The following is a 72089-nucleotide window of genomic DNA, read 5'->3' on the forward strand; positions in this document are numbered from 1 at the left end:
CCACCACTTATATTTAAATTTTATTTATAATTTAACGTATTCATATATATTTTGTAAATAAATTTTTATCCATATAATGTAATGCGAATTAAATTGTAAAATATAAACTATTATCTATGTGGTTCAAAAGTGTAATTTTTATTTTACAAAACTGATTGTATAACGATCTTAAATTTTAAAACACAATAACAAAAGAAAATCCAACAAATTAAACTTGATTGTCGTTAAATGTCATTTCGATATTATGTTTAGAAAACTTTATATTTAGTAGAATATATGACTTATATGACCATGTAAATCAATGTATTTGTTTGGACTATTTAATTTAGACCTACACGTTTATTTTTAATAAAAAGAAAAACAAATTTTTATTTTGTTATAAAATTCATAAATACTGTTTCACACTCTACTAATATGCTGAATTTTTCACTATAAAAAACATATCTACTAAAATGTGACCAACATCATTACCAATTTAAATTTTTATAATTACTCAAAAAGCACTCTCAAATTTGCACTTACACCCCTACATGTACTATCATCACATTATCACTTTCAAACACATCATTTATTCAAATTTGTACCTCATATATATTAACTATCACACTAATTTTTATACCATAATTTTATATTTTTAAATATATATTGAGTCAACAAATTATTTTTAAAAAAATTCTTATATAGGCACGTTACACTAGACTAAAATAAAATTAAAAATAGTTTGAAAACGATATCATATCTAGGGATGTTCAATATTTGGTTTGAATCGAATATCCGACCGAATTCGAATTTCATTTTTAATTTTTGAATCGAATTTTAAATCAATTTGAATTTAAATACGATTTTCGATTTGGTTTTCGAGTTAGAGTTTTAACTCGAAAACCAAACTGAAAACAGAATTCATTTTTTATTATTAATTTTAATTATATATTTTGATATATATAGTTTAATTTATTACATTAAATTAAATAATTATATATAAAAATCGAATTTAGTTCAAATTCAAATTTAATTTGATTTTATTAAAATTTATTCAAATTCGGTTCGGTTTTCAAATTGGCTAAAAATAAATTTGAAGTACACCAACTAAGGAACTAAAAAATAACCCGAAAATCGAACCGATGAACACCCATAGTCGTATGACTCGTATCGGATTTCAAAATAATTAAATTTTCAGAGTGCTTTAAATAAATATAAAGGTGCAAATAAATAGATAAATGAATAAATGGGCTTAATGAATTCTACTCATTTATTTTGTTTGGGTTTGTTTTGTATGATTAATAATGAGAAGAATGTCAATTTTATATACAAAATTGGATGGAGGTGTCAAATTTATTTATAAATTTGTACAATTCTATTCAAGTATATAAACTTGCCAAAATGTGTCAAAATTATTTAACATAACAGAATGCCTCAAATGGCGTTATGTTTTTATCCACGTGTATGTTTATTTTATATTTTTTTAACCTATTTTTTCCATTTCAAGCAGACTTTTTCTTGACATTTAATATATAAAAAGTAAATAAATAATTCAATAAAATAATTTCTCTCTTCACCCATCCATGTTCTTCTCATTCCAAATCTCAATCTCCAAAATTTTATTCGCCATTTCTCACACACACTTCGACGTCTCTCTCGAATTCTACTCCATGTTCTTCTCAATTGATCTCAAAGCAACAGGTTACATATTCAATGCGAAACATCGAGACTATAAATTATGAATTTCATTTGAATATCTTGTCTGCAATTTTAGATTTTGCTAGGTTTTCGGATCATAATAGTGAGTTTTTAGTGGTTTAAATGTGATATGGCACCTGCGATGCGATGGTTAGAATTCTGAAAAAGAAAATGAGATTCTAGAAACGGTTATTGAGATTCTAGCTTTGATTATAATCGAAGTTGGAGTTGATAAGCTGAATAAATTGATATTCAAAATGTATAAGGATTACTTGTCCTCATTTCTGATTGTTCTTCATAAAGGAAAAACTAGTTTGAAGATCGCTTCATCTAGAGTTTTGGAATCCATTTCGTTATATCCTCAATCAAAAAGTTCAATCGCAGATAAACAAGGTTTATTATAAATATTATACTATTTGATCGAAACGGATCCATTTAATGATTAGATCGCGAAACAAGTTGTTTTATCATATCTGATAACAATATCAAAGTCTAGGAAGACAATAACACGATCTAGTTCAAAAAGGAATAGAAAATATAGCCAGCGACTTGGGATTCGTTTGTTGAGTTTTTGAAGGGGACTGGATTGATTGCGGCGACGTCTACTAGTGAAGAAAGGTGATGGAGGTGATGCTGGTTTAGGTAGGGACGGTGAAAAGAGAGAAGAAGGGAAATTTTATTTATTTAATTTTATATATTAAAAAGAAAGAGAATGTCTGTTTCAAATGAAAAAATAGGTTAAATATATATATATATATATATATAAAATAAGTGGATAAAACTTAACATTGTTTGAGGCTTCCGTTATGTTAAATAATTTTAACACATTTTAACAAGTCTATATAAAATAATCCGACGACAACCATAGGAGGCCACCAAAGCATATGGAATGCTCGGTCGCAGCTCGTCATGCAGTTTGGCACCCAATCAATCAAGTGAGGCCGAACATTTTTTTGGAAAAACTAATTTCACCCTTTCTTGATAGTTTTCTAATTTCAAAAAGAAAAATGATCACAACAAGATTGCGATTATTTTTCCTAAGTTCTCACGAGATTAAGGGACTAGAGCATTTAATTGATGATCTTTTAAAAGAAAAAAAATCTCAAAATTTGTCTCATTAGGCAGATGACTCGAGGCTAGGGCGTCCATAAAAGTTTTATGACATCATTTTGAGTATTGACAATGCTTTTGGAGAGAATGAGGAGCAAGTTTTAGAAAAGGTTTGGCATTAGAATTTCAAGCATTTTTTTCGGTTTTTATGTTAGGAATTTCTAAAGGCGTGAGTTTTGATTGAAAAAACTTCATAGGATACTTGAAAAGCTTTTTAGATAAATTTTAATCTATCATACTCTTTGTAATCAACCATCTTAATAAAAAATTGATTTTCGCTGTTTAAAGTTGTGTTCTTATTCTGTTAGCTTTTTTAATTAATGATGCACAAATGTTTCTTGAACTACTTTTACACTTTGTAATTTCTCTGAAGCTCTTTATTCATCATCAAACAAAAAAAAAACTCAAATTTCAACCCAATTTATAAATTTTAAGGTGTTGTTCTTGAGTGTTTTTAAAGAACAGCCGCCCTAAAATATTCTATACACATTTTAGAAGTTGTTAGAAGCAATTTTGAAGAAGAATTGTTCATTTCATTGATTCATAAATGAAAAAATGGTTTATTTTCGATTTAATCTTGCTCTTGGTGTTGAATATTAATTGTTTAAAGTTATATAATTGAACTTTTGCAGCCCCATAGGTCTCTACTAAATTAATTTTAGCTTTTAAAATATATTTTAAAGGCTTTACTTTTTTTTATTTAACCTAAAGCTTAGGATAGTTGTTAACTTTGTGTGGATCTTTTTATTTTTTTATTGTTTACAAGCCTACAAATATGCATACATACAAGTATTAAATGAAAAGAAAAGATCTTAAGGGTGGTTGGGTCAAGTTTTGAGTCGGTCTTGGTCAGTGGAAACATTCCTAGGTCGGCGTCAAAATTCTTCGGTCATGATTCTGTCTGAAAATCCTATATGTTGATAGGTCGAGACGTTGTTTGTATACAATTCTTTTAGAAACTTGATCTTTTGATAGGTGCGTTAATCATTTGTACACAATTATGTCTGAAAAATCTATTTGTCGATAGGTCAGACATCGTTTATATACGATTCTGCTAAAACTTTATCTCTCGATAGGTACCCCTTCCAAAACATCACTTCAATCAAATATCTCAAAACAAAAATCATATTTTGGATATGTATTTAAGCCTTGTTTGTCTAAAAGCATGATGATCATTTGTAAATGATCCTAACAAAACCATATCTCCCGAATAGGTATCCAAACCCTATCGCCCGAATAGGTATTCAAAACCCTATCCCTCGATAGGTCCTCAAACCAAACCTTAGCGCCCGAATAAGTATCCAAACTCTATCGTCCGAATAGGTATTCAAAACTCTATCCCTCGATAGGTCTTCAAACAAAACCATATCGCTTGACAGGTAAGCCAAACCCTATCCCTCGATAAGTACTCAAACAAACTCTATCTCTTGATAAGTATCCAATCAAAATCCTATTTAATAATAGGTATTCTCCATATAAATTATAATGCAAAATTATTTTTTGATAGTACCACGGTCATTTATACATGATCGTCTTTAGCCTCGCTTGTGAGTGACCTTTGTGGCAAGTTCGGCAGAAGACTAGCTCAAATCTCGATATGACCAATTAACGTTAATGGAGGATAAGAGGTTAAAAGCCTTATATAAAACTCAAGCCTACCAAAATTGCATGTCAGACACCTTCAATAGGAAGGTAAAACCCTCAAATAAGGTGATCTGGTTCTCAAACGAACCTAGGAACTCCTAGATCCCAATGGCAAGTTTCGCCCCTAATGGGAAGGACCCTTCCTACTTAAGAAAATCCTCTCTAAAGGAGTTGTCCGTTTATCTAATCTAGAAGACGAAGATTTCATTGCGTCAAGCAATCTCGATGCGCTTAAAATATATTTTATATAATATCAAGCTACGCGTATAACGGTTTATAGCTCGACTTTGAAAGAAGTTTATCTCAACATAATCCAATCCCAAGTTTTATATAAATTGCAACATGGACAGAGGAATCATATCCAAACTACAAAGACATGATTCTTCTCTATGTAAAAATAATAAAGGAGAGAAGATACATAGGCAACCTGCATGTTTGCAGGCTCAATCTCACTTACATAAATAACCCCCTCAGTCCTTTCCCTTCCTCAAGAGAAAGAGAAAAATTTTTTAGAAATGAAGAAAATATTGATCTCATCCTAAGAGTTAATGTATCGGATTTTAGGGAACAAATAGGGGCAAAGATAAGAGCATTTCTTCCTTTCGAGTGATATTCTCATAAATAAAACCGAGGATTTCACAATGACTATGATTCAAAATATATCGGCCATGAGTTCTTTTTTATTTGTAGGTGATTATCCTAAGAGTAACCCTCCATTAAAGGTTTTTGAAGAAAAAACCTGAATAAACCCCATAAAAGCAAGGTCTAGAGTCCCAAATTGAGAAAGGACACCTAATCGTTACTTTTATAAAAGAAAGAGAGGTTGAAACTCATGCATTGGGAAGAAAAAAACAAAAACAAAATGTAAATGCCAAAAAGAGAACCTGAATAAACCCCGAAAATCTCTAAAATAAAATTGAAAAATATTCTTGTGTTGGTTGAAGTATTGAAATCACCATTCTTGCTCACTCAGACTCTAGTCATTAATGTTACGGTAATAGTAGAATATACTGATTCTACTAGATATACCCTATGAACGAAAAAAGAAAAGGGCTCAAGTGGTTGAGGTATTGAAATCACCATTCGTTGTCTACTTAGACTCTGTCTTGATTTCTACGACAAGGGCAAGGATGTACCAATTTTACTAGATATATTCGCGAGCTAACAAAAGAAAAAATGAGAAAAATGGAAAATGAAATCCAAAGTAGAAAGTTGATAAACCTCTCCAAAATGTTTTGCGATGAGTTAGACTTTCAATAAATGTGGTTCAAGGTCGAGCAACGAAAAATAAGTTGTACTCTTTTGTCGAAACGTTGGAGTTTTGACAATATTCCTTGATGATTATGGACAATCGTTTGTACACGAGATCGAGTTTATATCTGATATTTCGAAAAGGGGAAAAAGAAATCTAATTTCTTGATGAAATTAAAATCATCACGAAGGACGGAAAATATGTTCAAATCCTAGTCCCGAATACGTTTCGAATCTGAAAACATCATGATTCATTTAGAAGGATCAAGGTTCAATCAATCTCAAAAAAAAATAAACAAGGATAGGAACTAAGGGAACAAAAATGTACTTTTACCCCCAAAAAACATTAGTCATATGTCCATAAATAAAGTTTAAAATCGTCGACTGATGAGTTTCAACTAGTTGCGAAGGACACTTTGAAAAAGAAAGGGAAACAATGATTCTATTGAAATATTCCCTTAAGAGGTATAGAGCCACGGCCGATACTGCAAAAGAAAATAAGCAAATCGAATCTCCATAACCCTATATGTTGATATGTACGTGAGATCATTCGTACACGATTCCGTTGAAAACCCTAATTATAGTTAGGTATCCAAATCTTATCTATTGATAGGTGCGATAGATCGTTTGTATATGATTCCATTAAAAACCCTAATTGTTGTTAGGTATTAAAACTCTATTTGTTGATAGGGGCGATAAATCATTTGTATACGATTCCATTAAAAATCATAGTTGTTATTAGGTATCTAAATCCTATATGTTGATAGGTTTAAGAGATCTTTCATACATGATCCCGTTCCAAACACTAATTATAATTAGGTATCTAAACTCTATTTATTGATAGGTGCGATAAATCGTTTGTATACGATTCTGCTAAAAAATCCTAATTGTAGTTGGGTATCCAAACCCAATTTTTTGATAGGTGCGAAAGATCGTTTGTATACGATTCTGCTAAAAACTCAAGTTGTTGTTAGCTATCTAAACCCTATTCGTTGATATGTGTGAGAGATCGTTCGTACACCGTCTCATTTTAAACCCTAATTATAGTTAGGTACCTCAAATCTTATTTCTCAATAGGTTGAGACATCATTTGTATATGATGGTTATGTACACGAGATCGAGTTTATAGCTGATATTTCGAAAAAGGGAAAAAGAAATATAATTTCTTGATGAAATTAAAATCATCACGAAGGACGGAAAATATGTTCAAATCCTAGCCCCGAATACGTTTCGAATCTGAAAACGTCATGATTCATTTAGAAGGATCAAAGTTCAATCAATCTCGAAAAAAAAGATAAACAAGGATAGGAATTAAGGGAACAAAAAATGTACTTTTACCCTCCAAAAACATTAGTCATATGTCCATAAATAAAGTTTTAAATCGTCGACTAACGAGTTTCAACTAGTTGCGAAGGACACTTTGAAAAAGAAAGGGAAACAATGATTCTATTGAAATATTCCCTTAAGAGGCATAAAGCCACAGTCGATACTGCAAAAGAAAATAAGCAAATCGAATCTCCATAACCCTATATGTTGATATGTACGTGAGATCATTCGTACACGATTTCATTGAAAACTCTAATTATAGTTAGGTATCCAAATCTTATCTGTTGGTAGGTGCGATAGATCGTTTGTATACGATTCCATTAAAAACCCTAATTGTAGTTAGGTATTCAAACTCTATTTGTTGATAGGGGCGATAAATCATTTGTATACGATTCCATTAAAAATTATAGTTGTTATTAGGTATCTAAATCCTATATGTTGATAGGTTTAAGAGATCGTTCATAAACGATCCCGTTCCAAACATTAATTATAATTAGGTATCTGAACTCTATTTGTTGATAGGTGCGATAGATCGTTTGTATACGATTCTGCTAAAAATCCTAATTGTAGTTAGGTATCCAAACCCTATTTTTTGATAGGTGTGAAAGATTGTTTGTATACGATTCCACTAAAAACCCAAGTTGTTATTAGCTATATAAACCCTGTTTGTTGATATGTGTGAGAGATCATTCGTACATCGTCTCATTTTAAACCCTAATTGTAGTTAGGTACCTCAAATCTTATTTCTCAATAGGTCGAGACATCATTTGTCTATGATTCCATTAAGACTCTATTTATCGATAGGTCGAGACATCATTTGTATATGACTCTATTAGAAACCTTATCTATTGATATGTGCACTAATCGTTCATACACGATTCCGTCTGAAAACCCTATTTGTCGATAGGTCGAGACTTCATTTGTATATGATTCTATTAAAAACCTATTTGTCAATAGGTCGAGAAATTATGTGTGTATGACTCTGTTAGAAACCTTATATGTTGATAGGTTCACTAATTGTTCGTACACAATTCTGTTTGAAACCCTATATGTCGATAAGTCGAGACATTGTTTGCATACAATTCTGTTAAAACCCAATCGTTTGATAGGTGCGCTAATCGTTCGTACATGATTTTGTTTGATAACCTATATGTTGAAAGGTCGAGACTTCATTTGTATATGATTCTGTTAAAACCTTATATGTTGGTAGGTTGAGACATCATTTGTATATGATTCCGTTAAAAACATATATGTTGATAGGTCTAAGGATGGAAATTTGAAACCGCCTCGCGAAAATCGAACTGAATTACCCCATTTGGGACGGTTTTCCCCGAAACTAAATGGGGATGGGACGGGGATGATATTTGTGTCTCCTGCCCCGACCCGCCCCGATTTCACCATATTTCTGCCCCAGACACCATAAACATAATTAAATATATTAAATCACTAGTATATTTATTTATTCACTATATTTTATAAGAGTAATAATGTTATTTCTTTATAATAATATAAAATTTTAATATATTACAATATATATTATATTAAAAATTTCGTTTATATAATTTTTTTTTATAATTTTTAATTTTTTTTAAAAAACAATATTAACGATGCCCCGCGGGATTTCCTAAAACTGAAAAAAACCGAACAGGGCGGGGATGGTATTAAAAAAATCTGCGAAATTAAAACGGTGCAGAGATGGTAATGCATTCCCCGCCCCAAATCGCCCCATTTTCATCCCTAAATATGTCGAGACATCGTTTATATATGATTCCGCTAAAACACTATATGTCAATAGGTCGAGAAATTGTTTATATACGATTCCGCTAAAACCTTATATGTCGATAGGTCGAGAAATTGTTTGCATACAATTTCGTTAGAAATCCTATCTTTTAATATGTGCGTTAATCGTTTGTACACGATTCCGTCTAAAAACTATATCTGTCGAGACATTGTTTGCATACAATTCTGTTAGAAACTCTATCTTTTGATAGGTGCACTAATCGTTTGTACACGATTTCGTTTGAAAACTCAATATGTCAATATCTCGATAGGTACCCCTTCGCAACATCACTACAACTGAATATCTCAAAACTAAAATCCTATTTTGGATAGGTATTTAATCCTTGTTTGTCAATAAGCACAGTGATCATTCGTACATGATCCTAACAAAACTCTATCGCCCGAATAGGTATCCAAACCCTATCGTCCGAATAGGTATTCAAAATCATATCCCACGATAGGTCCTCAAACCAATTCTTATCCCCCAAATAGGTATACAAACCCTATCTCCAAATTGGTATCCAAACCCTATCGCCCGAATAGGTATTCAAAACCTTATCCCTCGATAGGTTCTCAAACAAAACCCTATCGCCTGATAGGTAAGCCAAACTCTATCCCTCGATAGGTACTCAAGCAAACCCTATCTCTTGATATGTATCCAATCAAAATCCTATTTAACAATATGTATTCTCCTTATAAATTACAACAACACAAACCTATCTATTGATAGTACAACGGTCATTTATACATGATCGTCTTCAGACTCACCTGTGAGTGAACTTTGTGGCAAGTTCATCATCTCCCGCAACAAACCTAACTATGGATAATACTTCGATCGTTCCTATATGATCGCTCAATGCTTTACTTGTTAGTAATCCCCATAAGTAGGCTTGTTAGATCTCAGTAAAACTTCTATGTGGATAGTCTCGCAATCATACACATGTGATCACCCTCATTGTTATTTGTTGGAAACCAACATTAAATGTTACTAAAATTTTCATGTTCCCTGGCATATCTCATAACATCAACGCTTAGTCATTTATATATTACTATCTTGAATAATATGTTGATATTCATACTAAATAAGAATGGTTGTTTCAATACCTATCATTATCTTTATCCCATGAATTTTACGGATATTATATTAAGTTATGTAAAAACGGGATTCCCAAGAATTATCCTTGTTAGGATAATCATCAAAGAAAAATCTATAAAGCAACGCTTGGAAGCACATCGACAAATTGTAATACACAACATCACCAAGTCACTCTAACATCAGTACTCTACATGTTTTATCTTTCTAAACCCCCTCATTATAAATTAAACAAGATAACTTAGTGTTAAATGTCATATTTGAATCATCGTTTTTAAAATCTAGTTTGTTATATTCAAACTTGATTCGAGAGGGGCACTCTATAAACACTAAAAAATATACACACTAATTTAAAAAAATTAAAATAATTATTTTAATATATTTTTGAAAAAATAAAATCAAATTAATTAACCCCAATGTAAAAATCTCAATTAAAACAATTAATTAGATTAATTATTTTGATAATTAAAGCCTGATTGATTAAGAAAAATGAACAAAATTAAAAACAAAATTGGGATAAATGGTGTACTCATTTTATCTTAAAATAATTTTAGAAAAATTAAGGGATTAAAATAAATCCAAAATTATTTATTTAACCCTAAAATATGCAAAACAAAATAAAAAAAATTGGTAAATTATTTTCCATATTTATTTTAATATTTTGTGTATTTAAAAAGATAAAAATTAAAGCAACAAGGGTGAAAGAAAAATCAATTTCAAACAATCCCTTATGGTTTTAAATAAATAAAAAATTCATAATCGGGTGTAGTTGAAATTATGTTGAATAGATACAGCCGAAGCCGCAACCCTCGGATAAGCACTGGATTTTCATTAAACGCTCTAGACGCGCCCGCGTAGATCGTTACAACTAGAGATGTGCGTGCCTAAGAAGTAGACGATCGGTTAACGCTTGTTATTCGAATCGCTAACGGGATGCCTAAACGCCAATGACGTTGGACAGACCGCTGACATAACGCGCTAAAGCGCATGAAACAACGACGTTTTGATCGCCATCGTCTTCATCATTGCGGTCGCCGGAGGGATAAGGATGCAGTCCCATCTTTGATTTCTCAAAGATGGAATACAACTTACAATCAACCATTTCGAATGATTCAAAGGCTGAAATGATCACCCTACCACGGTGATCATTTTTCTACATCAATAAAGATGAATCGTCCCTATTTCAGCAAGTGGCCAGAAGAACAGACAAAACGCCATTAATGGTTTTTGCCTGATTCAATTTGGTCAAAACGAACAGTTAGTATTCTTGTTTTAGTACCAATCAAGTATATGAGATATAGGGAAGCTATTGAATATCTCCTTTCTCCTCAAAACATTTTTAAAATCAAAAATTCAATTTTGATCACAAACTGCTTTGAATGATTTAATCATCATCCAAGTCGATTGATACCTTAAGATGATGATCAACATATTTTTGGGAGCTTTGTGAAGCTACCCAAACCCTTGGATCAAAGAATCCAAGCTAAAAAACAAAATTACAAAAACTACACTTTTGTGTTCTTGAGGACCGAGAGGTCCGACCGACAATTATCAGTCTAGACTAAGACCTAGGACCGAGAAAATTCGAACCTATGACCAAAAGGTCCGACCAAGAAATTTGAAAGGACCGATAGGTCTGACCGATGTTCTTGAGCTAGAATTGAGAGATCGGACCGATGTTCTTGAGCTAGGACCGAGAGATTCGGCCGAAGATTTTTATATCAACGACCAAGAGGTCTAACCTAGGACCGAGGAATCTTGACCCTAACCGAGAATTCTCAAAACTAGGACCAATGAGGTTAGCCTAAGTCTAACCCAGGACCAATGGGTTTATACACCTAGACCGGTGATCTCAGCCAAGGACCGAGAGTCCTTAGCACTTAGACCGAGGGACTTCGACACCTAGACCGAAGATCTTGAACCTCGATCGAGAAGCTCCTCAACCCAGACCGAGGGTTTTTTGGCCCCGGCCGATAAATATGGATCCAAGGCCTAGGACTACGGTCCTAAGGCCTGTGTGATTACACTTTTCAAAACCCAAAATTATTTTTGTAATTTTGGGACACCAAACCATTTTTCTAAAATTCCCAAGTGATTAGAAAATTATTTTTAAATATTTTTGGGACATTTCCACAAAAAATATTTTGACTAAGGTTTGTTTAGTGTTTATTTATAAATCCTAACACCCTTAAAAATGACAGATGTTCTTTCAGGTATATTCCTTCCTAGTTATCATCAGCAATAAGTACTAGCATTTAAATATTGTTGTTTTAATATTTTAAATAACTCTAAATTCAAGAGGCGTGACTAGGACCGAATGAATAATTGGTTAAAACTTAAATGTATAGAACCGATTTTCAAAAGTCAACTTTATAAGTAAAGACTGTTTTTAAAACGGATACGGAGGATAAATTGCAAAAGCCCTTTCTCGATTATCACCGAACTATGAACTAAAAGAAACTCTAGCCAATACATTTATACGCGTATATCACTTTTATTGATTTTCAAAAATCAATTGGCGACTCTATTTCAAAATAATTAATCTTTTAAATTAATTATGTTTAATTAATTTAAATTAATGAATTTCTAAAAATCTAATTGTAATTTAATTACCGTAAATCCCTGGATTATTTAAAATTGAACCCCGGCTTAATTCTTTTTAATTAATCTCAAAATTGTCAAGAATCATCAAAAATCTTTTAAAAATAATGTTTTATTTTAAATGAAAATTCCTGACACGCAAACCGAGGTTGAAATTCTCGAACCTCGAACTTTTCATAGAAACCGAAACAAAGAGTTTTTATGGGGGTTACACCCTTGTTTAGATCTCCATCGTTAAAAGCAAATTAAAATCTCTTCAAATGCACATAAATTTATTTCTTAATATATTACTAACTGATTCATTTCATTTTTATTTTGTTTTTCTTCCTATTGTAAAATGTTATTATAGGTATTTAGTTTTGGGACATGCATGTTTTCACTTGGAACTAATGGAATACCCTTATCGGAAAACGTCTGGCCATAGAAGTGTTCCGTCATGAGAGCATTTCATGGACAGAAGACAACTTATTTCTATCTATATTACAAACATATGATGGCAAACAGAATCCTCCATTGTCACCGAAGACAATCAAAAACTATTTCCCAACTTCTTTCAAACATAAAGTTCCTTATCCGCAGCAAGATTGTCGCCGTTGATGTCCTCAACGTTGTCGTTCATCACTTCAAGAAGCTAGTTTAAGGCTCTTTTTTAACTACTTCAACTTTTCCAAATTTTTGCAAACAATAAGTGATGGGTCAAGCTCTTTGTTTTATCAGGATAATGTCTTTGTCACAGATGTAGCATCCATTCAGTATCCATTCTTCAACCTTTTGTTTTGTTTTTTAAGCGAAAAAATAACTTATTATTTGTATCCAACCAAACGAAACCAAACAACTGTTAGGATGAGGGTTGTTGTGAATGAGAAAGCAAAAGCATAAAAGATCTTGCAGGTGAAACGAGTAGAAGGGGAGTTAGAGGTCAAGTATCTTTCGGGTCTAGGAATAGCAAAGCAGAAGTAGTAATATATTTGGATATTTGTAAGTGTTATAAATACAACATTTTAGTTTATAAGATTATAGTTCAATTTTAAAAATGTTACAATTCAGTTTAAAAAAACGTTACAGTTTAGTTTAAATAACATTACAGCTCAGTTTATAAGATATACAATTCAATTTAAATGACATTATAGTTCAGTTTATTAGACATTACATTTTAGTTGATCACACATTACAGTTCTGTTTATAAAAAAAATTATATTTCAGTTTATAAAAAAAATTACATTCCAGTTTATAAGAAATAACATTTCGATTTATAAAAATTACATTTCAATTTTAAAACACGTTACAGTTCGGTTTATAAGAAATTATAATTCAATTTTAAAAAAATGTTAAAGTTCAGTTTAAATAACATTATATTTTAGTTTTAAAACATTATAATTCAGTTTATAAGACATTACAGTTCAGTTTATAAGACATTACAGTTCAATTTAAATGGCATTACGGTTTAGTTTATCAGACATTACAGTTCAATTTAAATGACATTACACTTTAGTTTATCAGATTACAGTTCTGTTTTTAAAAAATTATATTTCAGTTTGTAAGAAATTATATTTCAGTTTATAAAAAATTTACAGTTTAGTTTTAAAACACATTACAGTTCAGTTTATAATTACAGTTCAATTTTTAAAAAAAATATTGAAATTCACTTTAAATAACATTACATTTGAGTTTAAAACTCATTATAGTTCAATTTATAGGACATTACAGTTCAATTTATAAGACATTACAGTTCAGTTTAAATGACATTACAGTTCAGCTTATCAGACATTACAGTTTAGTTTAAATGATATCACATTTTAATTTATTAGACATTACAGTTCAGTTTGTAAGAAATAAATTTTAGTTTATAAAAAATTACATTTCAGTTTATAAAAAATTACAATTCAGTTTTAAAACATAATACAGTTCAATTTATAAGAAATTATAGTTCAGTTTTAAAAAATGTTAAAGTTCAGTTTAAATAACATTACATTTTAGTTTAAAACACATTACAGTTCAGTTTAAATGATATTACAGTTCAGTTTAAATAACATTATAGTTTAGTTTATAAGACATTACAGTTCATTTAAAAGATATTACAGTTCAGTTTAAATGACATTACTGTTTAGTTTATAAAACATTACAGTTCAGTTTATCAGACATTACAATTTGGTTAATAAGAATTTACATTTTAGTTTATAAGAACTTACAGTTCAGTTAATAAGAATTTACATTTCAGTTTATATAAAAATAACATTACATTTCAGTTTATCAAGCATTACCGTTCAGTTTATCAGACATTACAGTTAGGTTTATCAGACATTACATTTCAGTTTCTGAGACATTACAATTCATTTTATATAACATTACATTTCAATTTAAAACACATTACAGTTCAATTTAAATGACATTATATTTCAGATTTCAATTTATCAATCATTACAGTTTAGTTTATCACACATTACATTTCAGTTTATTAGACATTACATTTCAATTTATCAAACATTACATTTCAGTTTAAAATACATTACATTTCAGTTTATAAGACAATACATTTTAGTTTAAATAACATTATAAATCTTTAGTATTTGGACATTACAGTTTATAAGAATAAGACATTACAGTTAAGGCATTGTTCGGTTGGGTTATTGAAATAATCTAGAGAGAAAAAATGATGATTTTGAGGAGGTGAGAATGTTTTTTTTGGTAAAAAGACTTAAAAGGTATTGATATATATATAAAGAGTAATGATATATACAGCACCCTTATACAGCACTTTCATACAGCACCTACCTTATTTGGAAAGAAAGATAAAATATATCTTAAAAAAATATAAGAGAGAAAAAAATATTTTATCTTTCTTTCCAAATGAGGTAGGTGTTGTATGAAGGTGTTGTATAAGGGTGATGTATATATCATTACTCATATATAAATAAAATAAAATAAATAATAATTTAAAATATATGATATTTTAATATTTTGATTAAATAAATTGATTGAGAGGGGAGTGAAGTGATGTTTGATTTTTTTGGGATATTTATATAACCCAAAACCGAACAAGGCCTAAGTTTTAAGAATGTTACATGTTAACGTATTCCAGTCATCTTTTTCGCGGTTGTCTTCGTCTTCCTCTCGATCGTCTTGTCTTCTTCGTGGTCGTCTTCTTCAATTTGGATTTCTCATAGAAAAAAATAGAAAAATTTATAACTGAATTTTATGTGAGCTATTATTCGTTAAGAGAATGCTATAATTTGATTTAGCCAACTATGATTTGATTAAAATCGCAAAAGAACGCACGTTTATTTGAACTAGCATTTAGCCCGTGCATTTGCACGAGTATTAATATAAAAACCGTGAAAAAAAATTACAGATAACATTTTTTATTTTATTTTTAACCGTTTTAAGTTTATGGGTGCGTCAATCCACAATCCGACCCAAGTATCCATTTACTCAACACCTATATAGATTAGTTAGTTAAAAAGTTGAACTTATATTAATATTAAAACGTCCCGCGTTTGTCAAATTTTGTGTTGAATTTAAAATATAAAGTCTTTGTAGCCTAGTTGGTTAAAGAGTTGTACTTATTTTGTTAGGTTGCAAGTTCGAAACATACCTCTAGCATTTTTAATTTTATTTTTAACCGTTTTAAATTTAAAAACGGGTCAACCCACAATACGAACCAAGTATATATCCAAATTAACCACAGCTCTCGACCCGGCAATCCGGACACTTTAAAAATTAAGCATCATTATATATATATAGATTAGTTAGTTAAAAATTTGAACTTATATTAATATTAAAACGTCCCGCGTTTATCAAATTTGGTGTTGAATTTAAAATATAAAGTCTTTGTAGCCTAGTTGGTTAAAGAGTTGTACTTGTTTTGTTAGGTTGCATGTTCGAAACATACCTCTAGCATTTTTAATTTTATTTTTAACCTTTTTAAATTTAAAAACGGGTCAACCCACAATCCGAACCAAGTATCCAAATTAACCACAGCTCTCGACCCGGCAATCCGGATACTTTAAAAATTAAGCATCATTATATATATATATAGATTTGTTTTTCAAACCTATCTTATTTTTTATTTTTTTTCCATGTGGCTGCCATATAGAGAAGTCGTTACACCAGTCGCACCCGTCCTTACTCATATATATTACTTATTTCTATTATACATACAATAATTATATATATATATATATATATATATATATATATATATATATATAATCTTAAAATGTTATATTATATATTTAAATCTGTTTTAAGTGTAATTTTTAATTATATTTCTTTATCAATATTTTTTATTTAATTTTTTTTATTGTGTTGATATAATAAATATAATATTTTATCACAACTATACACTTTTATATATATATATATATATATATATATATATACATTATTTTTAATACATTTTTACACTTTATTTCATATTCTTATATATAAACTTATATATATTCTATCTAAAAGTATATATATAACTTTTAGAGATAAATAAAAGTATTATAATTTTTTTAACTTCTTAAGACCATCTTCAACCCACAAACTCATTCTAAAACCTAAAATGCAGTAAACGTTACATCAAACAGTTATTCATCTCCAACTCAAAAACTCATTTTCAAACCCAAAAAAATATTCTTAAAATATTCTTTTTTTACACTAACTTTTTAATCTTATTATTATTATCTATATATTTATCAACTTCACATATTTAACCCCAATCTTTTCTTATTCATTTAATAAAATTAATTATATATATCAATAATTCATACATAACAAAAATAATTAAATAATATATTTAAATAAACAAACATAATATATTAAAACAAGCATTATTAATAAAAAAATAATAAATTTATATGCTTATTCGTAACTATAAAATAAATTATAAAATATAAATAAATTAGATAAAATTTTAAATATAATATAATTTAATGATTTAACTATACATTTAAAAATATTATAACTTTTATCTTAAAAAAAAAATAAGTTTAAGGCTTAATTTTGATTATAAATATATAAGGTTATATATAAAATAAATAAAAAAATAGATTGAGGGCAATTTTGAAAAATGGCCAAAATGGGAGAATAAACAATGTTAACGCATATTTGCGTTGGCTGGAGGAGAGAGACGTCCAAACACATTTTGGATTTGCGAATGGTGTCCGGTTGAAGTGAAAAAGGGCACGCATAATGGGATTTGCGTGTCCGTTGGAGATGCTCTAAGCGATTCTCCCTACAAACATCATCGTCAAATAATTAAATTTATAAACATTCATTTTTATATAAAAATACATTTTTACAAATGTAATTCAAATTAATTATATTTTAAATAAATAATTAGTTATCTGATTAATAGGATGTCCATAAGGAAGTAACTTATAATTGACAACACTTTGCAGTGACCCATATAAAAATATTTTGTTAGTTACAAAAATTTATGAATCAGTGTTTAAATGAGGTTTAAGTGTGTGAAGTAAAATTGATATGGTCGGGGATTTATTTTCTTGTATTTTAATTATTTGATATTTTATTTTGTGATCGGGATTTATTCTTCAATCGTGACTAGTCTAAACTTCCATAGTCATAATCGCCCTTAGATAAATTTTTGATATATTTTTTTAGTGATAATAGGAATCATTTATTATAATTTGTACAGAATCAAGTTATGAGTTATTAGGGTTTGATTTCAAATTTTTTAATAGAATTTGATTTATATGAATTTATGTTTTGATTGCCAATTTCTAAATAGAATTTGACTATTATAATTAAATTGAAGATTGATTAATGATGGGGTAGTATATGAATTTATAAAGTAGAATGAAATTTGGAAAAAGATCATTATGATATGATTATAAATGATAAAAATAAAATAATGAAAAGTGAGAAATGATGATGGTGATGATGAAATGAGAATGAAAGAAAGAATCCCAATTAGAAGAACTACAAAAGAGCAGTTGGGTGTGGGTAGTGGCATCTTATAATTATTTTATTTAATTAAATTAAATTAAATTAAATTAAATGAAAATGGTTAGATTTGCTCTCTTCTCATATGAAGTTTTGCTTCTGTGTTGTTTCTCACAAACCATTTTCTGCTGTAGTTTTATCTACTTGTACAAATAGAATCATTTACAATGGTGGTGGCAGATATGTAATTTACAATCTAACAAAATATATAGTACAAGAAAAATTAATTATTAAAAAAAAATTATTTTATTGTTGAGGATTTTACTCACGGATTTTCCTTCTTCTTCTTGTAGGCTTGCAATTATTTAATTCAAAAGAATCTGTATTTATATGTGCTTCCAACATACAAGTCCAACCCAATACACAACAACTAATATATATATCTTTATATTTATCTTTTATGGATTGACATTTTTTCTCTATAATTAGAAACATATTATTGTTTCCAATACTTTGAATGTATAGTGTTTGTCTTCTCTTCAATCCGAAGTAAAAATAAAAACTTTATTTTGTTCTAACTCCTATTGTTATTATTAATTGTTGTTAATGTGAGCTACTTTGTTAAATTTTATATTGTCATAATTATTAATTTGTGTTCTTTCCTCTAAAACAAGTGAATCCAATAGTCAATCATTATTAAAATTGTCAAACTTATATAATTATACTATATAAGTTTGGTCTCGGTCTTTGATTACATATCTATGTTATTGTTGTGTTTGAGATAGAAAAATAATAATTTTTAGAACTACTAATATCAATCATGTAAATTCCTCTAAATAAATAAAATACGATTAGAGATTAATTGTGAATTTGTGATTTGATTGAGATGATATTTTTTATTCTATTTTTATTTATTATATTTATGGTTATCAATTTTTCTATTTAAATGTAATAGATTTATCTTCAAATTGAGCAATAACAATGTTCAACTTTCTTCACTATATAAGTTTATAATCATCAGTAGACAATTTTTAGTTTATTTTATTCAATAATGTTCTTTAGTTTAATATATTTATATTTTATATTGGTATCAAAGCTTGAGTAGAAAAACATCTCATGATTTTGTTCTTTGAAAGTGTTGAAACCTCTATGCAACTCTTATGAAGTTATCTCATAAATAAAATTGTCATCCGAAAAAGGCACGTTAAGAACATACAATGTCGGTGAGACAAGGCAATAGAGTTGGAGACGAAGCCTTAAAAGATAAAACCAAGTTTTTAGATTGGATACGAGTCCAAAATTCAAGAAACTAAACATTAAGAGTGAAGCTAGACCCTATAGTACGGGATCATAGCCTAAGGAGCGAAAAACAAAAGTATAGTAGATTTAGAAATAGATGAGTAAAATGGAAATTTTGTAGATTTCTCAAGTTGACATACTTCACAGAAAAAAAAAATATCAAAAATATACTTTAGTAAATATGGTAACTCAAAAAGAGAGGATTTTATAGTATATGGTTTTTTTGGAACAATATATTTGAGAGGAGGGGTTTTTTTTCTTTTTCTTTAGTTATTCAAAGTTGGACTTGAAGGAGATGACAAAGATACAAAATAATAATCTCTAAGAGCTCATTGGGTTATGTATATTAAAAAAAAATTACCATAATCTAATATAATTTAATTCTTTTATAAATTTTATCATTCAATTTATTAACACAATTAGAAAATAATTATGATTTGATTAAGATATTATTGGAATTATGAATAATTAATTATATTTTCAATTATCAATTTTTCTATTTAAATATAATATTTTTTAAATGGTTCAAGACTCGAACACATGAACCTCGGAACATAGTTTTATATGCTTTATCATTGAGTTACGAATCTCCACTTAATTAATATAATAATTATATATATATTAAACTAAAATAACATTATTCAATAAAATAAACAAAACTCTATGTGTAATTGATGGTTTTACATGTCAAACGATGAAATCATTATACGTAAATAATAAAGAAAAAAGTTGAAAATAAAAAATTGTATTATTATTCCGATAATGATTATTTAAATGGAGAGGGAATTAAAATGCAATCAATTCTTTTTAGTTGTAATAATATCTCAATTAAATAAAAGATGATATATAATTGTAATTTTAACTACTTTTTCTTCACACCACCCCATGGGTGCATTTGATTATATGCAGGAAGTTTCTTAATATAAAATATTAATTAATGCATTGTACAAATTCATTAAATCATAGCTTAGATAAAAAATAATAATTTTATTTAAGAGATCAAATATTATAAATTTAATTATTAATTTTTTTAATATTATAAATTTAAAAAGAGTTGGAATAGTATGAGTAGGTCCTTCAAAAAAATGAAGGCTATAGTAAAAGGTAATGCTTTAAGAAGGGGATGGAGTAAAAGATCACAAGTCAAATCTAGATTTGTTTGTAAATGATACAATCATATGGGCTTTGTCTCATAGGAGATTGGTTTTTTCCTTTTTACAGACCAAAATCCAATTCCATGAGACAAATGAATACAATTAATTCTGGTCTGGTCTTAGTCAGAGCCCCCACCTCCCTTAAATAATTTGAGAGAAGAAATAACATTATTTTTATAATTATTTATTATAACATACTCACTCCCAACCATTTCTTTAAACTATTCAACCCCCTTATTCAATTGATATAGATATTTGAGAAGACAGAATCACAAGTTGATGTTTTTTTCTTAACACGACCTCACATGACCGTTATGTCAATTACGACGTTTTTAGTGAAAATCGAACATAAAAATTTTAATTTTTTATAACATTTTTTTCCACGATTAGGTGTATTAAACACGCTCAATGAGATATCAATGCAAACAATGCTCTTAATTGAAATGTAATAAATTTGAATCAAACTAAGCCTTGAATAATAGAGAAGGCCACACCAAATCCCTCCCTACTCTCAACTCCCTAGACTTAGAGTCCCTACTCCTAGACATTGGCACCTACCTTATGACCCCTCATCTATTTACTATTCCCATGTATTTTCAACGCTCGTATTATTGACTAGTTTGAATTCCAACTTAAAACATTATGGGTTCCATTTGGAGATATGTGTAAGATCTTGTTATGGATCTCAATTTACATGAGAATCATTAAATTTTCAAACTTTCTTTTTAACCATCTCATTTACATGTTGGTTTATACGAGATAAAGTTAAAAAAATATATATAATTTAATTAGCTATAAATTCAAAATTTTATTATTATCTATATCTGAATAATGTTAGTTTAATTCTTAGGGTTATCTTGAATTTGTAATAATGATTTCCATCTCAAAGAAAAGTGGGGCTAAAAATACCATGTGACACTATAAAGAACCAAAAATACCAGTACTTTTTTGTAAGTATCTATTTTAAGTATAGATTCATAGAGATAAAATTTGAAAGTATAACTTAGTTATAAATTTAAAAATATATCATCAAGATCCAAACACATACTAAAAAAGTGTTTATGGATCTTATGTTTTATAGTTTATCAACATTTTAAATATATAATCTGACACTTGATTTCACAGTTTGATTAACTATGAAAGGCCCAAAATACCCATCTAACACCAAAAAGAAGACATCAAAATTAGACGGTGAAAAACACAAACATTACTCATTGTTTCATCTTAAAGTTCTCTTGCGATATAACGATAGTTGTGTCACGATCTTGTTGGAGCAATTAATCGATTGTTTTTCTATAATCACTATGAAATCTCTGTTTCACTGTTATCAAGTTTTGATATGTAGTTCATTTTTTTGAGTTTTTAACTTTTATCATTACCTAGTCATCACCCCAATAGAAGATTGAAACAAATTTAATTTCTCACCTTAACAATATTAAGGTCATAGAAGTCCTCCCTTTTAAGAGCTATGTGGTTTTTTGTTTTAGAATTATTTAGGATTTTACCCGTTTTTCTTTATTAAATTTATTATCATTCTAATTATCAAATCACTCATTTCATTATCTAAAATATTCTTACTTTATAAAATTTAAATATAAAAATCATTTAAAAATTAAAAATTCAAATAACATAACTCACTAAGTTAGTTACAAGATTGTTTCTTACAAACCAAATATTATAAGTTCATCTTGAATTGAAATGGTGGTATAATGACGGATGACAATAAATAAAATATTTTTTCATCCAAGAATGTTTTCTAAACAAATCCCATAAAACCCTTTTAAAATATGAAAGAAACCCTAATAGTCAATCATTCTTATTTATTAAATGGTGATTTAAATTTGATTTTACTTATTAAAAATGATTGGAATTTTCAATAAAAATTTATTTATTTTAGAGAGAGAGAGAAAGAGAATAGAAGTTTAGCATATGAGACGAGCCATGCAAAGTAAACTACAAAACTCCAACGTTCAGAAAACAGATGATGACTTCTCCAACGGACAATATATGAAATCCAGACAGAAAAAAAAGAAAGTTTCGAAAAATGAATCAACAAACAACAAAAACAACAAACCAAGAAATTTGCTCAACTCGAAAACACCAATTCATTTGATTCCCCCATTTCTCTCTCTTGGATTCTTTCCCTTGTCTCCTTCTTCTTCGTTCGATTCTCTGTTTCTCTCTCACACACACACGCACACACACTAAGTCAAAGCCCCAATCTTTATTACAAATACTCAACAAATCATCACTTCTGTTCTTACTTCTTCATAACAATCACTATAATGGCTCAAAGATTCATGACCGATTTAGAAAAAAGACCCAAATTCACTATCAACGACGACGTCGATATCCTAACTGAAATCCTCAAAAGACTCGACGGCCGTTCACTCTGCGTCGCCGCCTGCGTTTGTCGATTATGGAGATCCGTATCGAAAAACGACGACGTATGGGAACACCTGTGTTTTCGCCGCGTTTCGCCGCGACCTCAATACGGCGTTCGCCCGGTTGTGGCCGCACTTGGCGGTTATCGCCGGCTATATATGGTTTGTATCAGGCGATTGGGTCGAAGAAATAGAGTTGGGCGGCGAGCATGGACGCGGCAAGAGGTGGAGTTATCGCTATCGCTGTTCTGTATTGATTATTATGAGCGATTGGGCGGTAAGGTTGGTGATGCGTCTGCGTTATCGCTCATGTTTCTGTCCAAGCCCGTGAACGTGTGATTTTGGTTGACTTATTTTCTACTTTATCTATTTTATTTATAAATTATGCAATAAAATGTAATAGAAAATCATTTTATTTTTTGTTTTCTGTCTGTCTTGAGTTGTATGATTTATTTATTTGTCTCTTTTTTTCAAGCATTATTCATCTATTATTTTATTATAATATTAAGATTTATTTATTGGTATCTTTGCACAAAATAGTTTCATCTCTCAATAAGAACAAAAACAATTTAATTCTATAAAAAATAGTTTCATCTTTTGGAGAATATTGGATATTGAGATATTTTATTATGTTTTTGGAAAAGAAAAAAAAGCTGTTTAGAATTTTAATTTGTTAAATTATTATAATATTTTTTATTGAAATTTTATAAAAATAAGTTAAATGTATTTAATATTTTGTTTAATAAGTTTATTGATTAAAATCAAATAATTAAAATGTAATAGTTAAGATTTTAGTAAAATAAATTTAATATCAAACAATTATTTTATTTTGAGATTTCTGAATTTTTATTAAAAAAGTTATATGTTATATTTTATATATTTTAATCATCTAATCGTTTAGAGTCTTTAGACATTCAATACTTTTTTTTAAATAGTCAATAAATGCTAAACTATTGTTTACTTTATTTTAATAAAATTTAAATTTAAAATACAATTTTATTTTATAATAATTCGATTCATTAAAAACTCTCAATTTGAGAAAACATCCATATCTGGAGTTGGGTTGTGCCAAAAAAAAAATATTTTAAATTTATTTTAAAAAAATAATATTTTATTTAAATTGATTTAAATAAAATAATGTTTTCACATATAATTTCATTAGATATATATTGACTTATTTAATAATATTTATTTATTTAAATTTTAAGTGTTTCTAAACATATTCAACATATAAAAAAATTTAATTAGTGAGATTAAAATTTATTTAAATAATTATTCTATTACTGTTAGTTTTGAAATTATAAAAAAAATTTAAAATATTTTAATATTTTAATTGATTTAATTAATGAAATGATAATAAAAAAATTTAAATAATTGAACATCAAAGTAACTTATCTCAATCTATTAACATCGTTACCAAAATCTAGTAAATATTTATACAAGACTACGAGAGAAAAAAGACTACGAGAGAAAAAGAAAAGAGAAAAATTTTATTATTTTTTCAATCAATTAGAATACGTCATGTCATCCCTTCTTCATTACTTTACCCAAATTTTCTCGGGAAATTTGACGAAATTACCCTAATAATGACCGCATTTTGAGAAATAATTCATGCCTAATAAAATTTGCAAAAATGATATTTTCGGCCTGTCAAAAGACGAAAATACCCTTTCGCGTCTCGCGACACATGCATTCTCGTGACGCGACGAAAATGCCTAAAATGCCCTTAATTTTTATTATGTTTTCCCCCATTTTATCATTTTTTGTTTCCCGTTCTCTCTTCTCGATCTTCTCCCTTTCTCTCTAAACCCTAAGCGGCGAACACAACGGCAAACACAAGACGAACACAAATTGATTGTTGCGCTTGAAATTTAACCTAGTGCAGAAAGTACTTCCGCTCAGCAAGGATGGAGGCAGGTCTGTGTGACATGTTTCACCAGCGTAAGGAAGAGGTAAGCAAAGAATCTTTGTGCAAACAATAGAGTCTCTTCGGCCACCACCGAGCAGATCGAAGCTTCCAAGTTAGAACGAAACTCATCGACCTCCATTTCTTGTACCATTACGTGGTCGCGTCACACGAAGCGTGGAAGGGTTCTTCACTTCCATAATAATATGACTGGTGATGAAGGGGTTGTCTTCATTTTCGAAATTGTTAAAAGATCTCCCCTCTTGGAGGATTTTCGTTGTTCTTCAACTAGGATTGACTTTCAAGGGGGAGTCATCCTTGTAGAATCGCTTAGGGATATGACATTTCCGATGAGGATCTCAAGTAACTTGTCAGATGAAATTTGGGTAGTTGAGTTATCATTTGTATGTAGAAGGCTAATCCTTTAAGAAACTGCTGAAAGCTCAAATACCCGAGCCCCTAACTCAACAGAAGAGTCAGTCGAGACTGTCTCTAAGGCCAAGAAGGCAAGGCTGGAGGACACAACGGCAGCGGAGGAAATTCCTGAGGTTACCCCTGTAGCAGAGGAAACTTCTAAGGTAACTCCTGAAGTGGTACTATCCGAAGCATCAGTTGTAGGCTCTACTGAAGCACCAGCTGTAGGGTCATCTACTAATCGTGCTGAAAGACCAACAGGAGCTTCTCCTTTAACCGATGTTTCACCAGCAGCTATCGTAGCAAGAGCTCCAGCTGCTAAAGATATTAAAATAAGAGAACTAGTTCTAGTTGTTGCACGACCTGCCGAAGTTATAGATAAAGGAAAAGAACTTGCGATCCTTGAACCCAAGGCTCCCTCCCAGAACAACTCATCATAGATTTGATTATGGAGGAGGTCGAGGAGAACGCAAAGGAGAGGTAGGAACTCTTCGTCAACTGGAGCAATAGGAGGCTTCACAGAAGGTTCTCTGACTTCCTACCAAGTGTCGATCCTAAAAAAGAAGATTAAAGGGCTGATAGTTCAAGAGAACACTATCATAAAGTGGACATGTATTAACAACATACATGAGGCTCTCAAAAGGAGAGAGTTAGTTGAAGTCAATGCTAAAGGAGCTACCCTATACACACTCCTTTACCAGAGAGTGGATAATTATAGGACAATGAACAAAACCGCATGGCTGGATGCTAGAGTTAATGAAAAGCTACAACAGATCCTGGACTCACTCATCTCGAAAGTCATGTCAATCGTACATGGTACTAAGTCTTATAGGGATGTTGAGCTACAATGGGAACCAGTCAATGCATCTAGTGCAAGTCCTCTGACCTCCCGCTCGTCGGAAGTGCCTGAATCAACTCATCCCTCTAACTCCACTCTAGTAAATGCAGTAACGATCAGCACAACTGTTGAGCAGCAACCCTCCCCAACAGAATAGTAAATTTCCTCGGCTGCATCCAATCACTCTGCAGCAACAACTGAAATTTTTAAAGAAGTCTGTGTAGAGACTGAGCAGTCCAAATTCTCTTCTCCAGCGCTGAAACATGCGCTTCCTCCTCAATCACCTCCATCTCCAAAAGGGTCTACTTCAGTTGCTGACAAGGAAGTAGCCATTCTGGAAAGTGAAAAAGTTATACCCCTACAGATACTACCAACTGTCTCCCCACATCATCAGTCGACTCCTCATTCAGCAGAGGAGTCATCACAAGGAACGATGGATTTTCGTGGCCTTATATAGGACTCTCTTGCTCCCCTGCAATAGAGAATTACCACTATCTTTGGAGAAATAGAATCTCTTAAAGAGTAGATCTCAGCTGCCTCGACAACATCAGCCCATGACAAAATCATTGGTCAGGTCACGAAGGGTAATATTGAGATTGCAATAATTAAGGAATCAATGAGCAGGCTCAAACACGTATTGAACAATTCCCTCGTCAATTACAATAGGGATCTCGCTACAAAGATCGATACTTTCGGAATGCATATTGTCGAAGTAACGAATTTCCTTAAGGAAACAGGGGATAAACGATCAGGGGTTGTTGATGTTAAAAAGGGGGAAAGTAGTAGAGGTTGGAAGGCAATGAGTGAGAAACCGGGAAGAGGAAGATAGTAAGGAAAAGAAGTCAGCTGAAGGCTCAAACAAGTTACAAAAAGGGAAGAAGATACACAATGAATATTTTATTTATATTTATCATTATATATATATATATAGTTATATATTTCTTTACGCATCATTACTTAGTTTTAACATTATCAAAAATGGGGAAATTGTTAAATTAAGTTAAAGTAGGAAAATTGGGGAAATTGTTAAATTAGGTTAAATGAAATCATTAAATTAAGTTGAATTATGAAAAATGTTTTAATTGATTAAAATGAACTTAGGATAATTTAAAATGAACACACATGGTTTTGATGAAGGATAAAACTAAGTTCAGTAACGTTTAATGCGCAGGTAAACTGAAGACTCGCTGGCAGTAGAGTTGCTCAAACAACTAAAGACTCGCTGACAGCAAAGTTACTCAAACAGCTGAAGATTCGCTGGCAGTAGAGTTGCCATCAGCAGACTTGCTAACAATAGACTCGCCAACAGCAGATTCGCTATGAACTGAGCTGCTCCCCAACAGAGTTCGCTAACAGCATAGTTGACATCAGCTGAAGATGCGCTAACAGCATAGTTGATATCAGTTGAAGATGCGCTAACAAAAAAATTTACATCAGTTGATGATGCGCTAACAACTTAGTACGCTATTAGTAGAGTAGTTCATCAACGGAGCTGATCAATAGTTGAGTATGCTATCAACAAAGTAGCTAGCAGCTGAGTTAATCAACAGTTGAGTTTGTTATCAGCAGAGTAGCTCATCAATAGAACTGTTCAACAACTGAGCTCGCTATAAGTTGAGTTTCACATCAGTTGAACGCGTATCAACTAAGTCAAATAGCTTAGCACTCATAGACTACAATACGACAAAAATGTACAACCATATCTCTACTCTGACATGCAAAACGATAAACGAATATTCTATTCCCCGCGCACTACCCCGTACGTCAGGCATACGACAAACGTACAATTGCCATGTGTCAATAAAATGAATTCGACCGTTGTCATACTTCAAGGATAAAAAAGAATCAAAGAATAACGGTGACGCCTCTGGTTCTTGCGCTTAATTCTCAGCGATATACAAAGATCACACAATATACATTGAGCGAGAATCTTTTATATTATTCTATAATTATTTCAATTGTGTAAGTTGAACAGAAAGTCGTATGTTTAACAAGATAGTGTGAGAGATAGGAGTTTAGACAGACAAATGTTCAGACCTGTGATCTGAGTGGGTTTGTGTAGAGATTATACAAATCAAAGTCTTCTAGTGGAATCATTCTGGAAACAGAAGAAGGGGTGACGTAGAATTTTATCTCCGAATATCCATAAAATATTGTGTTGTCTTTTTATTGCTTCATTCAGTCTTATATATGCCGCTTCAAATTCCACAAGTATTTTCCGCACTTGAAACCGTTCAAGAGCTTGCTACGATTTGTCAAAAAATAGAAATAGATCTTCAATCCTTAACAGTATTAAAATCGCATTTAAGTGAAAAATATAAAACAGTATTCAACCCCCCCCTTCTACTATTGTCTTCGATCCTAACATGTATGTTGTCCCTAACTTCTAACTTGTCAGATCTTTGGACCGAGAAGAAACCTCCGTACTCAATGTGATTCCCACTTTTTACACCAAACATGTTGTCCCTAAGATTCAACTTCTTTATAAAGTACACCTCCAAGAGATTCTACAAGGATGACTCCCCCTTGAAAGTCAATCCTAGTTGAAGAACATCAGAAATCCTCCAAGAGGGGAGATCTTTTAACGATTTCGGAAATGAAGACAGACCCTTCATCACCAATCATATTATTATGGAAGTGAAGAACTCTTCCAGGCTTTGCGTGACGCGATCGTGTCATGGTTCCAAGAAATGGAGGTCAATGGGTTTCGTTCTAACTTGGCAGCTTCGGTTTGCTCGGTGGTGGCCGGAGGGACTCTATTGTCTGCATAGAGGTTCTTTGCTTACCTCTTCCTTACGCTGGTGAAACATGTCACACAAACATGTCTTCATCCTTGTTGAGTGGAAGTACATTCTGTACTAGGTAGAATTTCAGGCACATCAATCAATTTGTGTTTTTCGTTGTGTTCTCCATTTAGGGTTTAGAAAGAAGGGGGAGAAAATCGAAGAGAAAAGAGAACGAGGAAGAAGAAGTGAAGAAAAAAATGAAAAAATGAGGGAAATATATTAAATATTAAGGGCATTCTGGACATTTTTGTCGCGTCACGAGAATGCATGCGTCGCGTGATGTGAATGGGTATTTTGATCAAAAAAAATGTCATTTTTTTAAATTTTATTAGAGTCATTTTCTAATATATCATTTAGTCATGTTTTCTAATTTTCTCTCTTATCATTCCTTTTCTTTTTTATTAATTAATTAGTTATTTATACACATTTAAAAATATAAATAAACAGTTGTGAGCCCACAAGCATATGTCATTCCCTTATTTGTAATATATAATTAGTGGTGTTAAGAAAAACCGAAAAAAATAATCAAATTTGAAAAGTCGATATTATACCAACTAGCATGTATCCCGTGCATTTGCACGGGTAATATATAAAAAACCGTGAAAAAATATTACGGTAAAAATGATTATGGGCGGATCAACCCATAATCCGATTCAAAATTCCATTTACGCTCACATATATATCCAAATTAACCACAGCTCTCGACCCTGCAATCCGCACACTTTAAAAATTAAGCATCATTATATATATAGAGAGAGAGATTAGTTAGTTAAAAAATTGAACTTATATTGTTAAAATGTCTCGCGTTTATCAAATTTGGTGTTAAATTTAAAGTATAAAGTGTTATTAGCCTAGTTGGTTAAAAGGTTGTACTTGTTTTTGTTAGGTTGTAAGTTTGAACCATACCTATAGCATTTTTAATTTTATTTTTAACCGTTTTAAGTTTATGGGCGGGTCAACCCACAATCCGACTCAATTATCCAATTACTCTCACATATATATCTAAATAACTACAGCTCTCGACCCGGTAATTCAGACACATTAAAAATTAAGCATCATTATATATATATATATATATATTTTTTTTTTAGTTAGTTAAAAAGTTGAACTTATATTATTAAAATGTCCCGCGTTCATCAAATTTGGTGTTGAATATAAAATATAAAGTGTTATTAGCCTAGTTGATTAAAGGATTCTACTTGTTTTTGTTAGGTTGCAAGTTCGACCATTTTAAGTTTATGGGCGGGTCAACCCACAATCCGATCCAAATATCCATTTACTCTCACATATATATTCAAATTAACCACAGCATTCGACCCGGCAATCCGGACACTTTAAAAATTAAGCATGTATATAGATTTTGAAAGGCTCAAACCTCATTCTATCTTAATGCTAAAGCATAAACATGATGTAAATATTTTATTTATTTGATTTTTTTCTTAAACTCATTTTAATTTACTTAATATTTTAATATATTTTTTTAAGTTAAATAATTATTTTATTACATAATTTATTAAAATTTTATTCAAGAGAATTTTTATAAATTAGTTTTTCATTGTTTAGTTATATATATATATATATATATATATATTAATTTTTCAACCATTCAAGTGACAAATAGATGAATTAATTTTATAACTAATCAAACTAAACAAACCAATTTCATAATAGACCAAACTAAATTAACGTTTAACCGTCAATCCAAAGATGAATATTTTGAAAATTTGACCGTAACGGTTAAATAGATTATTCATTGTAACTGATCGCTTACGTCTATATATATATATATAGGTATCGTTTGGTAAGCGGTACTAGTTATGTAGCTATAAATTATAAGAGTTATAAGGGGTATAAATTGTATGGAGGTATTAAGATGTATAAGTTATATAGGTTATTAGTGTTTGGTTAGGAATATAAAATATGTATAAATTATATAGGTTTTATTATTTTGTGTTTGGTTGGTGTTATAAGAAAGTAGTAAAAAGTGTAAAAGACTCTTTTACCCTTATATTTAAATAAATTATTTTTAATTATTATTTGAATATTTATCTTAAGAATAATTTATTTATTTATTATATTGAAATTAATAAAAATAATATTTAATTATCATATAAATATATTTTTAAAATAAATAATACTATTATATAATTTACATTAATATATATAATTTCTTATAATTTAACTTAGTTATATAAATAAAACTTATATATATTAATTATTATTTATGTATTATATTTAAAAATTATGTATTATTATAAATATTTGTATATTTAAAAAAATATTAATTGTTTATATAAATTAAAATATTAATAATAATAATTTTATAAAATAATATTGAAATTATAATGGTATAATTGTTTATTTATTAAAAATATATTTTAAATTAGGAAATTAAATATAAATTAATATTTAGTTATAGTTTATTATTATTATTATTATTCTTATTATTATTATATTTTAAATATAATACAAAACTAAACTAAAATTTGATTAATTTTATAAAATTAAAGGATAAAACAGGATAATTAAATTTTATAAAATTTTATACATCTTATACCAGGTTAGAGGAGGTATTATTTTATACCCTCTTTAAAGTATAAATTGTACTTAAATAATACTGTTAATATAAATATTATTTAACCAAACAATCATTATAAATTACTATAGGTATAATAATACTATATCTACAGTTTTATACCCAATAACAAACATAGCCATAGATTATAAAAAAATGGTAAATTCATGGAAGATTAGAAGTGAGTAGACCTAGATGGAAAGATTGTGTAAATTGAATACCCAATTTGATAAATTAGTTAAACGACGTCGTTCTTGACAAGTGGACTCGTCTTCTCCATCTTGTACTACTAATTTTTTGAAGACTCCATCTTTGCTCCTCCTCGTCATTCTCATCAATTGAAAGTCAAAGCAGCGAACGAAAATGAATCCTCTCCATTGGCACAAGGTCGCTGCAATCTCTGGTAAATCTCTCTCTCTCATGTATCTATCTATCTATACAAGACGAAACGTAGAATACCGTAAAAACGAACGTTTAGCAATTAGTTCTACTCCTCATAGACGAAAGATCAAATTGATTGTTTATTGTAATGGAAATGATGAAACAACAGGTGTGGCAGCTCTTGGATTGGGAACTTACGGTGCACATTTCTTCAAACCCCAAAACCCTACTTACAAAGATGTAATCTTGTTTCCAGTTTTTTTTATTCGAATTTCTTATATCTGTAGAGATTTGATCTCAGTTTTGATCTCATCAATTTGAAAAGGTTTGGCATACTGCATCTCTTTATCACTTGGTTCATACAGCAGCCCTTGTTTCAGCTCCTATCACTAAATACCCAACTGTTGTATGTCCTCCTTTTCTACCTCTTGATCTTAATAAGCTTTTTAAGTATTGGATTTCATTGAAAATCTCTCTTTTTTTCTATTTGTTTTGTGTTTGATGATGATTACAGTTTGGAGGCCTTTTAACTACAGGAATATTGGCCTTCTCTGGGACGTAAGTTGTTCTCATCTTATGTGATTATCTATCTTACAATTCATGAAACAAATTTAGGTTACAACGATTAAGAACATTTTTGGGTTGGAGAAATGTTTACTCAATTCACCTGAAAACACTGCTAGATCCACCTTGCTTCATCACTTCTGTTTGTGCAATATTGATCTTCTTATCATTTCCATGGAAGTAAAATTCAAGTTATGTTCTTCCTTATATAGCCTCTTCTTTGATGTTTCAGCTTAAGGTTTGTTTAATCTTTATCACCCATTATCCCATTGTTAGTCTCATCATCAATCGAATCAACTAAAATACAACCCAAATAGTATTCTTTTCATGAAACAAGATCGTTTTCAAATAACCCTAACAATGTTGAATTTTCTTAATCTTTTATACTGCAATGTTTTCATCCATGAATTAGCTTGCCATTTCAATTCTCACCCAGAAACCATAATAACAGGATTGTTTAGTTTGAATGTTTGTTTGATACATTTAAAACTTGGTATAATTTTATAGGTGTTATGCTGTGGCATTTATGGAAGATAGGAAGTTCTCTAGACTAGCTCCATTTGGCGGTTTTGCCTTCATCGGTGCTTGGGCTAGTTTACTACTCTAAACGTCGAGCCTTCATGGATTTCGAATTATAAGCTTTATTTGCTTGTATAATTTGCGTTATTTTCAATTGGTATAGTGTTCGAGTTTGAAAAATTCCTGAGAAACTCTTCATTTGAAATAAATAGTTGACAGATTTCTCATCTTGATTCAAATATAAATAGCTGTTTTGTAATCTATTTCTTCTTGGCAATGAGACATATACATAGATAAAGTGACATTGATTCAATATAACTGTTTATTCACAAACATGTTCTTGAGATACAGAGCCAAAAACATTCAATTCTCTTCAAACAATCCCACTAAAGCCTAGCCTAAACTAGGTTCAAATGAATCCACTGTACAAACTATACCACTTGTTTGGTGTTTCTCATCACACACATACAAATCGAACATTACAAGATATCGATACAAGAGGTAGATTTAAAATAAAATAAAAAGTGTTGAAAGACTAAACGAGGCAAATTCCCCCAACCACAAGTCCTCTAAATCTAACTGAAATTTGCTATTGTAATAAATATTTAATCTTTATATTTTGCGGTTCTCTAAGCTATAGCTGAAAATCGAAGATTATATACAATGGCGATCCTGTTTCAATGTACATATCAGCTTTCCTGAAACAAGGGGAACATCGTGAAGTTAAGAAATAAATTTTAAAAATATATGTAGGAGTTAAGTTATGTTTTTAAAACATGATCCGATATGGAAATAGAAAGTTTAAGAGTATATACCTGAAAAAGAAATCCATAAAGAATGAGAGCGGATAATTGAAGAAGCTCAGTCGTGGAAACTATCGGGGAACAATTGATCCAATCCAACTAGAAGAAACGAGCTACCGCTGTGTATAATTGTCCTTCTTCAAAAGGTTTCGATACAAGATCATCCAAACCGTTTTCCCTACATTTATCATTAGTGGCGTGAAATACATCAGCAGTCATCGCCAATATAGGAGTGTGCCAATGCGATAATGCGTTTCCAAACATCTCTTCATTCAATTTGCTTCTTTCGTTGAACTTTCTTTCTAGTTCTCGTATCTGTTTCGTAGCTTCAAACCTGCAAAATCGAATAAGTACTCAAAAAAAAGTATAATATTAGAAACACTTTCTGGATCTGTGTATGTATAAATCAATTACCCGTCAAGTTCAGGCATTTGAAGATCCATAAAACAAGCGTCGAACTCATGAGGCGGTTTAAGCATCTTTAACGCATCCTTACCATTATCAACACAACTAACAATAGCTCCGTACTTCTTAAGGGCACCTTCGGCTACCCTTCGATTAACTTTATTATCATCCACCACCAAAATTTGTTTGCCTCTCAACAAAGGACCCAAAGAAGTCTGTTTTCCTTTATTCAATTGCTTACTCTTTTCAATTCCAAGAACTTCTTGAACTCTAGAACCAAGAACACTCAACCTTAGCGGCTTCACAAGCACTGTGTCCACTAAACCCTCTGATATGATTTCGTTTTGCTCGATTGTATTCATAGACATCGCCAACAAAAATATTTTCGGTGAAGATCCATTTCGTTTAAACCTTAATCCTCCTTCCATGTCCCAAACCTCCTTATCGACAAAAACAATCCCGAAATTCGATGCCGATTCCAAATTATTCGCGACCTCAGAAGAAATCCCCAGTCTTTGAAGATAATATCTTGTGACTTCGGCTCGAATGGTCCTCGTATCGACCACTAAAGCTCGGAGACCAAAAAACTCGTATTGATGCCTATCGAATTCCAATTGATGCCTATCGAATTCCAAGGATTTGATCTCTCCCTTAAGGAGAGTCGCAGTGAATGAGAAAGTGCTTCCGATTCCACATTCACTTGCGAAATCAATTTTTCCACCCATAAGCTCAACAAAACTCTTGCTTATGCTTAGGCCTATCCCAGTCCCTCCATAATTCCTCGAAGTTGAGCTATCGCCTTGAACGAAAGGCGTGAAAATATTTTGTTGAGTCTCGGGTAAGATTCCAACTCCCGTATCCTCTACCGTTACTAGAAGTTTGATTTTTTCGCTTCTTTCCACTTCAATGCTACCCTTATTGATATTTTCCCAAATCTTCCATCTATTAACGACGGGAAAACCACTCAACGTGTTGTTTTTCAAACTATCATTTGCCAACTCGGGTAGGGTTTGTCTTAACACTTCATCTCGTACATCTATAACTTCATCCACCACATGTACCGATATGAAGATATGACCTTTTTCCTTTGCGAACTGCCATACAAACATAACAAATGTACAATGTCAGTGTAAACACCGTAAAATTAAAAAGTAAAAAAAATGAATATTTTTCGACCTTTATAGAGTTTCCGACAAGATTGATAATTGTTTGACGGAATCTCACAGGATCTCCAATAACAACGTCGGGAACTTGTTGAGAAACGTAAACGGCCATCTTTGTTTAGTTCAATCAAGGAAACAAAATTAGTTCACATTATAAAAATAAGACAAATCATCAAAATAAAATAAAAATTACCTCAATGCCTTTCTCGTGAGATTTGACAATAAAAAGCGACAAAACACGATCGAGAGCAGCACGCAGATCGAATGCTACAGCCTCAAGTTCAAGCTTGCCCGATTCTATCTTCGCTTGATCAAGAACCTGGTTAATCAACGATATTAAATCGTTTCCACTAGAATGAGCCGTCTGAGCAAAGTCCAATTGATTTGAATCAAGTTCCGTGTCCATAAGCATCTGTAACATGCCTAATCCAATTTCCAACATTGCGTCAGAATTCATCGATTTCAAAATCAAATAAAAGGCGTAAGTTAGAAAGAAGAAATTCACCTAATACACCATTCATCGGGGTTCTGATTTCATGTGAAACCGTAGCAAGGAACTACAACACGCAACCAAGAATAAAACATAAGATTTATGAAATCAACAACGGAATCGTGTAAAATCAAAATCAAAATAAGACCTGAGATTTCGCAACATGTGCTACTTCAGCTAGATGTTTAAGTTTCATCATAATAGCGCAATCTTCTTCAACTTGAGCTATTCGGTTAATGGCAGCGTGAAGGATATGACCAATGAGCAATACAATAACAAAAACTCCCATTGATGCCATTATTGCCGTCCAAGGTGGAGGAGCATTATGTTTGAATCTACAACGCATCTCGTGTTTCCTAGCAGGGTCTCCGAAATCAAGATTGCTAACGTGCAAAGCACCCGTATCGATAACATCCTCACCATACATCTTCATAGGAAAAGATTTGCTCGTCGTATCGTAAACATGAACCACGATCGTCTGTTTACTTGCTAGCTGCTGTAGAAGCTTATCCACAAGCGACGGAACATCGTAAGAAGCCCCCAAATACCTTTCCAAGATCCAAAAATATAAAAAATAATTGATATCAGTTCAATTTGCAGGCTTCAATTGTTTTTTTAGACCATGGCCTTCTTGATGTAGGTTTTTTTTCTTGATGGCACAAACAATAGACATTCTTTTCTTGAAAACTTGGATTATGACCGAGTTATTTGGATTATAACCCTTCGGTGATTGGGTTATTTGAACAACTTTTTCAAATAACTCATTTTGTTTCACTATATACCAAATAATCCATTTTTTCATTACCCTAACATGAACAAGGTTATTCAAATAACCAATATCCGAACAAAAATCAATCAAATCATCTACTAAAATATTAAAATATCCTTTACTTGTTTTATAAATATTAGACATTAACCCAAAATCAAATTATTTCAATAAAATTAAAAATCCTACATCAAGCAATGTACATGTTCTCTTTCCCTAGTAGAATCAAACAATCAAAATAATTTGAAAGAAAGATAAATTTATCAATTTATACCCGACAGTGGCGTTAATGCGTTGATCCTGTGTCGCGTTTGGAGGAAGATGAGTGTTATAAACAGCAAAAGTGAGTACGACACCAAGATGATTCGATTTCAGTAACTTAAACGGAGACGTAAGAACTCCATTTCCCGATGCTCTTGCTCGTAAGATATTCTCGCGATCTTCCTGAAAAAAGAAAGTATAATTAGAACCTTTCATCTTCCCTATAAAATAAATAAGTCTTGCTAATAACAATCTCACCCTTCCAGACATCATATCGATGGAGACAATATGGGCAACGGTTTTCTGAGAAAAGATAACGGGCGCATATTCATCTTTGGCGGGCGAAGGTTCCAAATTCTCGGGATTTGAATCCTGAGCAAGGGTTTGGTCGTCGGTTTCCATCTTTCTTATAACCCATCCATGCTGCTTCTCAATTTCCTCTCTTTCGGAATGACGAACTCTTAATGCGTAAGCAACTCCACTAGTTAACGGTCTCTCAAACGACGTCCTCTCCGTGTATTGCTCAAATGTTTTCTAAAACCCGCAAAACAAAACAACCATAAACGTCGAAATCATATAATAAAAAAAGAGATTGTTTAACAAAAACCTGATCAATTGCAGAAGGTTGTTTTTCATGGTGAAAAGTGGAGACAAGTAGAGCCAAAGCATGAACATGATTCATGCTAGCGTTGAACTGATCTTGTAACATCCGTGCTCGTTCGTCGCACATATTCGTGAGCGTTTCATTTCTCCTCAAACGAGTATCCTTGTCTAAATACCAATACAACCAAACGGAGAATAGGATTCCAACCAACACAAACATGAAGAGGAGTTTCTTTCTCCATTTCCCACTGTCTATAGATGAACTCGGAGAATTATGATGTTGCGGGTTTTGTTGTTGATTATGATGTCGATTATTCTTATCATTGTACACTTTCGGACATGAACATTGTACTATGAAACTTACTAGAATTCCAAAACAAACACACAAGCTTGCTTTCAATACATTATTATTAAGTTTCATAGGAGAATTGTCATGTTCTTCAGCAGTAGCAGCAGCAGGACATTGATCGATAACAAATTCTACATTCGGTTTGGATTCATCTGAGCATAGAAGTTCGACAGAACATACCGCATTATTTCGCAACATTTCGTATTGAGAAACCCTTGCACATTTAGACACTGTTTCCTGCAATTATTCAAATTTTCAGATGAATTCTAGGTTTTGATACAAGCGAAAATGTTTTCCAATGAGAAAAAGAGAGATGGATTTACCGAATTAGATTGATGTAGAGATGAAGCCAAAGCATAAATCTGTTCCTTGCTAACATTGAAACGATCAAGTAAAATTAGATTCTTTCTACCAAAACCTTGGTTAATGAAAGAACCCGGGAAAGAACCGAGCAGAATCCCCAAAAGGAAAACAAGGAGAAGTTTAGTTCCAGACATGGTTAGAAACCTAGATCCATTAAAAGGTTCTTCCTTTGACTTCTTCTTCTTCAGCTGCTGCTGCTGCTGCTGCCTTAAGTTGTTGTTTGACGAGGTTTTACCATTATTAGAAGAGACCTTGCAATTCAAAGACATCTTAACCAAAGGCCAGGAACATATCTTCAATAGAAGCCTTGAAAGGTTAAGATTACATATAGAACAAAGGGTCATCAAATTAAGAGGTGAAAACGAAGAACCCCCTTATGATTGAATGCAATTTCTATGACCCTTCGTTCTCAACTAGCTCTGTTGAACTGAAAACCCATCAAAAGCATACCAGTTTGGAAAGAGAGAGAGAGAGAAGGAGAAAAAAAATCGAATCTTATCCAAAAACAAGGTGGTAAATTAGCTGATTCACAAAGTATGACGAAATCAACAATAAAATAGGGGGAAATTCTTGTCCTTTGGGTTCCTGTATTTAGCTAAAAATTGGGTCACGAAGGTTTGCAGAGACGAAAGAAGAATCAAGATCAGGACGAACTCACCACTAAAAAAGATGAAATTGGATGAAACCCAGTTGCTTTCTCTGTAAACCCAACTGGAATCAATGATCAGAATGTGCGATAAAAAAGACTTGGCCCCTCCTCCTCTCTTTCTCTCTTCCTTCTTCTTCTTCTCTCTCTCTCTCTCTAGAGCATATGCTGTTGTTGATGTTGTGTACATCATTATCTCATCATCTAGCAGAGAAGGTTTAAAGGGAAAAAGCAAACAAAAACGAAGATCAATATCATCCAAAACTTAAAAAAATATCGAAATTTATTTTCTTTTTCTTATTATTATTATTATTATTATTATGTAAATAAATTATTTTATTTTCTTTAGCTTTTTAGAGAGGGTTGAAAGAGACTGCACCATCCAGCGATTAAAGATGGGTCTACTTGTTCTCTGCCGCTGGGCAGATACATATGTATAATGTATATACATATTATTTTATATGCATATATAGAGAGAGAAGACTGACTATATGACTACCATTATTATTACCCTTAGAGAGAGAAAACAAATTTGGTAAGAAAAAGCAAGAAGCCACCGTACGCAACTCCATAAAGTGATTATCTTTCAAAAGAGTAAAAAAAAATACACTTAGACCTTGTTTGATCTTGTTTTTTTTTTAGGATTTTGTAAAAAAAAAAATTATTTGACCCTAAAACAAATTAAGTTATTTAAGTTTAAGTGAAAGTATTTTAGTTTATGAAAGGATAGTAATAGAATAAAAGGAGAATTTATAAAAATAAATTAGATAAAATTCGTCAAAAAATCAAAAAAAAAACATGTAAGAGTTTGTTTGTTTGATATTTGTTATTTGACCATAAAAATTAAATTATTTGGTTTTTAATTAATTAAGTTATTATTATATCTTTTTGTATTTAAAAGAATAAATTTTTAAAAAATAAAAATATTTTATTATTTTGACTAATGATGGTTTGAAAAATTGAATAGAATAGTTAAATTTTGAATAAAAACACTAAATCAAACCAGCTCTAGATAACTGGTTATTTTGAATTATTTATGTTATTTGAAAAAAAAAATAATGGGTTTTCTTTTTAAATTAAATTCTTGTTACTTAAATTAGTCTATGTAAATTAATATAAATAAATAATGAATTATTTTGATAATTAAAATCTAAATATATGAAAAAATAACACATGGGATACAGTATATTAATTAAAAATATAAAAATATCTGAATGATATTATTAATAAATATATTAATTTGACTTGAATTGATAAGCTATATGTATGTATGTTTGGTTAAGGTTTAAAAATAAAATTACTTTAAATTAGTCAAGGGTTAAAACTAAGCGTTATTGACTAACGTGCGCCTTATAAGCGCAGATAGTCATAATATACACTTTATTCTATGACAGATATTCCTATTATGGCATAAGCATGTCTGCTATATACCATAACCACTACTGTAAAGAAATTTTATAAAAATGTGAATGTTCCCGCCAATATTAATTAATTAATCACTCTATTATTAATTATTAATTATTAATTAATCAAAGGCATGATTACTTTGACCCTAGTTGGATTCATATTTTAATAATAATTATAACACTACGTAAGGCCTAAGCTCTTAACTAATATTTAAAACAACTATTTTAATTATTAAAAAAAAAATGGAAATTTAATCTTGTATTTCCATAATCGGTATGTGGTCAACACCTTCCTAATTAATATTTTTTTTTGCTATGATTAATTGATCATCTAATCTGTTTTTATCTATTAATTAATTATTTGCTAATTTTGGAATTCGCTATTACTTAAACTACAATTACAATTTCATGTTAAAATGGATTTCTTCATTTATAACTAGAATATTTGAAAAGGACATTGTTTCATATTTAATATATAGTGTCTACTAATTAGGGTTAATTCAAGCCTCACCCACACTAATGAATTTATTGCTATTACTTAAGAATTAAATTTAATGAAATTGTTTATAATATAAATAGTAATAAGTTTAATTCATCGTGTTATTCGTACATATATACCAGTACAATTATTTAATTTTATAAAAAATAACATTACAAATTTACTATAATAAAAATAACATATAAATTTTAAACTATAACAAAATATATATATATATATATATATATATATATATATATATATATATATATATATATATATATATATATATATATATATTTGGATTTAAAAAACTCTTTAAGAACCCATCTCAACTTAGATATTTTAATAAAAATAAAATCGAAGACTTTTTAATCTTTTAAGTTAGACTCTTACCATGTAAACTACCTATCCTATTAGTTACTATATATATATATTAATGTATAATAAAAAAACGGTTAAGACGAATACTTATGTTTCTTTCATTGATCTCAATCAAATATTTTGTTCAAAAAAAATACAAGCTTGATCGGAGAAGTTATTTGAATAACATAGAAAAAGAAAAAAATAATTATTTTTGATGATTTTTGAGTAAATGATAATTTTATTTTAGTAAAAAGACTTAAAATGTATTAATATATATATATATATATAATAATGAGTATTTTAATAATTTAATTAATGAATTTAGTAACGTGATTAACGAGAATAGAGAATAAAATGATATTTTGAGTTTTTTAAATAATACAAATCAAACAAGGCCTAACTTATTCTTTGGATCTTAATATATTTTTTTTTGATAAATGAATTATTTATTTCACTATTTTAAATTGTTTCTAGAAAAAAGCATTAGATAAAGTTGAAATTGTTCGGAAATATAAAAGAAATAATTTATCTTTTCAAAATTTTGTTTTAATTAATTAATTAATCTCACACATTCTCACACAAGATTCCATTTGATTGATGGAATGACAATGATTCACTAAGAACATAAGTTTATGATTAATTATTGTTATCTTGTGTATAGGTGAACTTTATATTTTATCTATCTTATGTTTAGATCTAATTATATAAAGATGAAATATCTCTTAAATATATAAAGGATTTAAGTATGACAATGTCACAGTTTCTATGATTATTTTATCTTAAATTGTGTTGGAAGAATATTAGCATTCTGATCACTTCCTATAATTTATTTGATGAATTATAAGATTAAAGAGAAATAAAATAATTTATAATAAAATAAGACTAACAAACAAAATAACTTATTATTAGAACTCTAAAAGTGGAATAAGTTCCCTAATTTAATATTAATATCTCAAAAAAGAAAATTCTTAAAAGAGAACAAATATCAAAAAAATCAATTTTGGATGAATGAAATAAATCTTTTAAAATCTTTGGACAGTAACTTCCCCTAATTGAATTTAAAACTTCCATTAATAAAAACAATTAGTAATAACCTACCTTAATTCCTACATAATCATAATGGTAAGAATTATAATTATTTTTTAAACATTTTAGTTGGAAGATAACATGACACTAAAATATTATGACTTTCATTTTCATTGAAGTGTTTTAAGTGAGAATCGAACTCGTGACCTTAGTTTCCTTAAAAACACACTGATTACTTAAGCTTTCTTAATTAGTGGGTTAATTTTTTTTTTACCATATTTACAACATTTCTTTATCAAATTATTAACTTTTCGTTTGTAACTAATATTTTTTTATCTCAATTATTTGAAATTTATAAAAAGTAAATTGTTTCAGATATGTATCTGAAATAATATTTTAGTTTTAAAAAATAAAAATATGATTTAAGCATAAACATTTACAATTAAAAGAACATATACATTTTTCAATCACACAAACATATGTTCCTAAATAAATAAAGAATCATTCATAAAATCATCACACACTTCAACTTAATAAGATGCATTTATTTATTTATTATTTTTAATGTAAAAAACTATAACTTAACTCTCCCATCCAATCCAATCTAGTTATAATAAAATACATTTACTTTATAATTTAAAATAATTAATATTTTGGGATATTATATTTATATTTTTTTAACTTTTAATGAAAAAGAAAAGTAGCTGGATGAAACCAACTCAAAGTACTAAATAGCAGTGATGGAAGCTTGAAAAATAATTAAGCTAAATGGTCAACGGACATATAAAGTTAATTAATGTTTAAGAACATTTAAATGTACTTATAAAAGAATTAGAGATATATATATAATGATTGGTATTACTATTTATTAATTTGATTATGTTTTCCTTAAAAAAAACAACTAATTAATCAAATAATAACTAGTGCTTGGAAGCCAATTAAGTATTCATAGTATATAAATGATAATAATAATTACACAAATTAATTGAGTTAATTAATTAATGCAATTGTAATTATTGAGAAAAGACTCTTACATAATTACACTGCTTAATTTCTGTTTATGATCAATACTAGAGTCGTGATAGCTAGTTAAGCAATTAATTATGCTTTTCTAATTAAACATCATTATAATTATTAATTACACACTAAGTTTAATTAATCATTTGTTAAACAATATTAAAGATGAATAAATTATGTTATTTTGATTGATAATAAATTAAATAGGAATATTGGATTACATATGCACCTCCTCCCAAAAAAATTTAAGTGATTATAATATTAATTATTTATCTATTTGGTATGAAATGAATGAATTTTGTATTTTTCAATATTTTCTCATGATTGTACATATAAAGAGTTATTACTATACATGAAGTTAAATGAAGAAGTGTATTTATGTTAGAAAACTTTTCATTTTATTTAGAACAAAAGTCAGATGATAAAAGTCAACAATATTATCTAGAAAAAAGTCAAATAATTTTTTTACATATTATCTACTATAATAAAATATATTTCCATTATTATAAAAATAAATACGTGGTCAATATATATAACCCAAAATTTATTATAATGTTTTTGTTTGAAAACACTTGTTTTTTTTTTTGGTACAAATTTGGATTTAGATAATTTATGAATATGTCTCTCAGATTATTTTTTAATCGAGAAAAATATAAAGTATTTTTAAATAGATTAATATCTTTACTATATAAAAAATGATTGGGAGTAAGATTTTGGAGGAGCTACTCGTACAGCGAAAATGACATCGTTGTTATACGAAAATGACCTCGTTATTATACAAAAGAGACTTCATTGTTTTACAAAAAGGACGAAGTCTCTTTTGTATAACAGCAAGGTCACTTTCGTATAAAAGCGAGGTCACTTTCGCTCTGTACGAGTCGCTCCCCAAATTCGTGCTCCCTGTATTCCTCTTACTAAATTATGATCCTTATAAGGTGCTATGTACTAAATTGAAAAAAAAAATTACAAAACAAAAGCATAAGAGTGCTTTAAAGTCCGAATTGAGTTTATATATTTTGAAATCATCAGCACTTCTTAGAAAAAAAAAATTATACTGTTTTATCGAGAGGTGATTATTTTAATTATAAATGATCAAATTAGTATAGTATATAACATTTTAAAAACATAGAAATAATAAAATAACAGTATTTTGATATTTTAATGAAATTAGTGCATGATTGATTATTGATCCGTTGTCTGATGAAAATGCAAATAATACAGCCCAAATAAGTTTTAAGATAGTCATTTATAAATTAGTTGGAAAAGTGCAAAATATCAAAAGATAAAAATCAATCAAAATTAAACATTCCTTAATAAGGTTGTTTCTAGAATTAAAAAATATCCATAATGCATTAGAATTAGGGGTTATAATGAGATGAAAGAAAAAAAATTGAATTTATCAATATTCCTATCCGAAATTCTCAACAGAACAATGCTTATATTTTATTCTCAAAAATAAATATATAAAAGTATTATCCACATTTTCACTTTGGAATGAGTGGCATTTGGGTCATAGCTAGAAGAAAGAAAAATAAATAATGTTGGTCTTTGCATTTATACTATGGATTATATGGACAGAACATATTGATGTCTATTTTTAATAGAATGAATGCTTCAATTATTTGGGAAACATGTAAGACTTTTAATGTGAACATTTTAATGTTAAGGTTTCGATCAATTTTGTTTTTTAAGTGTGTGAGTTGTCCCTTTTGTATTTTTGTGAGATGAGTTGTTTTTATCTAAACGGTCTAAAAAACAAGTTACGTCCGTTAGTTGTTAAGTTTTTATCTCCAAACTTAATATATTATTAGCATTAGTATCATGTGCATTTTCAATGACTTGAATATATGTCAATTTATCCATATCTCGACTAAATATAAAAGAAAAATCATAACAAAAACATTACCCAGCTAAAAAAACAAATGCTTAGAGTCAACCTAAATTCCTAGATGTAGTGAATCCCTTAATATAAATCTCTAGTTATTTGATAATTAAGTATTTTTGTAACTATATATAGGATAACAAATTCTAAAGTTAAGGGAAAGGTGCATAAAAAAATGACCTTACGTGTGTTCAAAAGGTTTCTCCCCCACCACAACAATTAATCTCATGAGATGAGAGGGGAGATCAAATTAAATATAATTTATTTAGAGATAAGAAATAATGGGTAAAATGAATGTGACAAATTTGATGTGCCATTTTTCATGAAAATTGACTATGATTGAGATGGTGGACCTACATCAACTTTTACAACTAATTTGAAAATTTTAAGTAAGCCATTCTTTCTATCTCTTTATTTATTGATAGGATATATATTAGTAATAAATCTTCTCATTTTAGAATAAATTTAAAATACTTAATTAATAATAATTAGGATACAAGTTTCAATTCACCCTCAAGATGTAAAATTATTAAAAAGTTACCATTTCAAAATTATAGAAAATAAGATAATAAAAAAATAATCCCGACTCTATAATTAAATTTGAAAGTATGTTCTCATCGTGGACATACGAAAGATTTATATTAAATCATTAATGTCTTCCGATGATTATTATCGAAGTCGAACAAATGGAAAGTATGTTCTCAACAAATTGTAATAAATCCTTAATGTCTTGAATGATTATTATCAATATCAGACAAGTTTATCATCACAATGTCTATACATATATTATCTCATTAAAAAAATAAAAAAATAAAAAGTGCTCACACACCCCCATTACATAGTAGAGATGTTTCTACTATAGTACTAAATTTTACAAAATATATATCTCTAATAATTAATTCATATTTATACTAATGTCTTTTTCAATATATTATTTCCAAACTTTGAAATATGAAGAGTAGGAATTAGGTTTTGAAATATTTATTAGATTAATAGTTTGAATAAGAGCATATTAATAACTTATAATTAATTACTCATCTAATTAAGTTATTTTTACAACACTATATGATTTAAATAACATTTGAATGAGATAATCAATATTAAAAATATATTTTATCTATATTAAAAAATAAATTCAAACAAATAATAGTAACAATATTAATGAATAATAATAATAAAAAAAAGTATATATATGACAAGCACCTTCTTTTGTGTGGGACCAAAAAAGTAGTAAAGTAAAGCTAATAAGTAGGTAAACCCCACAATTAGGGTAAATAATTATGTGGGCCCACCATTGTGATTTGTGTATGTAAGTGTATCATTCCCCCAAGGAAGATTTCTTATGGTGGAACCTCTTGCTAATCATTTTCTCACACTCCCATTATTATTATTATTTATTATATTTTACTATTTTCCCTTATTTTAGTTCCTCTCATATAATATATAAGTAATTTGTTATATAATTCATGGGATAAAAATTTACATGAAATGATTGTGCTAAATATTTTAACAATTTAATACACTAATAAAAAATGAAAACTTATATAATGAGGTGTCAAAAATGATTTCTAGTAACATAATTATTATTTTTTGAATAGTGATATTTTATATTGAAATAATGGGGAATCAATTTCAACTTGGTTTGTGAAGGCATAAAAACAAAGTCACAAAAGTTCTACTTAAAGTCAAAACAACATGTTTGGCCTAAAATAGATGAGACATTAATTAAGAGGTTTTCATAACATTAATAATTGTTCTTTATGAATATTATTGTTGGGTATTATTCTTGTTATGAATTATTTTATTATAGTGACAATAATTATAAAATGAAGGAATAAAGTTATATTAATTGTTATGCATTAAATTTATTATTGTGTAGTCACTACTTACTCTACATATAATTTTAGGCAATAAAAAAATAAAATTAAAAATCATCACAATATAACACAAAATTTATTAGTTGTCATAGGAAAGATGCCTGGAAGAAAATTTATTGAAAAATGTTGATTATTGATTTGCCTTAGGTCACCTATTTTGAATTTTATTTTGATTATTTGTATTTGTGAGTATTTATATTATAAACTTTATAAATCCATTTTAAACATTAAGAACATTAAAAACTCAATCATTATGTCATCTAAGTATATTAATATAAATATATATTTTAAAATATTTTGGTGCATTCTTAATTAAAAAACAAATAACAAATTAATCCTATAATATAGAAAAATTAGGGACGTCAATTTAAGGCATGTTCGGGTTGGTGGGTGTCAATTTAACGTCGTTTCGGGTTGACGAGTTGATCGACACTAATATGAACCTTGTATGTTTAATAATTAATGTCAAAATCTCTATCTGAACCTTGTGTATTTATTTGTAATGAACATAAATTTGATCCGATTAACCTGATTGACGTGACTCAACTCGAACCCAACTCGAACCCAACTCGATTTCATATTGAACAATTAATATTGCATCCTTTTATTTTATATTAAAATGACATCAACATAAAATAACAATAAAACTAAATCACAAATTCAATAAAAGAAATAAATATGACTATACGCATTAACGTAAATGACTACATCATAGTAAGTAAAGACGCTATCAAATATGAGAAGGAGGGTGGGAGAGGAAGTCACCAAAAGGCGGAAGTGAAAGTTTCAAATTTTTGTGACGGAGGGCTGAAATTTGGAGCAAAAGACAAAAAACTTTAAATCTGCGAGTGAAAATGAGTAATTAAGTATGAAAGTGCAAACACAAAACTATGTCGAGTTTCACTTTCAACGAATGGGTCGTTAAAAATTAATTTGTTGGGGGCTAGGGTTCACCCCTTGAAGTGATTGAGTATAAAAGTTCAAACACAAAACCATGCTGAGTTTCACTTTCAACGAATGAGTTTGGTTGGGCTAGGGTTCACCCCTTGACTCCCGTCGCTGAGATCTCCCGTCGCTGAGATGTCCAGCGAATTCTTGGGCCTTGACAAATGGCCGACCACCTTTTACGTAAAATTTTTGTAAACGGGTTGACGGGGTATATTTTGGATAATTTTAAGTCAGTTCGATTTTGACATGTTTATTATTTTGGTTAAAACGAATTGATTTGATTTCTATCTGGACCTAAAAATACATAACCAAAATTTAAATTTTTTTGTGTTTTGAGGTTGGGTTAAGAAATTGCTAATCTTAAGAAAATAAATATAATATATATTTCTTAATATTTTGGTGCATTACAAATTAATTAATATACAAAATATAAACAATATCAACACCATTAAAAATGATTTACTATTACAGGCTTGTTCGTTTATGAATTTTTTTTAAAATTAAAAAAGAGAAAAATTGAATAATAGGTGATAAATTTGTGAAACTAATAATTATTTTTGGTAAAAGAATTGATTTATATATATATAAATAAAATATAAAATAATAATTTAAATTAAAATGTATTTTAGTATCTTGATTAATGATTTGAGTGTTGTAATAGATAAAACGGGAGTGAACTAATGTTTGATTTTGTATGATTTTTTTTTTAAAATAAATAACAAATTAACCAGGCCTAATATTCATACTTCAAATTTATAATTCATTGATTGATAGACAAATGAATTAATTTGACATCTTCATAAAATTAACAATTAATTAGTATAAATAATTTGATTTTCCTGTGTTCAAAAACAATTATTTATCTTTTTTCTTATTTCAATAAAAAGATTATTCCTTTTCTAAAAACAAGAACAACAAGTTATTCACAAATTTAGAACTTTTAATATTTAGTTTACATATCTTAGAATACAAAACTAATACAATGTCTATTTTCATATATATCTTGTTTTTTAATATTTTGTTTTAAGTTTTTCAAAAAGTGTTGGTGTAACAAAAGATAGCAGTCATTATTATTTTAAAAATAATATTATTATTTTAAGTTTTAATTATTGTGACTATTATTTTTATGTATATTACCTTCATAATTATTATTCTTCTCTTTTTAACTGAACATATATTATTAACTTAATGGACCACAAAACGTGAGCCTATAGAAATAGTACAAAACAACAGCTTACAAACAATGGTACTAATTACTAAATACAACATAAAATAACAACTCAAATAGTAACTTTAAAGCCTAAAAATTATAATGCAATGAGATTATTAAGAGTAATTTGAAAATACAAAATTTGGCTAGGAATTCAAAATTACAAATTATAGAAATGGTAACGAAATAAATGTCTACAATATCACCACTTAAACAGTAACTCAAACAATGTTACTTAATCATAGAAAAGTCCTAATAAACTAATATAACCGCAATCACTTCGCCTACCTTAAACATTCTTCAAATAAATTTTATAATGTAATAATTATTCACCGTGAATAAAAAATTGTGACAGTGATCAGTAAATAAACTTGGATTAAAAAAAAATCATGTTAAGAACACTTATGGTTTAATATGTATAGATTGTATGTTTGTATGACATTATTCTTAATAAATATTGTTTGTATGAATATTCTTTTCATGTATCATGTTTTGTATGGATTGATATTATTCCCAAATAGTAGATTATGATTAGTTTGAATTGAGTTTATTAGTTAATCTATGAATGTTTTTATTTGATGATAGTCAACTTATTTAAAATTATACATATTTATTTTTAGTTTCTATCTATGTAAGTCATAGTAGTATATTATATGTGTATTTTCCAAACTAACCAAAATATTTCAAACATTTTAATTTGGTAATTGAGATACCAACTAAAAAAAAATTGATCGCGATTTGAGTTTAATCGGTTGTTTTTATATAAATTTAAATTCGGTTATACTCTATTAACCATACATCTTAATCTATATTCAATTGATTACATCATTAAATATTTGATTGATTTGATAATTTTTTAAATATATATCTTATACATACTTGTAAACTAATTTTAAATAAGTAATCAAAACAAATTAATTATACAAAAATTAATTTAATAATACTTGTAAATAATTTTTTTTATTAAAGTATAAAAAATAATTTTATAAATAATAACTAAATAAATAATAATTAAAAACTAATAAAATATTTAAATAAAATCAATTAATCGTTTAACAAAAATAATATTAAATATATAAATTGTTTTTAAAAATAATTTATGTATATATTTTTTATATTTATTTAATATTATATTAATAAAAGTTAATAACTAAACAATTAACTATTATGGAAGTTAATCAAAAACAAAACTTACAAATTTAATATTTTTAATTGATATATCTATAAATTTTTTATTTGTATTTTATCATTAATTACAATACTTTTATGAAAAATGAAAATAATTCAATTATTTGAACAAATTATATTATTACATAAGAAATTTATACTTAATCTTATATGCTACCAATGTGATATTTTAATATTTAAATTGAGTTGTTAAAAAAAATTGAAACATTTATAAATTCGAAAGGCAATTTCAATTTGACTTGACCAATACAAGTTGATTATTGTAACCAAATGAATGGAACTGTCTATCCAAATAAAAGTACAAAATAATTTAAACTCTATTTTATAATGACACGTGTATCTTTATTCATTTTCTTAATATTTTATATATTAAAATACATATTTAATATTTTTATCTTTCATTAATAAAATTATTTTAATGAATTTTTTTCTAAAATTAATAAATAAAATTTTAACTTATTAAACTATTTATATATAAATGATCTCAATAAAATAATTTATATTATTTACAACTAAGGGGGTTTAACCGGGCCGGTTAATCGGTTAAACGGTTCCGGTTAAGATCAGTTTTGCTTTTTATTTTATAAATCAGTCCGTTAATGTTATCGGTTTTACCGGTTCTGATTCTACCGATTTTGGTTACCGGTTAATCGGGTTTAACTAAGAACCGATAATTTAATTTTTTAAATTAAGTAATAAATTTATAAAATAATTTTATTTTACAAATTATTATTTGCATTTTCCTATTATACTATTTTTCATTTTTTTTGTCACTATTATAATATAATATATTATATTATTATATATTTTATTAATATATTTAGAAATATGTTATAATATATGATATAATATATTTTATACCTAATTTTTTTTTAGCTTTTTATATATTTTTTGAGAAAATTTAAATTCATTATTATGTTAATTAGTCTTTGACCAACCATATATAGACGAATATGATTGAATTTTTTTTTTAACTGATCAAACGGGTAGTTGAATCTGTAAGTTATAATAAAATAATGATTATCTGAATAAATTATTTCAGTTTGTTCATAATTTATTTTTGTAAAATTTTATATAAATTATAATTTTTTTTTCAAATAATTTTATAAAATTATAATTTAAAATTTAAAAATAATTTTTTTTTATAGATTATTAAATATTATTTATAAAATATAAAATATATAATTAAATTATTATCAGTTTACCGGTTAACCGTTAGAAAAATAAGTAAACTGAACCATTTAACCGATAAAAAATCGGTTGACCGAAACAGTTAAAACTGATTACCAATTCTCTGGATTTTTTCGCAGCCCTAATTACAATGATACTCCATATTCATTCTAAAACAAAAAAGGTTAAATTAGGAAAGAATATGAAACACCGATTAAAGTAGTATTACATGAATGAGAGTGCGCTCATATCATCATCTATCTATATATTTATTCAAAAAGTCTTTTAAATTGGGAGAAGTAATTTTATTAAATAATATAATCACAAAATCAAATATTTAAGTCGAAGCCATTAAATATATCAATTAAATTTTTTTTGTAATATTATTAAACATGTGACTAGTTTGTTTTATCAAATGAGTACCAACCATTATTATTTGTTTTTATTAGACCCTCCAACTAATTAAGAAGAATAAGCTGAATATTATAAATATATTTAAGCTTAAACATTTAAAATAATAAAAAAAGAAAAGAGAAAAAGAGATTTCGGCAGCCGTAGAAAATCGCCGATTTATTCGACAAAGCTCCTAGGGAGGCGTGGACAAAAAATGTAGGACCCATTTACAGCTAGCTCCGACGAATCAAGTTTTAAATTATTTATTTTATACATTTTTTTCTAAGCCTTGTTTGATTACCAAATAATAATAATATTATAAACAAAATACGTTAATTACCAATTTTAAAATGATTGAAGAGTAAAGTTTAATTAATCTCTATCGAACCAAACATGACAAAAACGATAAAGAAGAGTTTTAAGATTTGAATTGAAAATCAAACAAGGCATAAGGATATTAGTTAAATTATTTTGGGTAAAGCTTAAGAAAAAAAGCCAAAACATGACAGGCCGACACGTTGACATCGGTAAGTGGGTCCCACGGAGTTTTTTTTTTCTCTATCCTCTGTTATTATAACAAATTTAGCCGTACGTTTAGAGAGAGAGTGAGAGAGAGAAAAGCCGTGCCTATATGTTTAGGTTCTCCATACAAACAACAATAGACTTCAACTCAACTCGATTATTAAGGTCATAGGTATGGCAACTGGCAATAATTAGGGCTTGTTTGATGTTGAATTATTTGTATTTTTTCTTAGATTTAAATATATATATATATATTTATTTAATAAAAGATTAAATTATTTTAATAATTTTTATATTTAACATTTAATATTTATTAAAATCAAAAAAACTCTTACCAAATTAATAAAAATTTAAAAATAATATTTTTTTTTTTTAATTTAAGAAGCTACTATCTTAAATAAGAATCAATTTAATAAAGTTTTTAATCATGTATAAACTAACACTAAAGATCATCTCTTAATTAAAAAAATCAATGAAGTTAAAATTAAAAAAATTGTTTTGATTTATATAGATATTTTTTAAATGGTCCATTAATTAATAATTGTTTAAATACAACAATAAAGCATAATATGAAAAAAAATTCACAAAACATAAAATATAAAAAAATATAAACACATTATAAATAAGTTATGAGTTCGTATATTAACAAGAATAACGATTATCTCCATGCTCAACTCCACCGGTTTTCTGGAATGAACATTAGAAAACGTCGTAATAATAACATTACGAATAATACCCATCAGACAATTACGATTATTAAAAATTCGATAATTTCTCTAAAACCAAATAATCCATAAAAAAATAATTGAGATGGTAACACAAATGTGTAGGTTTCAATATTCTTAATCCAAACCTTTTAGCAACTATCTAATGTTTTGAACATCATCTAGTGAATTTTAGTCATATTTCACAAAAGAATCCATATACTAGTTACCGTCAACGATATAAAAAAAAAATTGTCGATTCTATCTTCTAGTGACATATAATACCACGATTTACCCTAATACAACTATCTCAATCATCTCTTAAATTAAAAAATAATTTGAGTTATTTTTTTTTCTTCATTTTATATTATTATTCTTTTAAATATGATTCATTTTTTTAAAATAGGAATTTAAATTATTAGTGTGAATTTTGGTTTATTCTAACATAAATATTAATGTTGAATAATAACCAAAATTATAATGTAAATATTTTATTTAATTAAATATAAATTTTAATCATATTATTTTTAGAATGATTATCTAGATAGAAACTTCCTAGAATAAAGAGCATCCCACTAATAAAAACCCAATCATAATTATAATTAAAAAAAAAATAATGGTACGGTTATAACTCTAATAGCTAATTACTTTTGAAATAAAATATGATTTGGAAGTGGAAAATGGAATATGGGTAGATAAATAAATAAACTATACAGTGGTAAACCATGTGACACAATTGTGGAGGGGACCAAGAATCTCTACTTACGTACACTTTGTGGAAAAATTCATTATCAAATCATTTGAAATTCGGTTCTAAAATTACATTCTAACTATTCATTCTATTTTTATCTTTAAATATATCTACAATAGTTTAAGTAATAAAAAATTTTCATAAAAAAAATCAATTTTATATTTCATTTCTACTTATAATGCTCTAATGGCAAAATATGAAACTTTCAATTAATAAGAGAATCAATAGGGTAAACATATTGCCCATAGTAGCTAATTTGAATAAATAAAGTTGGATTAAAACATACCTAATAATTATTTATCTATTTAAGATGTGAATATTATATATATATTTTTTTATTCACCTTAAATAACTAAAGTGATTTTCACTAAACCATTTAGTGGGTTAGTTATTGTATTACTTTTAAACAAGTTAAAAAAACTCAAATATATATGTGACCTTATACTATCTAACCAAACAATTATTTATAGTAATTTCTTTTTTTATCAATTAGGTAAACTTTAACTAAGTTAAATTTTGACTATTTTAAATTTATGATATTAATTTTATTTTATTTATAAATAAAATGAATTTATATTTATAAATTTTAAACAAATGATTAATTATTTAAATAAATAAACTATTGCAATTGATTCTATAATTATAGATTTTTTTAATATTATTTATTTATTATATTAATTTTATACTTAATTATATATAAATAATATTTATTGAAAATAAAATTTTATTATTTAAAGTAAACTCTTGATTTGATAAGTGTACTAATCGAATTACCCTCAATTTTAACGATTTTTATTTGGATAATACAACATTAGAACTAAAAATATAAAAATATTTTAATTAATGATAATAAATTATTTAAAAATAATGTTATATATATATAAAGAAACACACTAAGTGACAAAATTAATTTTTAAAAGACTAGGATCGAAAATTTAATTCACATGTAGAACGTCTTAATGTTAAATAATAAAATTTATGTTAGTTTTCCGATTCGTACCAAACAAAAAAATATCTATAAATATGTCATAAAGCACTAAAAATAGCACCAATTTTCTTAGTGAATAAAAAAAAGGTGAAATATTGGTGGTTTGGAGATGAATGAACTAAAACCAAACTCAAAGAAAGTAGGATCCATTCAATTACATTATTATTCTCATCCATAACTCCAAGTTTCCTTGAATGGGTAATTAACAAGGAAAGAAGGACTAGGTTGGGGGCTCGGGAGTGTCTCCTTTTTCAGTACCCACTAAGTTTAGTGCTCAATTTCCTATTTTGCCCCAACCACCATCACCCGACTCATTTAACTTGTTATCCATTATTATTCTTAATTACCTAATTTATTATCTTTTATGTTAGTAAATGATTAAGTGCATTATGGGTATTTGATGGTTGTTGCATTTCTTGTCCCCAATATTATTTAAACATTCCAAGATAGTTTTGGCTAAACAAGAAAATAGAAAGATGCAAAATGAAAATAGAATAGAAGGAACTAAAATGAGTGCATATTTTTTATCTGACCAAATTGGTTTTGACTCCTTATAATAGGTGAGCGGAAGTTTGTGAATTGGAACCAAACAAGTCACAATTAGTTTCAATCAGCCGTGGGGAAGTGTCCAAAGACAAATATTGAGAGTTCATGTGCACGTTGGGGGGTGTGGGGGCATTTCTAGAGGCAAGAAGATAAGCTGTCAAGTCCTAAAGGTGATGACAAAAAACATGAATTGAAAGAGATGCTATTTTGAGGGGTGGAGAATGGAGAGATACATACCTAACGATTTACTCTTTCCAGCAAGCCTTTTTCTGATATGAATCTTTCGTCTTCGACATGACCCAATTGAAAGTGAAGACTCAGAAGAGTCTTGCTCTGGCCCATCTTCCCATCTTCCCATTTTGCACCTAATGGAGTTACAAAAGAAAAAAAATGGAAGATGCTAGTGAAGAAAGAACTATCTCATTACATTATCAAAGCCAACAATTTTCAGTCACCCCAGGTAGTGGTTTTACAGGTACTATTGCCAATCTTGAAAAAACCATCTCTTTATATTTATAGAAAACAATATCATTCCTTGTGGATAAAGACAACAGGTAGACGAATTTCTCAGCTGAATAGGCATATGAATTTGCAGAGCATTTACTCATATTAACTTAAAATAAGTAATGTCCCATTCTTTTTGAATCAGTTGGACAATGACTGTTGTTAGTAACAGTTTATTAATTTCCTTTAACTGGGCCATATGGTGTCACATTTGGCGTGCCAAGAGTTCTGAAAAATCTGCACATATAAGCCAACAATAAAATTATACAATGTATCAAATTAGTATACCTATCCAATAAATTCATTGTTTTCAGGTCGCGTTCAGAATGAATAAGTTCAAATGAATAACATTCCCATAAGAGAGCTTACATCTAAGGTATCAAATATTGGGGGGATAATATTCCGGAATAGATTCATATATGGATCAAATATGAAAGACAGATCAAATATTTACCATTTGATTGTCAAAAGAATAACAAACAAATCTTATGATGACTATTAGGATTCAGTTTCTGTCTTTAAACGACTGCAATGATATGGACTCTTGGCGCGTTTCTCTATTTTATCTAGCCCACTATGAATTGAAATCGACCATATTCTTACAGTTAGACCAAAACTATTAACACCATCATTCCTACTTATTTAGGTTTTCGAGCTTGAAATATGAAATTCAAACAAACAAGAGACTATTGGCTATTTCTTATCACATCCAAATAATATTTAAAAATTTGATGTTAGTTAAAAATCAGAATAATCTAGATCACAATAAAATAAATAACTTACATGATCCAAAAATAATCTTAATACCAAATAAAGGCAAAAATTGTCGTGATTTAGAAACTAATTTGGATTATGATCATAAAACTTCCAAGATTTTAGTAGGCGATCATGATTGTGACCGAAATTGTGATAAAAAATTTGTAGTAACACGAATTGTACATAAAATATCCGGAGGCAATATTTAAATGTGGCACAGAATATATGCATAATTGCAAAGTAAATCATAAAAAGTACCTGGAGACAATGCGAAATTGAACTCGATAATTGTTGTGGTTGTAAGGGTGTGTATGAAATACAGGATTTGAGTTTCTTTTAGTATAATCAAATCATAAATGAACACTATATCCTGGAACTTTTTGAAGTCCCTTAATGGACATAATATTCCGCATCCCTTCAGCTTTCTCCCAATCATCAGCAGCCGCGTATATATTTGAAAGCGACAAATAATGTGGATCTTTACAAGATTTTGAGTTTAAGTATGAATCAAGTTTTCCTATCTCATCCATAACCTTATCTGCCATAACTATGTTTGAGTGGATCCTACAAGCTCCTAGAAGGGCACCCCAAACTGTGTCATTTGGATTCATGGGCATCCTTATTATCAATTCATAAGCCTCTTCCAATCTCCCTGCCCTTCCAAGAAGGTCAATAATACAACCATAGTGTCTAACATCCGCTGTTACACGATGTTTCTCCATGTTCCAAAATATTTCCAAACCTTCCTCCACGAATCCACCATGCGCACAAGCCGAGAAGACAGAAAGGAATGTGATACCATCCAACTCTTCGGTTGAAGCCTCCATTCTTCTAAAATACTCTAAAGCTTCCTTGCAATAGCCATTTACAGCGAAACCTGTGATCATAGCATTCCAAGCTGTTACGTTCTTGTATGATAATATATTCTCGAAAATCAAACTAGCAGTTTTTAAATCGCCACATTTCGCATACATGTCAATTAAACCGTTCTGGACATAACGATTCAATTTAATTCCCATATGTATTATCATGTTATGTATTCTTTTTCCAAAACCCAATTGTCCAGATTGGGCACAAGCTGATAATACACTCACCAATGTGATTTCATCTGGCTTAAATCCCTGAGCTAACATTTCTTCAAAAGAATCGAAAACTTCCTGAGAATGTCCATTTTGAGAAAGCCCAGAAATATAGGAGTTCCAATTCACTAAATTCCTATCAGGAATCCTCATGAAAATCGCTTTAGCAGCTTGAATATCACCCTTCTTGAAATACCCAGAAACCATGGATGACCAAACAAAACAATTTCTCACTGGCATTTTATCAAACACTTCCCGTGCAGACTCCATTTCCCCATTTCTAACATAAGCTTCAACCAGTACAGTCCAAGTCACCACACTCCTCATCTCTGATGGTACCTGATCAAACATTTTCCTCGCAGTTAGAATATCTCCATTTCTAGCATATCCATCGATCATTTCATTCCATGTAATCACACTCTTAACAGACATTTGATCAAACAAAACAGATGCAGAATTAGTATCGTGATTCCTCATATACCCACCTAACAATGCATTCCAAGTAACCACATTTCTCTTAGGCATGTAATCAAAAACTTTACGAGCAGCAATAATATCATCACATTTACCGTACATATGAATCAAAGAGGTACCCACCATTACATCAAACAATACACCCATCTTCAAGCATTCTGCGTGCAGAGCCATCCCATCGAGAAGGGTAGCGAGGGAAGCACAAGCTTTGAGAAGCAATGGGATTCCGCAAAGGAGAGAAATCCCAGAACGACGGGCTGAGATATAAATAGAAAAGGATTCTCTATACGCACCCCGAGAAACAAAACGTCTTATTTCGCTCGACAATTTTGTGGGGTTTGGTGTGGATGTTTGATCAGGAACCATAATTTGGTTTTAGTTCATAGTGTTTGAGAAGAAACTTCCAAAAACAAAATAATATGACTCAGCACCACTATGACTTATATTTGCTCAATTACATTTTACTGTTACTTTTCTAAATTGAAAAAAATCTACAATTATCTGTGTTAACATCAAAAATGCAAAAATAAGTTTTCTAAATTAAGCAAAGCATATAAACACACTTAACCAAATAACTAAACAAACAGAACTTGCCGTTTTACGGACTCAAACTCAGAATATCAGTGAGGTAACCCACTCTATATTGTTCTTCAATTTATCTTCTCTTCAATTATTTCATAATGAGTTGCAACTTCTTAGAGAAGCATATCTTAATCGATAAAACTTGAAGCTTGATGAATTTGTTGTTAATCGTACATCACTTCCTTGTTCCAAATTGACATTTACTTATGAATTTTCTGACCAGTCTTTGTATTAACTAGGAAGATTCTCGTGCGATACGCACGGATAAAAATATATTGTTACAACATCCCGTGTTAATCATATTTGGTGTTGAATTTAAAATATAAAATGTTATTAGCTTAGTTGGTTAAAGAGTTGTATTTGTTTTGTCAGGTTGTGAGTTCAAAATGTACCTATAACATTTTTAATTTTATTTAACCGTTTTAAGTTTATGGGCGGGTCAACCCAGAATCCGACCCAAATATCTATTTATTCTCACATATATATCCAAATTAACCACAACTCTCGAAAATCCGGACACTTTCAAAATTAAGCATCATTATATATATATAAATTGGATTCAAATCTTGTTTTTTTTTTTTTTAAATTATTAACATTTTAATCATTTAGACTATCTAATATGATTAATTTATATTTATAATTTTGTATATAAATATAATTTATATGAGTGTTAACTCATATATTGACTACTCATATTCAACATCAAAATTTAAATCAATAAAGATGTTCCACCCGATTACTAATAATTAAGCATTTCATGATTTATACCTAGTCTGTTTGTAAAAAATACACATACCCTCCATCATATTCTCACTCATTAAAATTATTATAAATTTCTCAAATTCGTATCAAATCAAAATAAAATATTTAAATATACCACTATCAATTTTTCTCATTATTTTTTTTTTTATAATTTATAGTATATTTGAACTTTGTTTTACATATATCACTATCATTCTTTCTCCATTTAAATTTATCAAATTTATACCGGTTGAAATTCAAAGTTTGGTGTCGAGTTAAAATATAAACACTTTAATTATTAAATTATTTTTTATTAATGATTTATATTTATTATTTTATGTATTAATATATATTTTATATATAATTTTTTTTATGAAGGTTTGATTCATATATTAAATTACAAATTACATGTTAGGAAATAATATGAAGAGTCACCAACTAAAAAAATTAAATTAAAGAAAGTGAAAAGTCTTTTTTAAATTATTAGTCTTTATATTTATTAAATTAATTTTAAAAATAATTTTTAATTTTGATTAAAATATATATTTTATTTTCTCTCCATATTTATTATAAACACGGTTATTTTAACCCTTTTTAAAAAATTTAATATAATTATATATTAGATTTTAAAAATATTTTTACTTTAGTTTTTAATTAAAATTTCTATAGTAATTAATTTTTTCTATTCATTATATATTTTATATCATGAACAAAATATATATATATATATATATATATATAATTTTAAAATAAATTCAACAAATGGTCTAGTGGTTAAGTGTTCACATTTCATATATGAGATTGGAGTTTGAGTTTAAATTAATATAAATTTATAAATATTAAAATGAAAGTGATAGTGCATGTGGGTGTGAATTGTAAATTAGCATGATGGGAGAATGATTGTTCATATTGAGAGTGAATGCATACTTGATGTGATGACATATGTGAGTTCCCACGTAAATGCTTCTATGAATTTGTGGTTGATGGGAATGTCAAAAGTAAGCATAAGATGATATATGTGAGTCCTTACGTAAATGCGTTTGTGAATTTTTGGTTAATAGAAAAGACCAAAAGTAATGGTAAGATGACATATGTGAGTCCCTACACAAATACATGTATGAACTTATGGTTGATTGGAAAAGTCAAAAGTATTTGTACAAATTACTCGAAGTATGTCTATAATGAGAGATCAATTAGATAATTCTTAAAATGAGGTAACTGTTAGATAAATTCATACCGGTTCAAATAAACCTAACTTAAACAAACTTCCTACGCAGGAACAAGGAACCGGACCGGATGAACAAGAGAACCGACTGAAGAAAACCTAACCGGTCAAGCTACCAAACCGATCAAGAGTATTCGGTACGTGACCGCACAGAGAAAGGATCGGCCAAAGCTCAAAACCGGAATCATCAGGAATAAGGAACCGGACCGGATGAACAAGAGAACCGACTGAAGAAAATCTAACCGGTCAAGTTACCATACCGATCAAGAGTATTCGGTACGTGACCGCACAGAGAAAGGATCGGCCAAAGCTTAAAACCAGAACCATCAAACAACCGATCACCTACAAGACAAGAATAACCGGAAGAGGTCCGGTTACTTCACTACCAAAAGACATTCGGCCAAGTCAAGAGGCCGACTAGTACAAGAAGACACTTTGGGTATCTGTTGAGAATGATACCAAAGGAACAGACTGAATACTTCCATATCCATGCAAGTCTGAGGAAAGACTGTAGGCTGCAGAAAACAGTACTACCGGATCTTTCTACTTCGGGATAAGCCAGAAAGGAAATCTTCAAAGTACAGACAACTGTCCAAGCAGACAGTGCCTATATCAAGTAAAAGACAAACCCAGCAGGTTTGCCTTACAGACCGGCAGGTCTGAAACAGGATACCAGGTCTGAGACGACCGGCAGGTCTGAGACACTGAATCACTGCATCCCTGATCAGCCAATCAGATTCAAGGCTTTGAAATATGACCGTTGGCATATTTCACCTATAAAAGGAGGCAGTTGCAGAAGAGTAAATGCGGGACATCAAGCAGACATTGAGCAGTTACTAAGTGGGACATTAAGTGAGACAAGTGAAGCGTTGAAAGCATTTACTACAAGTGATAACAGTGTGGTATTCTAAGAAAGCCTAAGTGCTAAATTCTAAGTGTGTGCTACAATTTCGGTGTAAATTGTACGGGTGTTATCGAGCAGGAAATAAGTCTCGATCGGATTGTATTTGTATTCCTTAGTGAATATCCTTCTCGCGGTTTCGAGAGGAAGGGGTGACGTAGGAGTTTTATCTCCGAACATCCATAAAATCTGTCTTGTGTTATTTACTTTCTGTTGGCTTCATTACATAACCGACTAACCTAACCATACCGCTCCAAACCAACTTCATACTGACCATACCGAATATCCAGATAACCGAAACCGACCCACCATTCTTCAAATTCTCTATCATCCGAAACCGACTCCGCCTATCATACACGTGTACCGCTTCAACTTGAAAGCAAACCTCTTCCGCGCTTGAACCTAGTTCAAGGGTTTGTGACAGGTTGTGTAGTATTGAAACCCCGGTGTTAATCTCTAACAGGATTAACCACCACCCTACGAGTGAGAACCGCTAACCGGTCCAACACCCGGTCCACCAGCGGCGACCTAGATCCTAACAATTGGTATCAGAGCAGTTAGTTTCAATACTCAAGCAAACATGTATCAAGATAGGCCTCCAATGCTAGAAGGTGATGACTTTGCCAACTGGAAGGCACGCATGCACCTGCACCTAGTCACCTTGGATGATGAAATGGAATTCATTCTAACCGAAGGACCGATAGTCATTGATAAAGACAGAAAAGAATGGACGGCTGAAGATAGGAGAAGGAACAATCTGGACAACCATGCAAGAAACCGGATCTCCAACAGCGTGGACAGAAACACATACTGCAAGATCAGAGACTGCCAAACCGCGAAGGAGACATGGAACACGGTTATCCAGATCTTTGAGGGAAATGAAAGAACCAAAGAGAACAAGATAATGGTGGCCACACAGAGGTTTGAAAGCATCAAAATGAAACCAGGGGAAACTATGAAAGAATACAGTGACCGGTTCACTGGTGTATTAGATGAGTTGGCAAATCTGGGTAAGAAGTATGACAACAAAGAGGTCATTATGAAGGTCTTGAGATCTCTTCCGAGTGCTTGGGATATAAAGACGATGGTCATGAGAGAATCAAAGAGCCTACGTAAGATGAAATTGTACGATGTATTCGAAGATCTCAAGGCTTATGAGTTCGAGATGAATTCCAGAACTGAAGAGGAAGTCTCGGCCTCAACGTCAACTAGAGCACTGTTCACATCTACGGAACCGGCTGCACCTGTCCCTACCCCTATATCTACACCTGCACCGGTACCGACTCCTGCACCTGCACCGATCAGAACCGCCGAACAGTTTACTGAGGACGCCATGGCAATGCTTGCACAGAAGTTTGGGAGGTTCATGAAAAGGAGCCAACCGACAAACAACTACTATGGTGACAAATCCAATGTAAGATGTTATAACTGTAACTGTATGGGACATTTTAAGTGGGAATGCAGGAAACCAAGGAGAGATACCCAGAAACCAGACTACCAAAATAACCGGAACAACTATCAACAAACCGGTGAAGGAAGTGAAGTACCGAAAGCACTGATAGCCGATGATGGAGGAAGCCTATGGGCTCACAGTGACAGTGACGATGACCTCACATGTCTCATGGCAAATGAGGAACAGGTATTTGACTCTCCTTGTGATGAATTCACTAAAGATGAGTTATATGAAGCATTGAATGACATGGTAGAAGAATATAAGAACCTATTGACCATGTTACCTAAGCACCTCAACATCAAAACCGATCCCATAGTACCTATCCCAGTAGAACCAGAGGTACCCATCATAACCGAACCGGAAGCCATACAACCTGATGATACTCATACCCTAGAAACCGAATTAGACCTTAAGATTCGAACAACCCAGTGAGTCGACTAGAGAACTAACCGAGAAAGAGAATGCCAGATTTCAGTATACGATGGCCGCCTATAGGAGATCTAGCGATATAGTAAAGAACCTGAATAAAGAATACAGGCATCCACGTTGTAAGAATGGCCTAGGGTACACAGAGACCAGATCTAAAGACCGAAAATCCATATGGAAAGCAAAGCTTACAAAAGGAAACCTTCCCTTTATAAAATTTCTTAAGAGCACCTGTACAGCTGAAGAAGAGGAGACCGCGTATTATAGGGAAGAAAAGACAAAGTACGATTATGTTGGTCCAACCGATTCATGGCTCGACCTTGAGAAAAGAAAAGCAGAAATCCTCAAATATAAGAAAGATTTCCCTGAACCACGTAGATCAAACTATAGATCATCAAACCAAAGACCATCGTCATTTAGGTCATCTGTAGGGAAACCGAAATACACCAGACCAAGTGTGAGGAGAACAGTTGAAACTTTAGCAAAGAAGACTGTTCGACTTATCAAGGTTTGGGTACCTAAGGGACTAATCGCATGTGGACCCAAGTAAATGTGGGTACCAAATAGTTGTAAATATGTAATTTTTGCAGGATCCAAAGAAACGGCTAGGAAACTCTGAATGGTTCTTGGACAGTGGTTGCTCCAGGCACATGACCGGAAATAGCAATCTGCTAACCGACATTAGATCAGTAACCGGTGCTCCAATCACTTTCGGTGACAACTCTAAAGGTAAAACCGTGGGCAAGGGTAAGATTGTCCATGGTAACCTAACTATTGATAATGTACTTCTAGTTGAAAACCTACGTTTTAATCTACTTAGCATTAGCCAAATGTGTGATGCCGGATACACAGTAGAATTCCTTAAACATGCATGCTTAGTTAAGAACTCTCAAGGGATAGTACTACTAACCGGAAATAGGATAGGTAACATTTACAAGGTAGACTGGAAAACTAGAGTAGAACACCCTATATGCATGATAGCTAAAACTGATCAAACCTGGCTATGGCACAAAAGATTAAACCATCTAAACATGAAAACCTTAAACTACATTCGTGGTAAGAAATTAGTTGAAGGCATCCCAGATATAGTATTTAACCAGGATAAGGTTTGTTCAGCATGCCAGATGGGTAAACAAACTAGGTCATCATTTAAGAGCAAAGGAAATCTCCAATCTAGCCGATGCCTAGATCTTCTTCACATGGATTTATTTGGACCGATTCAGGTCATTAGTCTAGGAGGTATGCTTTACACCATGGTAGTTATTGATGATTACTCTAGATATACATGGGTAATATTTTTACCATCTAAACGTGAAACGGTATCAAACCTAATCAACCTCCTTAAGCGTTTGCAAAATGAAAAATCAACTCATATAAATTGCATTCGAAGCGATAGAGGTACCGAATTTACTAATAGCACATTAACTGCATATCTTGATGAATCCGGCATTAGACACGAGTTGTCTAGTGCTAGGACTCCTCAACAAAATGGCCTGGCCGAGAGAAGAAACCGGACTCTCAAGGAAGCCGCACGGTCCATGATAGCCGACTCCGGCATTGCTCAGAAATATTGGGCTGAAGCTATCAACACTGCATGCCATACACAAAATCGGTCTTTGATAAACAGATTTCACAACAAAACACCATATGAGGTTTATTTTAACAGAGTTCCTAAACTTAAATACCTCAGGATTTTCGGCTGTAAATGTTATATTCATAATAATGGTAAAACTCAACTCACTGCTTTTGATGCAAAGACCGACACCGGCATTATGCTGGGATACTCTTCAGTAAGCAAAGCATATAGAGTGTACAACAATAGAACTGCAACCATGGAGGAAACAATTCACGTTGTTTTCGATGAATCGGTTGAAAGCAACACTGCTTCGTGCTTTGATCTTCATAACAGACTGGAAAATAATGATATTCATTCTGATAGCGAAGATGAGACTCCGGTCTTCAGGGGATTTGTCCATGACCTAATGGGTAATATTGACACCCAGCCGGATCAAGCTGTTTCACAGCAGGAAGCTGACACTTCGGTCCAACCCGAGGAAGCCGGTCGGTCTGACAATCTTGGTCAGCCTACCGACATGTCTAGCCTTGATCAATTAAACGGTAACTCGGTAGACACCCTTGAACTGAATCTCAGAAGAAACAGTAAACATCCTCCTGAGCAAATTATAGGTGACCCTTCAGAACCTGTTCGAACTAGGAGTCAACTTCTGGAAGGATATTTTAACTCTGCTTTTATATCCCAGATTGAACCGAAAAGAATAGATGAAGCATTGTCAGATCCGGATTGGATCTTGGGAATGCAGGAAGAGCTAAACCAGTTCGAGAGTAGTAAAGTCTGGTACTTAGTTCCCAGACCGAAAGAAAAATCGGTCATAGGAACAAGATGGGTATTCAGAAACAAACTCAATGAGGACGGTCTGGTCACGAGGAACAAAGCCAGATTAGTGGCTCAAGGCTACAAACAGGAAGAAGGCATTGACTTTGAAGAGTCTTTTGCTCCTGTAGCCAGGATTGAAGCCATTAGGATCTTTCTTGCATTTGCTGCTTTCAAAAACTTCAAAGTTTTTCAAATGGATGTTAAAAGTGCATTTTTGAACGGTGATATACGAGAAGAAGTGTATGTTGAACAGCCACCCGGCTTCAAAAATGCTGCACTTCCAAACCATGTATACCGGCTAAACAAAGCTTTATACGGTCTAAAGCAAGCACCAAGAGCCTGGTATGATACACTGACCGCATTCCTATTAGAGCATGATTTTACCATCGGTTCAGTGGATAAGACCTTGTTCAAATTTGAAAAGAAGGAACATATCCTACTTGTTCAAATCTATGTAGATGATATTATTTTTGGTTCCACCGATCCCAAGCTTTGTGACAAATTTTCAAAAATGATGACTGACAAATTTGAAATGAGTATGATGGGAGAATTAAGTTTCTTCCTAGGTCTTCAGGTTAAGCAACTCAAGGAAGGAACATTCATCAGTCAACCGAAATATACCAAGGAGCTTCTAAAGAAATTCGGTATGGACACCTGCTCCTCGGCGGCCACTCCAATGAGTTCATCCATTAAATTGGACAGGGATGATGAAGGGCAATCAGTAGATCAGATTGCATACCGGGGCATGATCGGCTCCCTGCTATATCTGACAGCAAGCAGACCGGACATCCTGTTTGCAGTTGGTGTATGTGGGAGATTTCAAGCAAATCCAAAGCAATCCCACTACACAGCCGCAAAAAGGATACTGAAGTATCTAAAGGGTACACCTGATGTCGGTCTGTGGTACCCAAAGGACTCATCATTCAATCTAACGAGCTATTCAGACGCAGACTATGCAGGCTGCAAGATTGACAGAAAGAGCACCAGCGGAACATGTCAGTTCCTTGGTGACCGACTGGTATCATGGCATAGCAAGAAGCAGACATCCGTGGCTACATCAACCGCAGAAGCTGAATACTTGGCGGCCGGAAGTTGCTGTTCTCAACTTCTCTGGATCCAACAGCAGCTGAAGGACTTCGGTATTACAGCCGAAGAGTCCCCAATTTTCTGTGACAACACAAGTGCCATTGCGATTACATACAACCCGGTTCTCCATTCCAGAACCAAGCACATCGACATAAGACATCATTTCATTCGAGAGCATGTCACACTGAAGCATATCCGGCTGGAATACGTACCCACCGATCAACAAGTAGCCGATATCTTCACAAAGCCTCTACAGGAAGCTAAGTTCTCTCAATTTAGACTTACTCTCGGATTAACCGATATTAGTCAAATCCTTCCAAAGGATACTTAAAGGAAAGTCGGTTCAGACAGACAAACCGGTAACTTTTCCTAAGATGTTGAACTTTGAATCTTCGGGGTATCTGTGGAAGAACCGCCCAGTTTATCAGATAGAGTAAACCGACCGGCTATCTGGTGGAAACACCACGTAACCGCATCGGGATGAACAACTGAAAGCTGACCGGTTCGGAAGAAGATTATCCCAGAATATTTGACATTCAAACAAAAGAGGAATAATTATCAAAGGTTAAAGGTCTCTGTTCTGCATCATTACCTTTTAGAATAAATCTGGTCGTGCCTAAAAAGACGTGAAGATCTTTTGATATCTTTCACGGATCAGGCCTATGACCGACACCTAGACTGCACACATACCCATTTTGGTGAATAACCGTTTATCCTGCAGTTAATACAGGTCATTCCTTTTAATGTCTGGACAATAGGTTAGCCCCAAAAACAGTATTTAAAGGAAGCGTCATTTCACTTAATCACTCACAACTCAATACACTCTTTCCCTCCCTAAAGCAAAGAAACTCACAAGAACATCATCTCTCTCTAAAGCATCCTGACAATGTCTACCTTCACAAACATCCTACAAGTGAACTTCGAATCATGCTCCAGTACAGATCACTATGATCTATACCGAATGATCAAACAACTGGAGGATACCGGTCTCCAGTACTTCCTAGATGATAATCAACTCATCTATCCTCAGTCCGTCATTGAGTTTTTCAACAATTCCAGGGTGTACCGGGGGACACCTTACTTCAACACCCACATCCAATCAAAAGTTAGGGGTGCTATCTTTGACTTCACCGAGCAAGACTTTGCTCGGTGCTTCAATCTGCCCAAACAAGGGCTCACGGACCTTAATCCTCCAGCCGACACCAAGGCTGAGGTCTCTCTCTCTCTCTCTCGATCAGATGAGCCAGTCGATGATCATGGCTCCAAATATCCCTTGAGGGCTGAATACCAGCTCCTAAATGACATAATAGGGAGGAGCATCCTCGGGAAAGATGTAACCCACACATATTGCACGGTAACGTTCAATATGATGGCAGCCATCATAACGAGGACGCCGGTCAACTGGTCCAGGGTGCTGTTCGACGTCCTGATCTGGATAATCGGCACCAGGTCGGTGGCGTTCATTCCCCAGATCAGCCGGCTGTTTGAGGAGCTCGGGGTCCCAACCTGTCCAGGCGAAGGTTTGGACCGCAGCCAAGTGTTCACCAAGGAAATCATCGACTCGTTCTACGATCGGGTTGAAGAGAGGAGGAACCATTAGATCACTCCTTCTTGCATCCGGTCATTTTGCTTCATGCACCGGATGTATTATTATTCAACTCAGATCTGACCATATCGGCTTCATCCATGTCCACTTCGGTTTTATTTCTGTTTTTCATTTCTGTATGACATATTTCGGCTTTATCTCTATCACTTTCGGTCTCCATCTAATCAATGTTGTTTATGTGATAAATGCACTTAATGAGATAATCTTATTTAATGAGATAACTCCCAACCACCCGCACATTTAATCTCTAACTAATCTGGTTGGTTTCCAACGAATACTTACCTCGAGATCTGCAAACCGCCTCTTCCCAATGCACTTTGGAAATGAAAAGATTCTCTTCCTTAATAAAACAAAAATAACAATCAATGCTCTGATTTTCCCTCCAAAAACAATTCTATATAAGGAGCCATTCTCTCTTCACTTTCTCACATTCACGATCACTTGCACCCTCTTGAATCTCTCTCTCTCTCTACATCATCATCATGCCAAGCCGAACATTGGGAAATTTTCTAAGTGTTGACTTCGGCTCATGCTTGGCCGAATGGGACTACGATCACCCAAAGAAACACATGTTTGAAAGTCTCATTGTTACCGGTCTTCAAGCCTTCCTTGCCGAATCCGGCCCCATACTAACTGAGGATGTAAAGGAATTCTTCAGAAATGCGGTCAACTGGGGAGATCGCATTGTCACAACTGTAAGGAACCACACCTTCCGGCTCGATGAAGCCGAATTTGCTGCCCTTTTCAATCTGCCCAAAGAAGGGTTCTCTGACTTTCCGGCCTTGGTGGGCACTGATGAGTACTACTATGTGTACCGCTGCTTAGGAACCTTCGAGACGGTGGAAACCTATGGGTTAAAAACCCGCCTCGGTAAAAGCACTCAACTACTTCTTGAGATTGTCACTCGGTCCATTCTGTGCCAATCTGTAAATCAGCGGTTCTCAAAGAATACCTATAATATGATGACCCACATCTACAACCACACGCCCATCAATTGGGCAGCGGTCCTTTTTCAAACTTTGAGGAAAATGGTGCGGACCAAGAAAGGTCTCGGCTTCGCACCACACATCAGCAAGTTCATCCTCAAGTACCGGCCAGACTTTGAACCGGGCACACCGGCATCCCCCTCAAACATTCTCGATAAAGATGCCGTGGTGGAAAAGTACTCCAAATTCGTGTTTACTGGTTAAACATCTTTATTTAAATGTCTTCCTTTCGATCCTATCGGTTTCAATTATAATAAAATACTGTTTCAGTCTTGATCGCCTCTCTTTACTTCTTGCATTTATCTAACATAACCGGCATCATATCATTCGTATCCGGTTTCATAAAATGTTTAAAACTGCTAAACACCGAGCAATCAAAATAGCCGAAACACTATTAGAAACCGATCCGTCATTCGGTATCAAGGAAAAGATTGCGTCACCGATGACATAGCCAAAATTTTGGAGGGAAATCTCCCGCCTAACAAAACCGCCCACCGTTTCGTACGAAACCGCTCAGACTGACACATTTCATTTTGGAGGGAAATTTCCCGCCCATTCGTGATGGGACGGTTTGGCTTCCAAACCGCGCCTATAAAAGGGGGCCTTCGTCATATTCTTCTTCATTCTCACAAATTCACTTTCTCTCTCTACACTTCTAAAATCCTTCGAAGCCGATTTCTTTCATTTTCAGAATCCTCAAAACATGGTTCGTCGTGATGCGGCATTGTTCAAATTATATTCTCAAGTAGATTTTGAGGAGATTCGGCAATATGGAACGACCGAGGCAAAAGAAGTAGCTAACCGGCTGATTGAGACCGGTTTGGAACATCTACTTAACGGTCCTCACATAATATACAAGGAAGCGGTAGAAGAGTTCTTCAAAACCGCAACCATCTCCTACGACAGGATCCTCGCAACGGTGTGCGGTTCTCAAATAGAGATTACCGAGGCAGTAGTGGCCGAGAGTTTGCGTCTCCCAACTACCGGCATGGATGCTATGGCAGAAATGGACGAGGATACATATAGAACAGCCTGCCAACTTCTATCGGCAACCAACGAACCGCTTACTACATCCGGCAAGAAACAAATGCTGAGACCGGAGCTCATTCCGGCATGTGACGTCTTTGCCAGGGCGATCCTGGCAAGGGGAGGAAACTTCAGTAATCTAACCAGGGACAAAATAAAGATGATTTTTCGTCTGATGGATGGAACGAAGATTAACTGGGCAAGGGCGGTGTTCAGCAACCTTATGGGAATGGTAAGACCGGGCTCGGACAGATCTTGGGGATATGCAGTTCAACTCGGCAAAATCTTCTTACATCTGAAGATCAAAGTCGGTCTCGGTGTTGGAATACGAAAAAGCAGCATCATTCGATCAAAGCAATTTCTTCCACGAAAGCCGTCGGCTTCAAGCTCCACAGATGGCCAAAAGAAGAAAGCCGCAAAGAAAAAGACCCCGGCGAAAGAAAACACCGGAGGAAAGAGGAAGGAAAAGGTAGTTTTCGAAGAACCTCCTCAACAAACAGAGGATGAGGAGTGGGCTGATGAGGAAGCCGAAACAGAAGGAACCGAGTATAGAACGGATCAGGAGGACGATCTCTCGGCTCGGACTCCGACCGATGCCGAACAAAGTTTCAACCCTCAGACCACCGAGGATGGGGAAGGGAATCATGAGGGAGCCGATCAAGAAGGCCTCAGCAGGGAAGAAGCCGATGAGGCCGAGGCCGAAAGACTAGCCCAGAATATCTTTCAGGGCATTATCAAAAGAAACGTGGACGTTATCAGTTTGTACTTGGAATGGCACGATTACCGGTTCAACTCTAAATATAAAGATATCCTACAGGATTTCGATTCGGTAAAATGCATCAACAGATTGGAGGAAGTGGAGGACCATATCTTAAGCCTCACAAAATCCAATACCATTCATGAGGTACAATGCCGAACTGGCCTGCTGATACCGAGAAGTCAGCTTCGACAGATAAGAAAGCGTATCAGAAAGATTAAGGAAGAATATGCCGAAGAGGGATCGGTGTCTACCGTAGCACCGCTAGTAGTAGAAAAGCTCGAAAAAGGCAAATTGGAGTTACACCAAGAGATAGCGCGGTTAGAAGCAATCTGCGTTCAGAAACAAGTTCCAGTATATACCGCTCCGGTCGTCGAAGATTTTCAAATGGACTGGGCATCAACTTCAAGGGAAGACACCGCGACACCGAGGGACTTTGAGACTCCGATGCCAGATGATGATGAGGTACCAAGAACTGATGAGGTACCGTCTCCAAGAACTGATGAGGTACCGTCTCCAAGAACTGTTGAGGTACAATCTTTAGAGGATGTCGAGGTACCGATCCTGAAAAATGCGGCACT

General features: G+C 31.1%; 4 protein-coding genes across 4 annotated transcripts; 2 read left to right on the forward strand and 2 right to left on the reverse strand.

The window, feature by feature from the left end:
* Window positions 1–23027: 23027 nt before the first annotated feature.
* On the forward strand, window positions 23028–23546 carry LOC124944399 (F-box protein SNE-like). The gene has a single exon (XM_047484645.1). The coding sequence runs from the start codon at window positions 23109–23111 to the stop codon at window positions 23544–23546; it is 438 nt and encodes a 145-aa protein (XP_047340601.1). The 5' UTR covers window positions 23028–23108.
* Window positions 23547–31973: 8427 nt separating this feature from the next.
* On the forward strand, window positions 31974–33451 carry LOC124910236 (transmembrane protein 256 homolog). Its single transcript, XM_047450853.1, has 5 exons — window positions 31974–32129; window positions 32277–32347; window positions 32433–32513; window positions 32622–32665; window positions 33179–33451. The coding sequence occupies exons 1-5, from the start codon at window positions 32090–32092 to the stop codon at window positions 33276–33278; spliced, it is 336 nt and encodes a 111-aa protein (XP_047306809.1). The 5' UTR covers window positions 31974–32089; the 3' UTR covers window positions 33279–33451.
* Window positions 33452–33480: 29 nt separating this feature from the next.
* Window positions 33481–39251, reverse strand: LOC124910237 (histidine kinase 2). The gene is made up of 11 exons (XM_047450854.1): window positions 38354–39251; window positions 37686–38267; window positions 37337–37612; window positions 37092–37261; window positions 36200–36599; window positions 36067–36118; window positions 35755–35984; window positions 35575–35673; window positions 34408–35492; window positions 34006–34327; window positions 33481–33888 (listed from the first exon to the last, which is right to left on the reverse strand). The coding sequence occupies exons 1-10, from the start codon at window positions 38735–38737 to the stop codon at window positions 34093–34095; spliced, it is 3513 nt and encodes a 1170-aa protein (XP_047306810.1). The 5' UTR covers window positions 38738–39251; the 3' UTR covers window positions 33481–33888; window positions 34006–34092.
* Window positions 39252–55709: 16458 nt separating this feature from the next.
* On the reverse strand, window positions 55710–58719 carry LOC124909608 (pentatricopeptide repeat-containing protein At3g21470-like). The gene is made up of 2 exons (XM_047450273.1): window positions 57030–58719; window positions 55710–56252 (listed from the first exon to the last, which is right to left on the reverse strand). The coding sequence occupies exon 1, from the start codon at window positions 58688–58690 to the stop codon at window positions 57122–57124; it is 1569 nt and encodes a 522-aa protein (XP_047306229.1). The 5' UTR covers window positions 58691–58719; the 3' UTR covers window positions 55710–56252; window positions 57030–57121.
* Window positions 58720–72089: the final 13370 nt, after the last annotated feature.

Source organism: Impatiens glandulifera, chromosome 7 (genome assembly GCF_907164915.1).
Source record: "Impatiens glandulifera chromosome 7, dImpGla2.1, whole genome shotgun sequence".
NCBI classification, from domain to species: domain Eukaryota; kingdom Viridiplantae; phylum Streptophyta; class Magnoliopsida; order Ericales; family Balsaminaceae; genus Impatiens; species Impatiens glandulifera.

Coding starts and splice junctions, on each gene's coding strand:
- LOC124944399 (XM_047484645.1), top strand. CDS start 23,109: ATGGCTCAAAGATTCATGACCGATTTAGAAAAAAGACCCAAATTCACT.
- LOC124910236 (XM_047450853.1), top strand. CDS start 32,090: ATGAATCCTCTCCATTGGCACAAGGTCGCTGCAATCTCTG. Junction 32,130..32,276: donor CAAGGTCGCTGCAATCTCTG/GTAAATCTCTCT, acceptor ATGAAACAACAG/GTGTGGCAGCTCTTGGATTG. Junction 32,348..32,432: donor AAAACCCTACTTACAAAGAT/GTAATCTTGTTT, acceptor CAATTTGAAAAG/GTTTGGCATACTGCATCTCT.
- LOC124910237 (XM_047450854.1), bottom strand. CDS start 38,737: ATGACCCTTTGTTCTATATGTAATCTTAACCTTTCAAGGCTTCTATTG. Junction 37,613..37,685: donor AACCTTCTGCAATTGATCAG/GTTTTTGTTAAA, acceptor TGCGGGTTTTAG/AAAACATTTGAGCAATACAC. Junction 35,674..35,754: donor CTCACGAGAAAGGCATTGAG/GTAATTTTTATT, acceptor AACTAAACAAAG/ATGGCCGTTTACGTTTCTCA.
- LOC124909608 (XM_047450273.1), bottom strand. CDS start 58,690: ATGGTTCCTGATCAAACATCCACACCAAACCCCACAAAATTGTCGAGC.